The sequence below is a fragment of the Nuphar pumila genome, chromosome 7, assembly GCF_984573655.1.
Source record: "Nuphar pumila chromosome 7, dmNupPumi1.hap1.1, whole genome shotgun sequence".
NCBI lineage: Eukaryota > Viridiplantae > Streptophyta > Magnoliopsida > Nymphaeales > Nymphaeaceae > Nuphar > Nuphar pumila.
Window position 1 is genome coordinate 690,257 of NC_143255.1, and position 72,089 is coordinate 762,345.

At 37.8% G+C, this 72,089-nt stretch overlaps 2 protein-coding genes and 1 long non-coding RNA gene across 7 annotated transcripts in view; 2 read left to right on the forward strand and 1 right to left on the reverse strand.

Moving 5' to 3' along the window:
- Positions 1–230: 230 nt before the first annotated feature.
- LOC149830765 (glucose-6-phosphate/phosphate translocator 2, chloroplastic-like) lies at positions 231–5,472 on the reverse strand. Its single transcript, XM_090013480.1, has 6 exons — positions 5,154–5,472; positions 4,092–4,701; positions 3,154–3,379; positions 2,591–2,813; positions 740–953; positions 231–517 (listed from the first exon to the last, which is right to left on the reverse strand). The coding sequence occupies exons 2-6, from the start codon at positions 4,626–4,628 to the stop codon at positions 506–508; spliced, it is 1,212 nt and encodes a 403-aa protein (XP_089869606.1). The 5' UTR covers positions 4,629–4,701; positions 5,154–5,472; the 3' UTR covers positions 231–505.
- A 15,232-nt stretch (positions 5,473–20,704) lies between these two features.
- On the forward strand, positions 20,705–50,528 carry LOC149830766 (uncharacterized). The gene is made up of 5 exons (XR_016432962.1): positions 20,705–21,091; positions 25,440–25,529; positions 30,633–30,729; positions 47,656–47,703; positions 49,808–50,528. It is a non-coding gene; the product is annotated as an uncharacterized LOC149830766 (long non-coding RNA).
- Positions 50,529–67,388: 16,860 nt separating this feature from the next.
- LOC149830767 (homeobox-leucine zipper protein ROC2-like) overlaps positions 67,389–72,089 on the forward strand; it is a 9,002-nt gene continuing 4,301 nt past the window's right edge. For 2 of the 5 annotated variants that reach the window (XM_090013481.1, XM_090013485.1), the window contains exons 1-7: positions 67,391–67,735; positions 68,699–68,904; positions 69,337–69,454; positions 69,597–69,785; positions 70,004–70,450; positions 70,754–70,855; positions 71,039–71,245. In XM_090013481.1, the coding sequence (XP_089869607.1) occupies positions 67,616–67,735; positions 68,699–68,904; positions 69,337–69,454; positions 69,597–69,785; positions 70,004–70,450; positions 70,754–70,855; positions 71,039–71,245 (1,389 nt within the window). In that variant the 5' untranslated portion in view covers positions 67,391–67,615. Of the gene's footprint in view, positions 67,736–68,687; positions 68,905–69,336; positions 69,455–69,596; positions 69,786–70,003; positions 70,451–70,753; positions 70,856–71,038; positions 71,246–72,089 lie in introns of all 5 variants that reach the window. The other 3 variants (XM_090013483.1, XM_090013484.1, XM_090013482.1) reach the window with 3 other exon arrangements.

Here is a 72,089-nt window from a genome sequence, read left to right on the forward strand (position 1 = left end):
CTTTCTTCCCAACACCAATATGTGTAACATTGCGTCATACCATGAGCGGGACATCTTTGTCCCTTTGCCTTATTGTCGTTAACGGAGCACATGCCTCCCTTATTATCTGCCTAACCACACCACCAACCGTTCATCTTGGCCACACTATTCTAGGAGTCAATCAAGAGGGAAAGCTTACAAGTCATTGTAACAGACAAAGTGGGGATTAAGTTTTATTATCGTTCTCAATATAAAGAGTCTAAACTTGCATTTTTATTATTCCAAATGTGATAATATCATTGTACCCCATTAGAACCCTGCTGGATGATGCTAAATCACAAATCCGCACAATACATTTCTACCCTACAATATGAAAGAACGATTACAAGCGCGGAAGTTTATCAACTAAAAGTTGCTTAATGAACCAAACAAAATCGGACCTTTGGCCTCAAGAGCAGCCCCCCGTCAAGACACAGCATCTCATTGCCATTAACGAATGCAAGCATAGAAGGTGGTACTGTTGCCCTTACTGCTTTGCCTGCAAGATCAAACAATCCAGTTTAGACTAAGTTGCTAGATTCAGGTTGATAATAATGGCCTCTAATACACATCAACTGGTTCTAGTGATTCTTTACTAAATCAAAGTAACATGAGATTCAACGTGGCCCAAGGTTTGTCTAGTATCAGGTCCTCTGACCTTCATACACAGTTTGGACCCTCTATGAAGCAATTGCAGGGGGGGGGGGGGGGGGGTCTTTACCTGGGAGTACAAGAATGTTCCAAGAATAGCAATGGCAGCACCAAGGGCGTTGATTGGTTGCACAGGGGTATGGAAAATGATGATGGAGGAGACGATAACAGAGATCCTCTTCATGGTGTTGCCAATACTGAATGTCAAGGGTGATATCTCATCCAATGACATGTAGGAGACTTGGTTATACAAGTGGTAGAACACACTCTGAGCTGCAACCCACCTGACCATCCAAACAAAGCTAAACGGGTTATCATTTGCGATCAGAAAAGAGAATGTCTCGAACCGCTGCATGTACGTATAGGGTAGGCACAGCAAATGTCCTGCAGAGATCATTTAGGGTAGGCACAGCAAATGTCCATCCAACATGGATTACCATGAGTTGGGGACAAACATGAAATGCAACTACATGAAGAAAGAAGCAAGAACAATGAACAGAAAATCATTATACCTGAACACACTCCATCCAAGCTACATTTATTGGGGGCAACTACATAATAAGTCATTTATGTTGTAACCTTATATTAAGCAATCATCATAAGAGGGCGATAAAAACATCAGAGACCCAATCTAAATAAATAAAAATAATTTACAGCCTCAAGAAAACTATGGTAATTCCAGTCACCTAATTGCTTAAGCAATAGAAGTCTTGCCTGTAAACAATTTAGACCGACAGAAAAGAAGTGGCCGTCAATAATTTTGTAAACTGTTTACATGTGTCACAAAATTATGAAAGATATTTTCTTCCCTAGTTTGTCTTTTCCGTTATCAAAAAAATCTCAAGACTGCGATATGAGCTTCTGACCAAATCATTCACGTCCCCGCTCTTAGCAGCCACAAGGAATGTCCTTTTCATGAGAGCTACAGCATCAGGTACTACAAAGATTCCGGAGCCTTGAGAAATATTCCAACTTGGGTCCAACTTAAGTTTCAAATGGAAGCATGCTATAAAATTACCTGAGAATTAATGTGGAAGCTCCCACTTGACTTGATGGATCATAACCACAGATAAGTGGGAAATCTTTTGAACTTTATGCTGAGAAAAGTTGGGTAAACCAAATGACCCAAACGATTCATCAGATCTGTGTGATTTCCCTGTTGGTATGATTAGAAACGTAATCAAGAACCATAGCAAAAAATGAGAAAAGGATCATGTCTCTCCCTAGGCTCTAAAAAAGGCCAGACTGCGACTTAAGGAGCTAAAAGTTACAGAATTCCACAAGAGTTCTAACCAATCTCATCCTACAATGAGTTCTTCGGTAAATCATTTCAAAGTTCTATATGCTAGCTTAGCAATCGATTGACACAAAACCATCTCTAGTGCTTTCAACAACATAGGTTCTAAACATCTAAATCAAGCACTTTAAATCATCAAACAAGACCAGCCTCCTCAATTTTTCTCATCTAATTCGCAGCAATTATCTATTAGTGGTATAATCAGCAAATCATTACACACCTGCTAGAGGCATGTCATTTTGAGAAGGATGACGGTATAAATGCAGTAAGGCAAATCACACACATGGACCTGATGGTATAATATGAAATTCATAGCAGATTGCTTGATAATGATGACTAATAGGCAACAGCCACAGGTGTGGAGATGTATAAAAGACACAAGAGGGTACACTTCGCACATAATAGCAAATAACTATAAGAGACAACAAAGCATAGGCTCTCAGGACAATAAACCGATTTTGAAAGAAAAAAAGAAAGGTAAAATAGTCACTTCAGACATTTATTTTTGCAAACAAAAGAATCAAATATATTAAGAACAAAGATGAATGGCATTAAAGAAGACTAGTGTATAAATACGATGAGATTAGATTTAGAGACCAAGCGAAGATTTTTTTTGTATTTTACCAGACAAAGTGTGGACCAATTTGACGCAGAGCAGTCTCCCAACCAGCAGCCCACATCTTGGGTCCCTCCACGGCCAAAGCGAACGGTGTTAGAATCACTAGAGAAAGCATACACAGACAAGCATAGTAGTTCATTCCGCTAACTGACTTCCCCTTCATTCCTCTCTTGGAGAATATGTTTCTGAACACGAAAGCCACGTTCGAGATCATTGCACCCATAAATCCTATAGATAAGACCAACGCCAAATACTTACAGTTAAAACCATCTCCAATATCCTTCCAACATATAAAAGCAACATGATGAGTGGCAAGCATAGAAACCAACACAGTTGCCAAAAACGACTGATAACAGTAAAATGACAGGCCACCTTCGTTTTCTCAGAAGGTGCCAATACGTTATACTATCTTAATAATGAATCGCAGTTACGCATACCAGGGCATCCAATATCATGTTCTCCGTGGATATAAGAGCGGTACTTCTTAGAAGCATTCGGTAGGTCCACGAAAATTGAGTAGTTTTTTTTTATTTTACCAGAAAAGGGGAAAAGGTAAATAACTATTTACCGATCATGTTGAAATTAAGCTCCGTCACGGCTGCCAACGCACAACCACCAATGATCGGGACCAGGGAAAGGTACACGGGCATGGGAAACGTCTCGCCCAGTAGGAACCTTGAAACCAGCACACTGAAAGCTGGTTCACCGCTCTTGATGATGTGCGTAAAGGAGACGGCTACCTTTGACATACTGACTGTCGCAGCCACATGGCCAATTGTATGTGCAACAGCTACCTGCAGATCGAGAAAACTTCCAAAAAAGCCCACCACAACAAGAAATTTCACTTTTTTAAGGGTACGTACCCATTGCTGATTGGAAAAAGGTTCAGTTTTCGGTGCAGTGGAATGCAGGAAAACCCCATTATCACCATAATGGGAATCCTTGCCTATTATGGGGATATTGAGTGCTTGTTCCCCGCCTTGATAAAAAGCACAAACGGAAACGCTAAACAGGGAGAAGAAAAAAAACCAAAGGCACCTACCAAAAATTGAACACTATAGCATCCTTTCAAAATAGAGAGGGAAAAAAAGTATTGGACGTTTTCCGCAATTATATATGCAAAACTTGTTTTCAGCAGCTGATTTGCAATCAATTCTCTATAGAAGAGAGGGACAAAAAAGAGCAAAAAAGTAAAAAAGAAAGTGCAATTCATACAGAATCACATATATATGAAACCATGAGAGAGAGAGAGAGAGTCAAACATGGGTTGCAAAACATGAAGCCCATCGTCATTTTTTATGATGCTAAAGAGGCGTCTGAAGACGTTTCAACAATTGACCAAACTTCGCTGAACACTACTAGGGAGTTAAAATCCATGATAAAAAGACAATTTTGTTCAAATAAGTTACTCTCCTCCATAAGAAAACAGAAAAAGGGAAGTGCTTAGTGGATGAAAACTCAAATCAAACAACGTAAGAACAGATTCCTTCGAGCTGAATAGCTTACTGGGGCAAGAGCCTTCCAGAAATCCAGATCCGTCTTGGGTGTTTCAGCGATCCTCGTTGCCCATGAAACAAGCATCATCAACGAACCAGTGGCAAGAGACAGAGTCGAGGTCAGCCATGGGTAAGGGAAGGCGTTGAGGACCTTTTTGTTGTAGATGTTGAACACGACGTTCAGAGCCCACCAAGTAGCGAAATAGATGCCGATCTTCACCTTCTGAGCAGCGGCTGACCTCGTCTGATCATCCGGGAGCTCGATGTTCGCGGAGCTTACATCTCTCAAAGGCTCGGATTGATCGGCTTCGTATGCTTTGGAGACGACCTCAAGTCGGCGGCTTCTCCACCTCGCGATGGATTGAAAAGGTGCGAATGAGGAGATGTGAAGGGGCTTCGACGCAAGAAAGCCAGATTTGAAGGGACTTTTCTTCGATGGAGCAGAGGACAATGGAGAAAATTTTAGCTTGCTGATCTGTGGTTTATGCGATAGAAGATCGGGAACCGAAGTGAACGGTGACGCCGTTTGCCTTACTGCCGAAATCATGATTTCGTGCTTTGCTTCCCGAAGAGAACGTTGAGAAGATAAAACAGTTGGGCAATACAAAATAGCAGAGACCCTGCAGAAATATTGGAAAAAAGGAAAAAAAAAAAAGAAGAAGAAATAAGCCAGCGATCTTGTCGATTACATGCATAAAATCTAATGGGAAAAGCTGACAACTAGGGAAATATGCAGAAATTTTGAGAATTTATCCTGTTCATTTTGAGGCAAAAATCAAAGAAACCCCCCCCCCCCCGAAAAATAAGAATCCCTAGTCCCTAATTATTCAATACCATAGAAGGAAACATATAATTCAGATCCTAACATCGAAATCACAAAGAAAGAAGAAAGAGATGATCTCAAATGGTATCCCCCAAACCAATATTTCTGAAGCGATTTGAAAGAGAAACGCACAAAAAAAAAAGGAAGCCCGATGTGATTCCGAAAAAACAATTGAAGACGCCCTAGATGCAACCCGAAGCAGTCGATTTCGACGTTATCAGAAGAACAAAGGAGGACGAAGATCCAAACCTCGCCTACCGACGGAGGCGCGAGAGTGGCCAAAAATAGCGTCGTTGAGCGCCCTCGAATCGTCCGAAACCACGAGCGCCTCCGCCACTTAGTTTCGGCCTCCTCCCGAGAGAGAGAGAGAGAGAGAGAGAGAGAACCCTCCGAATCCTCTCTGGTTAGTCGACTAGTTACGCGAACAAAGACGGAGCCCCCGATGAGATATTTTTCCCACCCAACGAATCCGAGAACGTGAAAATACGGAGACTAATAGGGGAAAAAAAAGAAGAAGATTTTTTTCCCTCCCTTTGAGAAAGAGCAGAAAGCGACGATCTTTCTCGTGGGAAAGCGAAACGCAGGAGCGAGTATTTATATACCGGGCCGTCTCCAGGATGTCTTGCCTTCTTTGAGATCATTTTACTTAATTACCCTTCATCTTTTTCCGATCTAACTCCGCTCGCCGGAATATTCAACAAGGACGGCCACGGTGCAATATAATCTGGCACCATGATGTTCATATTAAGAAAAAGCCACACAGGTTTCTTTGCCAACTGTGGCAATGTGGGAACGTTAAATCCCGTGAGTCATGTCAAAAATAGAACAGCTGTTGCAAGTTCTCTAATACACCTGTAAAGGTAAGGTATTCCTTTCAAAGTAGAAGCAAGAGAAAGTAGATCACAGGGCAAGTTTCAAAGCCAAAAGAAGTAAACACAATCGTTTCTTCCTTCTTTCCTTGACATGAGTTTGACCCACTACACGGATTTGAATCTAAGACCTAAAATTAGACCATTATCTCTAATAGGCTCCAACTCGAAGCAGGAGGAACAAAGAAGCCTAGTTTTGACTTTGAAATCCACAAGTAAGAACTAAAGATATCTGCATTCTGCTTGAACTATTTAGTCACAAGAGCCCAGAGCCATTTTTTCACAAACAAAGTGGTAGTCTATTTTCACATGCTTCATTTATAAATGAAAACCAACCTGATTTGATCATGATATGTAATGTAGAAATATTATCACAGAATAAAATGAGAGGTAAACACCCAAATCACGCATTATAAAGGTGAACCATAAGTTAAGTTATAGTTGATGCTATGAAGCGATATTCTACTTCAGAACGGGACCTGACAACAGTAAGTTGCCTTTTAGCATTTCAGGAAATGCAGTTAACACCCAGAAAGGTGCAAAAACCAGAGAGACTATCGGGTGAGAGGGCACCATGCCCAATTAGCATAGAGAGAAAGTATAGAGACAAAGAGGTTTGTGAGACCAGCCGAATCTCATGGTCAATGGTACCATGCACATAGCAGAGAATTCGTTTGACCGTATGAAAGTGGTGATTGGTGGGGTTCTGCATAAATTGGCTCGTATAGTTGATCTCATGTCTGAATTTTTACCAAGTTTTTTTTTAACCTTGGTTTCAAAAATAAAAGCCAATTTAAACGTGCTTTCTAAATCATATTATTCAAACCAGGATCTTAGATGAGAATGGATTCCAACACTTGAACAAAGTTATCATATTTAATTCATTCACCAAAGATATAAGAGTTCTTACATCACACATTTCAAAATTTACATCAAAACCCAAAATCTCAAAAAGTTTTTCCAAAAAGAAGTTCAAGAATCTGTCGGCCGAGGTCCACGAGCTTCCAATGTTTGTTGCATTATATTATGCCATCACTTTAGTCCCTTCAAAATAGAATAAGTACGAGGGTGAGACAGATCTTGTCTTAGTATAGTTTCATCACTCACACGATCACTAGTAAGTATGGTTCAAAAATATAAGTTTGTTTTTTCAAAATCTTAAGTTCTCAAATAAAGAGAATCTATAGGTAACTCACATTCAAGAGAAAAACTCAACACACAAGGTAAGAAACCCCAAGAGAAGTCGACCCTCAGCTGAAGCTAATGTACTTTAAATAAACAAGGAGGAGTCGACCCTGTAATCCCAAGAGTCGATCCACCTAACTGAACATAATGAACAACAAGGGAGGAGTCGACCCTCTTGACTGAGGGGTCGACCCTCAGTCCAAACTGAACCAAGCTGAAATATAGAAGAGTCGACTCACTCAATTCAGGGATCAACTCAAAGCTCATCTGAACTACCAATTGAACATGGAGGAGTCGACTTACCAACTTAGGGGTCGACCCTTCCAACTCAAGAGTCAACCCGCAGTCTAACTGAACCATAGACTGAAACAACAGAAGTCGACCATCTCAACTTAGGGGTCGACCCTCAGTGCCCAAGGCACCAACTCACTGACTTGTGTCATGTCTACTTTTACATGCATGCATATTTTATTAATTCTTTTCATTTACATGCTATTGCATTACATGTCATGTTTCATACACACATTTTATCATTTCAATCATGTTTAATTAGAGGGGCACCACTCCCCTGGCTCACATGGGCACCTATAGCTCGCCCAAAGAGTTTATTCATCAATTTGATTGTATATTTTAACCTTGGGGGATACTGTGGCACTTGCATCGGGGTCAGGGGCACACCACTCCACTCCCATGTGACATCCTAGTGCACTACAAAAGGCATATTGTAACAACTTCACCTTTGCTCGAGTATGGCTGGAGACAGTCCACAATTGACCAAATAGCATTAAATGTCTTAACAAGCTTGCTCCAACCACATACTTTGACGAGCTCAAATCTAACATTTAGTGTAACTTGTTTAAATTATTACTTCTTTATGCATTATATCGTACCCTCTTGATACCATAGACCAATGCCCACACCAGTCACACTCAAACTGACATCACTTTTATGTCATCCATTCAATCATGTATTGTCTATCAATACAAGCAAACTAGAATTTTGTACTCCCATGAGTACCATAATTTCATAATTTTACACTTGAAAATATGAACCAATATATAACAAAGTCATACATATGCAAATCGCGTAATATCATACATGCACTACTGACATAACAACATCCTTTCATTGACAATACTAGAAAGGAAAACATGCACACATTTCATATGCAACACACCATGCATGCATGCTTGCTTAATTGTGTATTACAATACAAACCAGGTTCTCTTTTAGACCACTTAACACAAAAATTAGTGCAATAAACCCAAAAGTACTGCAAGCGCAGGTCTCCTACCCTATTACTTGGGTGACTCACTTGAATTTCAGACTTAACAACCCTAACTCGAGCCCAAAACATGAAAAAAATGCATTCAGTTACTCAGGAGTCGACTATCTCACTAACAGAGTCAACCCTTCATAATAAGAGTCGACACTTCGTATTCAGGAGTCAACTTTTTAAAATCCAGGAGTCAACTTTGTTAAAAAGGAATTGACTCTTTTGAAAGAAGGGTTAGCTCACCTAAGCCAGGAGTTGACTCTTCAAAAATCAAGAGTCGACTTCTTAGGAAGCAGAAGTTGACTCAACCCCACGAGAGTCGACTCCCAAGAAGTAGGAGTCGACTATCGAGCCTTTCCAAGGGTCTATGAGGTAATAGGGGTTGATTCTTGTGCTTCACAGAGCCAAAAAGCTCTGCCAAAATGCCAAAATAAAGATCAAAACACCGCCCAACAGTGTTTCAATCTTGTCAAACTCCACCCCAGCCTTCTAAGGGTGAGAAAGAATAAACCAAATACTCAAAATCATACAAATCCAAAGCATGAAACAATTCTCAACAACCATGGCTATGAAACGAACTTTGACATTAACAACTAGAACATACACATTCTTTTGCAAACCAAGAACTCATATATTTCAAACTCTCAAAATACGAATATCATTTTCAAAACTCAACTTATCTCAACATAACTCTTTAGTCAAATAACCGAAACTATACAGTTAAGAGCATGTAAATACCGAAAATATGCTAAAACATGCATTCTTAAATATAGAGCATGGTGTTCATAAAATCATTGAATTACAGAACTTTAAATATTTTTTTTCTAAAAAACAACTGCTTAAATCCACAACAAACATGCTAAAAAATATCTTATATGATAAACCAAATTTCTAGTCATGGATTAAGCATGAGACATTCAATTTTTTCAAACACTTCTTTTCCTAAACATGGCTTCTAAAAACATACTTAAAATTTTGTCTAGCTGCATACTTCCTAGGAGTCATGAGAGTAGGGTACCATATCTTTTTTAATGTGTGCAAGAGCACTGAAAATACAACCAAAGGCTATCCAATAATCAGCCCAAAATCTGCAGGAATCCTCAAAGTACTAAGACTCCTCCAAAAACATGGTTTCACACGTTCAACCTTCTCCTCTTGCAGTAAGACTCAACAAGGGTGTGAGAGGAGAAAAGAATGAAGGTTTGTGAGAGGGAGTAAGGACACATATGTTGTGTGCATTAGTGGTGAATGAGAAGGTGGTAGAGAGGAGAGAATGATTATGTATACATGGGAAAGGATTTGCTTAAGGCTAACCCTCCTTTAATCTCATTATAAGGAGGGTATCAACGTGGCAAAAAGGTAGAGAAGGGGTGGGGTCACCTGGCCTCACCTCTACACCAGTTGTCCCTCTAAAAATATAGCATTGCTCTCAAAAAGAAAATTTGTCTCATGTAGGTCTATTGCCTACAAAAAATGCCCCTTTTGGCTTCAAAATAACCATTATGCCATCTTGCTTAAAAACCAAAACCTTTTTCACAAATTCCTTTTATGTCCCATGACAAAAATGTCCTCAACTTATAACCAGAATATCGAGCATGCCCTTTGCTCAAAAGCCCATCATCCTTTCCAAAAATGATGACTATGCCTCCAAATCCAAACGGGGTTGATCCAAACCCAAATTTTGACTGATTTGTGATCCAAAATCATGAAAAACATATATTTATTGACAATAAGATTTTAACTGAAATTCATCATATTACTAAGTTTGGAAATGTTGGGATGTTATAATTGACATTTAAGAAAATATTCGGATATCTCATAGTAAGATACCGTAGACCCCCACAAGACTTCTATAAAATGTACAATTATGAAATGATATATTACCATCCTTTGAGATAGTAACATTAGTTAACATAAGCATGAAAAGTAGCTTCACTTCAATCATCTAAGCTTTGTCTAGAATCTCATGAACATATCTTTTCTTATTTAGGAACAATCTTCTACCATTGAACTTCAATTTCAAGAAAAAAATGTAGGAACTCAAGATCCTTAATGACTTGCTCAATAAATTTTGTTAGAAATTTAGAACCACTATCAGTTAAAATAATATCAACATACAAGACAAATAAATAATGATGGATCCACAATACTCCAGAAAAAATCAAGAGATAACAATAACATACCAAACCAATCATACCAAGCCCTAGGTGCCTGTTTGAGCCCACATAGAGCTCACTTAATCTTGCACACAAAGTCAGGTTTGCATGCATCTTGGAACCCAAGAGGTTTCTCCAAAAATACGATTCCATTTAAGTGCCCATGCAGAAAGGCATTCTTAACATCCAAGTGTTAGATTTCTCAGTTATGAACAAGAGCTAGAGTAAGGACAATATGAATGGTAGCAAGCTTGATAATGAGAGAAAACATTTTCATGAAATCATTCCCTGAGATTTGATCAAACCCTTTGTCTACAAGTTTGGCTTTAAGTCTTTTCAATATTCCATCACTCTTCAACTTGGTTTTATACACCCACTTGCTTCAGATGATATGCATACTCGGTTCTCAGGAAACAAGCTCCCAGGTGTTATTGACATGTAGGGCTCGCATTTCATCTTCCATTGTATCATGCCAGCCCTTGTGAGCTAATATTATCTTTAGATTTCAAGGGTCAAGAGGAATAACTAAAGCAATAAAGAATTTTGGGTTTTGTTTAACAATCACATCTCTCATTCGGGTAACCATATGATGAGACACCATTGGACTCACAACCGAATAAGGATCATCTGGATCTTCCTCATTAGTCATATGCACAACCTTGGGAGATGGATCAGGGTTGACTTGATGGTCGACAACAACAATATTCTCAATGGATTCAGACCCATCTGAGTTGGATCCCTGAATCTCAACATACTGGTCTGATTCGACCAACTCGATGTGGGAAAACCGAGCATAGTGACCTGGATCATTTTCCTGATTGGGCATAGGCTGGGAACCAGTTTGACTATCACAACATCCATAAGATGACTGATCAGCCCTGTAATACTTGTAAATTTTTTTATAATTATTAAATAATTAAAAATACATATTTTATGTCTGAATTTTGGTCAAATTAGAATTCAAATTGAGTGTCAATTTAAGTTTGAATTTCATGTTAATTTGAAACTTATGTGAATTTAAACTTGGAACTAAATTTAAATTTAATTAAAGGTGAATTTGCATTTAAAACTTAATTGAATTTGAATATAATTAAATGAGAATTTGGATATGGGATTTGAATTTGGATCTAATTTGAACGTTAATTTGGATTTGGATTGGATGTTGATTTACTTAAATGAATTTGGATCTAAATTGAATTTGAATTCAATAAAGACAACAATTAGAATTTAATTAGGGAATTTAATTAGAATGAAATTAAGAATTAAAATTTTGTTTAATTAAGCAAATAAGATCCCAAGAGGGGGATGCCCCCTATGTGCAAAATATCTCCTACTTCTCTATTTTTAAATGTTCTAGAAGCCTCTACTTTATCCAATTCAAAAATCTATTAGTTTTTTTATTCAAGACATGGGCTAATTAGCTAATGAACTTGGTAAATTAAATTAAATCGAAATTAATTAAGTAAATGGGATTCCAAGGGTGAGACGACCCCCTTGTGGGCTCCTCTTAATTGGCTAAGGCTTCTACTTTGAATAAAAGTAAAAAAAATATAATAAGTTTTTAAAATCAAAGATAAGACTAAGTGGCTAAGGCATTTAAAAGTTTCTTAATAATATGAGAATCCATTTTAGCCTAAGATTTTAAGGAATAAGCAAATAAAAAATTAAGAATTTGATTTGAGAGGGTTTCCTATGGGATTAGGAGATCCCATATGGGATCTATAAGAGGACGCCTCATATTCCTCTCTATCTCTCTTGTTATATCTATCTCTCTATTTTCTCTTCTTCTTTCTCCCTCACGATTTGAGGGGTAACTTCATTAAAGAAGTGGTGGTGTTGATAGGTGAAGGACCAACAAGCGAGTTGATCCAACATGTGTATGTACTAGCCCAACATTTTTTAAGATTCGTAGTCCTAATGATTTTTGGTGTAGGGGCATACTAACTGTGTATGTATTTGTAGTGACAATATACATATGCATGAGGATCCACTTATGTATTTAAAATGTGTATATTAGTCATGTATAATGAATAAGACTGATATGATATTGATTATAATGGATTAAAGCTCTAAAATGATTCTCAATGAAAATCATTTTTGGAGTAACTAACATATTTGTTTTCTTAAAAACAATTTGTTGTGGTGTCGATTTATATTTTTGCATGAACTGTATGTAATATATCAAATCCATGTTAAAACTGATATTGGATGTGTAAATATGAATTATTAGCAAATCTCTACATGTGAAAATTGATTTCTTTTGGGTTCTTAGATGTTGTTTTGAAAAAAAATCAGTTTAGACTATTTCGAAAGTATGATTTAGCATGATATTCATGTATGGATTTGGATTCATATTGTATATGTTATTACGTGTGCATGTATGCTTTAAAAATTCAAAATCTTTATTGTAAAATCAATTTCAGTCTATGGATATCGTATTTTGAGATAATCGTGTTTTCTTATAAAAAATACATCAGATCTTGCATGTTATTCGTATTATGAATTTAATCTTTATGATTACAGTGTGCTAGGATATGTACATGCATGTGTATCACATATTTATATTGATTCAAAGTAACAAAATATATGTTTATGATATTTTTTATGTAAAACATGTATTTAATTATATACTTATTAAAAATGCATTATGTCCCATAATTTCTATTCCGATCAGTCTGAAAAAAATGCATGTTTTTTCAAAATGGTAAATTAATTTTTTTTCAGATTTTAAAGAGATGTTATAGTCATGTAGGAGCAATCTCCAAAAAAATGTAGATTTATTTGAGGTCTGAATTGAGAGATACAACATCTGCAAGTCAGAACATAATTTATGTCATGATAGAAATTTTGTAATAGATGCATGTTTTTTTTTTCTCCAAATCTGCTTCATATTTATGGCCAATAATTTTCATTGGGTTAGTTTATATAATGAATAATACACAATAAAAATCTTTTGCACTGATTCATTATGGTTTATAAAATAAAAATCATTAAAGTCTATCCTAGAAACTATTTTTTTTTTAATACAGTCTATAAAAAAACATGAATAGGCTGTAGTGCATGAATTTGAATTCTCAATTCTGATGGAGTTTAGACTTCATTTCTTTTGAATTATGTTAGACATATTTAAATAACTCTAATAAAATTTATAAAATTTATTTCATTCGATAAATTCATGGACTGATGGTTCTTTAATAAAGCTAAACCGGATAGGTCTCCTCTGTAAACATAAAATCAATTTCAATAAAAGATTTATTCCTCCTTGATTTAGATTGAGATTGAACCTAGGTTTTTAGTTGTAGATAGCTAACACATCTGACCGTGGCAAAATTTACACTGACTAATAAATTTTGTCCATATAGTTTTGAATTGAAACTCTTGTTTGCATTTATATTATGGTTCACAAAGTGAATTAGTTGGACAAGTATGGATCCTAGAGCTAGATCAGATGAACACACGTGTTAGTAGAGTACATTGTATGGGTCTAATGGGACTTGACATTTATTTATGTACTTGAGATCATATATTGGCTCATATGCTATAAATTTTTTATACAAGGTTAAAATGAATTACATGCATGATAAAAATTATAATTGCATGACTTATATTGAATGATTGTTGTATCATGCATTAATAATAATGTGATATGCTTGTGCATGATAGCATGATATGTAGCATGATAATGTGTGAAATTATACATGCTTATGCCCAATGAAGGTTGATAACCTTGTAACTGGTCAATTGAAATCATGTGTGTTTGTGCCATATAGAGGTTAATAGCCTTGTGAATGATTAATTATATTTATGCATTAAATAAAAAATTATATGTACATTAATTATCTTGAGGCTTACAATGAGAGGGTAAACGATACTTCTGGCTATGTGAGAAGTTCATTTTAAGTATGAAAGGGTTTTTTTTTCACCACAGAGATAGGGGACTAGGCTATCACTGCAACTGGGGGTAGTATGTATGTATTTCAACTAAACAAGGTCTGATATATCAGGTTAGAGGTGTTAAAAGCTCTCTCTCGACTAAGTTTGTCCCTCACCCAACACCAGTGATGGGTGCCAAGTTAGCTTAATAAGTCACAATTTGATTGAGCATACCCTTGAGTCATTGCCCTTGATACAAGATTAATCTGTGTTAGTACCCACAAATGATTGGATAGAAAATTAATTTTATATTATGTATATAGTATGAGCATTACATGCACCATTTAAGTAAGAAAATCTAAATAAAGGAAACTAAAGTCACCCATGCATAAAGAAGATGTTTCTCTCATAATGGTACATACATACATTAATTAAATATTTATGCATAAATGTCATATATGCGCATGAGTTGAATTGTTGCATATTACTTATGATTGATAGCATGTTCTTAATAAGGTAATTTTTTATTCATTGCATATATGTGAAATGGATGTATATGCCTATGTATATCAGATTCTATACATGCATACTTTGTTATTATATTTTTTACTGAGACTCGATGAGTCTGACCCCAATTAATAAACATGTAAATACAAATTGAAAAGCCAAAGTGATGACAAGATGCAAGAGGCGGTAAGAGACAAATATTTTTAATTCCCAAAATTTTGTTTTGGAAAACATTAGTGATTTATTTAGATGATCAACTCTAATAAACTTACTTATTTGAGGACTAAATTTATTTAAATGGTGATTTTTATGATTCTTTGATTCAGTCTTGTGTTAAGTGAATGACTTATGCCTAAGATTTTAATCAAAAGTAAATTAATGTTTTTGTTATTTATTAAATAATTTATTTTATGTAATGTAGTTAAATCAGTTTTTGTCTTTGATGGTTTCGAACTGGACCTGGTACTAAGAGATTAAGGCACACTTGTGCGTGTGCTCAAGCAGGCCGTCTAGTACTTGGTACGGTTGGAGTGTAGCTATTGATAAGCCCATTGCATCATTATGTATTGAAATCAATGTTTAAAAAAAAATCGTGCATTCTTGGATTAAAATTTTGGGGCGTTACAAGCCCACTCTATAAAACTAACCATCTCTTTAGACTGTGCAGTTGAAGATAATAATGTACTGAGATTGGAGTACATGAACATATTCCATCAAACACCACATGTTTGGACATGTACACCCATCTAATAGGAGAAAAAAGGTAGTGATACCCTTTATGTTGTTCACTGTAGCCCAAAGAAACATATGACAAGGTTTTAGGGTCAAATTTATGGTTAGCATAGTCTCTAACATATGAAAAGTAATGACAACAAAACACTCTCAAACATGTAAGATCTACTCTTCTCTTAAACAAGATCTCATACAGATATTTTGTCGACAGGTTAGGTGTTGGTAGCCTATCGATATGACAGGTAATAATCAAGAAAGCTTCAACTCAAAATCGAGTAACTCTTATGAGTAAATCTAGGCATGAAACATCATAGTCAGTCCTAACTCAATGATGAATCTACGATGATGTTCAACCATACCATTTTGTTTTGGAGTTTTGAGATAACTCTTATGATAAAAAATACCATTATTTTTTAGATATTCTTTTATCTCAAGACTAGAAAATTCTTCCTGTTCATCGGTTTGAATTTTTTTTATTTCTTTTCTAAATTATCTGCAAATAATTTGATAAAGCTTAACAAACTTAGAAAACAATTCAGATTTGCGCCTTAAGGGAAACACTCATGTATATCATGAAAACTCATCAACATAAAATCAATTTTTTTTGTAGGAGACAACAGGCATAGGCCCCCAAACGTCACAATGGAATTTCCCAAACAACTCTTTGCAATGCTCCTCAATAGGCCAGAATGAAAAATGACACATTTTTTCCATTTGATAACTTGCACATATAATAGTTTTAACATGCTTCAATTTTATTGAAATCAACTCATTTATAAAAAAACCAACTACTCATGCATGAACATGCTCAAGTTGTTGATGTCACACCTCCCAACTAGTATCTCTAAACCCTGTTGAGAAGAAGACCTCATTGACATGACTCTCTTTATTCAACAAAAAGTTAAAGCTATAGAGATTGCCTACTCTTCTTTCCTTGACATGAGTTGGACCCATTGCACGAGTCTGAATTTAAACATAGAACTGGATCATTATCTCTAACAATCTAGAGAAGATTTTGGAAAAAAGGGCACAACTAAAAGAGGTGCACAGTCGACTTAGAAGTTGACCTACATAGTATACACATGCTCATAGAAGTTCTTCATTGCTTGCATATCGAACATCTATATCCCTAATTGGTCCAGGCAATTGCATGCCCTCTGCATGCATGTTAAGAACATCAATATTGTCTACTGTTTGGGACAGTTGGATGTTTGGCAAATGATTAAGCTCAATAGATGGTGTCTTCAACAGTTTTTTGTTTAGATACGAAAATAGCTGCTCATTGTTTAACTTTGCGAGCCTACAAGTAAACAACACCACTAAATAATATTGATTATACATCATCATTGTCCAAAATATTTATCCATATTTGTTAGCTATTTGCGTTTGGAGAATAATTATACCAGAGGCTCAATAACTTTTCTACATATCCGATTTTATGAGACATCAAAGTCACAAATTTCTTAAAGCTACTGTTTTTGGAGATCGCTATATATCTCCAATTAGTGTGATTAGTGTTACGATAGTGTATTTTAACCCTTTCAGATGCCCTCATTAACTGCCTGCACCAACCACACAATATATTATTTATGTAATAAAAATAACATATAACAAAAAGGTCATCCATATATCCTTCATATATTTAATTAACAAAACTACCTGCAACAACTACTTTGAAAACCAACTACCTGTAAAAATCCTGACTCCTATTAAATGTTTGTGCACTGTTGACCCTAACCCTATCACATTAATCAAATTCTTATACACAGTCAACCCTAACTCCATTACCCCAAGATAAAACTATTAGATATCAAATAAATGACAAAAAATAAACATAAATCATCTAAAACATTAACAAATATATATCTATGAAAAAAAATCCTAAAAATAATAAACCTTAAACAAAAAATCTTGTGCCAAATATTAAATAAAACATAGGCAAATATACATAAATCTTTCACAACAACAAATAAACACAAATACTACAAGGCTGCATTATATATATAGAGAAAAAACTTAAGAATGCAAGAAACCAATATATATATAGAACTTACTTTTTAACCTAATCAAAAGCCAGAAAAGTTAGCCAAAAGGATGCTGCAACCTTACCAAAATGTTGCAAGATGATTTCACAAGAATCGTTGCAAAGGGAAGAGGGATATAGGAAAAGGGGTTAGGGTTCTAACAAAAAAAAATACTGCAATGTTTTTATATGTGAATCAACATCAAGCATGCAAATGTACAAACATTTGCAATAGGTATTTGTGAATGTTAGCAGCAGACCTCCTCGAGGAATATCTAGTAAAATGAGGTTCATAGGTTATATTCGCGAAGGTCGTACTCTATTTGCGGAGGTCTCTTCATAGTGTGAAAATTAAGGACATTCACAACAAATATTTATGAATGTCACACACATTTGCAGAGCTCCTTGATGAGTATTTACTTAAGTGAGGTTCGTAAATTATATTCGCAAAGGTCGTACTGTATTTGAGAATGTTCGTAGAATCTTTTTTTTATTAAAGAGTTGCAAACTTTCTACATCATACCTATATATCGTGCAAACCTCAGTAGGTTCACATGTGTGAAGGGTAAAAATGTCTTAAAAAAGTCAAGCATTGGCAAATTTGGATATGCGGAAAATTTTGTCAAATTAATAGGTATTTCAAGAAGCACACCATTTTCCAAAGATCATTTTCCATTTTTACTAAGCCAAATATGTAGATCATATTTGGAGGGTTAGATGTGCAAAAAAAAATAGTGTTTTTCACTAGAAGGTTTGGACTCTATGAGAGTAGCAAACGTTGCCCCTTTTGCAGTTGCATCACACAAATTCTTGTTTATTATATGTAGAGCTAGGAAAAAAGCCAAGCCGCTCATGGCTAGGGCTCACGAGGAATTTGTCACAGGTTCTGCGAGCCAAACATGAACAAAAGGTGTTCAGCTCAACACAACTTGTATATATAAGCTTACTAAATAGTAATAAATATATTTTAGAATATTTTACATCACATAATATAGTGTAGAACAAATAATTTAAATATTTGATTTGCAAGCAAATAAGGTTTGGAGATAAAATCTTATTGCTCTCAGCTTTGAAACAATGTGTGTGTGTGTGTTTTTTTTATAAGCAAGCCAGTTCTGGCATGGCTCATTTAGCTGAGACTCATTATGAACTCAAAACTCTGCTAGTCTCTCCATAAGAATGAGTGAAGCTCGGCTCGTTGCCAGCCCTAATTACATGCAGGATGAGTAGATACAAATTCTCTCTGTGGGCATTTCCGTGTGGTGCATGGACAACATTACCTAAGTGCTGCGCTAGTCCTAGCGGTTTCTGACTCGGCCAAGCCCATTGCAGAAGCGTTTTTTTAGTTGATGGTAATTTCAGAACCTTTGCTTTGCAGACCGCTGCTAAATAGTAGTTGATGGTAATTTCTCAAATATAAACAAGACCTCACATAATTATATGCAGCAACTGCGTCGCTGCATGGAGAGTCCTGCTTGACAGCCACCCATCTCAGCATTTCTCGAGATGGGTGTGGTGTCCATCTACAGAAACGTTGAGATAAATGGTCATCAGTAGTAGAGCTGCATGCTAAGCATGCAGCACCACTGTATAAAAAATGACCTCGCTATAGCATGCTGGAGCTGTCAGTGCACGTCTCCTCGTGGTGGGACGTTGCAGGTTCAAAACCCAGTGGTACAATTTGAATAACTGGTGGCTGGTGGGGGTCTGCCTAACCCCAGCTTGCCTTTCCAAAAAATTCTATTGGGGCTCTCTTTGTCCCTCAAGGAGCCTATTGCTTTGCCTACTTGATAGGAGCTCAAACTTAGGGTAAGAGGAGACTTCCCTATCCACAAGCCTGAGACTGTGCAGGCGATTGATTGGGGTCAACAAAAGGCGTAAGTTACAAAGTTGTGTTTGCACTTAGATCCATCCGGTGATCGACTTGCAGCATCAACTCTACCGTTCATGTGCTGATATCTATCAAATTAAAGTGTATAGTTTGTGGCCATGACTTGCAGCCTAGGCTCGTGTCAATTCAGGAAACTGAAAATGAGTAAGATGCAACCATGGATCCAATTCATGCATGCTCAACCAATTAGAGTTCAAAAAATGGCAAGAAACTTTTTATTCTAATTCATGTACGTAAACGCCAAATTTGTGAGGGTTATTAGCTCCTTATCAAAGTTTTTGCTTGGGTTATAAAGAAACTTCTGTTACATGTCTATTAAAATGACCAATTGATCCATATAATTTTTTTTACATAAACCTTTTAAAAACAATAAAACTTTGGAATCAAGTGAAAAGTAAGTAAATTGGGCTCACATATAGGGCATCTTTGCATTGCTGTGTGATTCTTGGATTTTCTCAACAAGTCACAATCACAACACTTACTCAAGCTCAGTGAAACATGAAAAAAAAAAAATACAAGTTGTGATTGTGATTGCCAACTGTAATTTTTTTTTTTGCCTTGAATCATGCGAACGTTGGTATTTTTACTTTCTCAACTGTGATGATAGTTCATCTCCACCTGTAACCAAAGCAAACATGCCTTAGTTTCAAATCTTGCTGTTCCATTTTCTCTATATTCACTTGCACATGATAAATCATTATGTAACCATTGTGAAAGAACAATTCTCGTTTAGGCCAAGCGAATGTGAACGTCTTGTCATCTTCCCAAATCCGTTGCCACTTATCTCTCTTTCTCTTTTTTGGGTTTGATGGTGAGTTCTCTTTTCTTCCTTATGCCTTACTGGGTAGGTTTGCAAAATGGGTCTGAACCCTAACTTGAGTTTGATATGGTTCCTATCCATATCATTGACTCTGGATGGTGTGCATAGGTCAGATCTATTCAATTATGGGTCAGGATTAGGTACACAAACATATTGAGGCCTGGCCATAAATGGGGCTTGAACAAACCTGTTTGCATCTTCCACATAAAGCATAATAGGTTTCACATGCCTTAGTGGATCCAAATTCCAAAACTATAGAAGCTTACCGCAAGATCCGAGTCGGATCCAAATTCCATTCCACTTTTCAAAAAACGGTTACGGTTTCCGATCAATCTTGACCCGAGCATACCGACCCAGAGGTCTCAGACCATATCGGCCGGGCCGATACGGTTTGGGTATGGATCGGAGATACGATCCGTATCGTCCCGTATAAATAGCGCGGCAGCGGCCACTTCCCGCGAAATCTTGCGGGATCGGAATGGCGAAGTCGGGAGATGGAGAGAGGGATTGGGATTACCATCTGAGATCCATCTTTCTCAGCTCCAGGGATTCCTCCGACCCTTCTCTCGATGCTTCTTTCCTTAAATCTGTAAATCCTTCCTTCCCTCAACGGGTTTTCTTTTTCTTTCTAATCAATAAACCTTCTCCACGAATTTAATCTTCTTCTTTTTTCTGGGGGGAGGAGGGGGGTGGTTTCCGGTTAAATTGAAGGTTAAAATCTTGCACAAGATGTGCAATAATGCGAATTCTGAGGAGTTGATAGCTACAGTTTTTCCCCAAATCAATAAGCCGTTCCAGCGTTCGTTGGCGTCTCCGGCGCAGACCCAATCTTCTTCAACTGGACTTCTTTTATTGGTATCATTCATTATTCTCTTGCTCGATTCGGGTTTATTATTCCGAAATATACGCTCTTAGATCGTGGTTCTTGAAGCTTAAGGGAATGCGTTTTTCTGTTGAAGTGGTTTCATTGTCAGGCTTGTCCATCTGTATGGAGTTTGACTCTCTCAGCTCTCTTTCTCCATTCATTCCAATGTAAATCTAAAATTTGATAATTCTCTTTCTCTATTCATTCCAATTCAAAGCTGAAATTTGAGTCATACATAGTCTTTCATGTGTATCACCATTTCGTACTGATTTCATCTTAAAGCCTCCGTATAACATGAAAACTCTTTGTTTCTCGTTCATTGTTTCTACTACTATTTTTTCTTCTAATGCATCTATTGTTTATTCTCTCATTTTGTACTCCAAAACTCAAGTGCATGCTTCTTATCTATATACACTATCTCTTCTTTGCTATTTCTTTGTTGCCCAACATTTTCCACTAGGCAATAGTACATCTCTTGCTGTAGAAATATAAAGATACCTTCTAATTAGGGAGACACCTATTTATCTAGCACATCACTTCTTTGTCTCCATTAGTTGTATTGGTGATTTCTTCTTTAAACACATCGGTTTGTGGCATAATGGGGCTAAGGGTACCAAAACCTATTGCACAATAACACGACAAGATCTTCTGCTTAACCTTAGTTGTCAAAGGCGGTGAGCCCTTAAAAAGACTAGGCGAAGCCTTGGTGGTACCCCCAAATAAAAAATTTAAAAAATACAAAATATGTAAACAAACTACTAAAATTAATAACAAACATGTATACAACATAAAATCAATCAACAATAAGCAATTGACAAATAATAGCATATCGTCGAACACTATAAAACAATTATATCACATAACCTGCTCAAACAAATTAAGAATAAATTAACAATTGAATAAACAAACTATACAACTAACAATGTGAATGAACAATATACAAAAAATAAAATCATGTATACAAAAAAATTAACAATAGCAATAGACATAATACAAGCAATAGACAAATAAGAAGAAAAAATGAATAATTAAATAAATAAACCATGATGCAACTGATAACCTGATCAAAAAAATTAAGAATAAATGAGCAATTGAATAACCAATCCATACAACTAACAATGTGGATAAACAATATGCAAAAAATAAAATCATGTATATAAAAAAATCAACAACAGATAAGAAGAAGAAACCACACAATTAATAACTTGCTCAATGCAAATAAAAGGCAAGTAGGCAACTACATAATTTAAACACAATCAAAGCCTTAACAATATTAAATTCACATCCAAGTAATACTAAAATGCCATAAGTCAATAATTAAAGTATTGAGAGTTCATGATAACTAAAAACATCACATTTAACCAATGTCTTATATGCTAATCTTCATTTCTAAACTATAAAGATCCTAAAACTAAACTATCTTCTAGAGCTTATTTGCCAAACAATAGGACATTATTTCTTCAGTATTGCATCCAATTGTCGCGCGATGATCTCTTTATCTTGGGCTATTTTTTGGCAAGTGGGTCATCATCATCATAATCTTTAGAATCTGGAACAATAGTTGTAAGTCTTTCTTTGCATTTTTGCAAAATTCTTCTTCTTTAAATTTTTTCCAGTTCCGTAATAACATCAACACGAAAAGTGACCGGAATAAATGAAGAACGACATGGATGTACATTTTGACGATGACTCACAATATGTTCCTTAAATCTATACAGTTCACCACTTCCAATAATAAAACCACAAAACACACAACTCATTCTTAACCCTCTATTATCAACGCTTGTGCAATATTGCCATTCAGGATCATCTCGTGAAGTAGACATCAATCTAAAATAAAACACAAAAAAAATTAAAGCATAACCAATTATATAACTAAAAAAAATAGTCAAATAGATAACTCATACGCTTATAGATTATATATGAATTATGTACACACACACACATATATATATATATATATTAACACAAAATATTGTAAATTTATAATATATGTTTATAATATATTAATATATATATAATTATATATATATATATAATATTAACACAAAATATTATAAATTTATAATATATATTTATGATATGTTAATATATATAATTATAGATATTTACACAAAAAACATATATATGTGTGTGCAACTGCACATCAGAATCAAAGGCCCAAGCCATCAATAGCTAACGGTAAATGCAAATAAGAATGCAAAAATTATTGTATAAATATATCTTTATATACAATGCATATTCATTTTCACAAAAAAATAGCCAACAGTAAATTCATAAGCAGCAAAAAAATAGGTAACTGATAGTTCTAAGCGTGTAAGTGCAACTAAAAATAAAAAAAAATCAAATAAGACATAAAGATAAGCACATCATCCATGTTTCATGCACACATTCCAAGCAGTACGGTATTCAATGGCTTGACATATTAAAAGACATGGCACGAGCATGAAACTATCTCAGTCATGGTCCTGTCCAGAAAATCTAGAAAATTAAAACAATTGATTTTTTCAATAAAAATAGATTTATTTGAAAGTTAACACATATAGCCATCACTCAAAATTTTGGGGGCCTGAAACTTCTCCTGAATTGAGGTCGCTGACAAGTTCTTTGAGGAACTCATTTTTGCCATGTTTTGCTATAGCAGAAAAACAGGTTTTAGTATGTGATTTATTGCTATCAAATGAATAGTTTTTTAATGAACATTTATGCATACACATTCATGCATAATGTTCTTCACATGGAAAGAGAAAAACATTGGCTTATAAAATCCGTCATGTTCCATCACAATCATCTGTATGAGGAAGGCTGTTCTTCTTGGACTGCTTAATTGTCCATGCCTATGCCTCGTTTACAACATGACCAACGGGTTGGTTGAAATTTAGTTCATCCATTCATGTGCATATTAACCATTTCTTACATTTCTATCACCCAAATTCTTTAAGGTGTTTAGGTTCATTTAGGTGTATCCTTTGCCATTATCATATCCTTGATACATTTCTTGATTAATTGATTTCCTAGAAGCACTCGATACATTTTCTTCTTGCTTTTTATTGATTTAGTTGATTCCATCTCGGACATTGAGGTTTTGATGGACTTTTTTCGTGCCATGTCTTTTAAATAAACAAGTTTTGTGCCATGTCTTTTTTGTTCCATGTTCTATGTAGATATTGCAGCTTGCTCGTGGTCTTGTCGATTTTTTGCTTGTGCAGGAAACACTGAGTGAATGCAGCAAACAGACCAAAAGTATATGGCAGTCATTCAAAAACAGAAACAGCTCCATTAAACCGACAACAGTAAGCAGTAAAGCATCTGAAAATGTACATTGGAGTGAAATCAAAAGCATAAAAAACAGAACCTAGTTATAGAATAAGAAACTTGAAACAACCTTACTTTTTGTTAGACACAGAGAGCCAAAGCTAGGCATTTCAAAAAAATAACAAAACAAACAGTTTGAGTAAGGAGAAAAGAAATAAGAGAAAGAAGAAACAAAAACTGCTGCACAAGGCAATCCTACGATTTGCACATCCATGTACATAGAACAGTCAAGAAAGAATGCAGAATAAGTCTGCATGCATCAAGATCTTTCAATCTAAGAAACAAATGAAACACACAAGTAGGAGTGAGCAACCAAACAACGAAACCCTGAGAAAAGAGAGAGACAGGAGAGTGTGACCGAGTGAGAGAGACTTGTTATCTTCTTCTTCTTCTGCTGCTGCCCGAGAGAGAGAGAGAGAGAGAGAGAGAGAGAGAGAGAGAGAGAGAGAGAGAGAGAGAAGGTTTTCCCCTTTCCCCTTTTTATAAGTCAATGTAAAAAAAAATTAGACCGACCTAGGATTAAGCCTAGGCACTAAAATAGGGCCCCACCGCCCAAACCTGGTCGCCCAGGCAGTGGGGCTGCACCTACCTCACCTAGGCGGTGCCTAGGCTCTGCCTTTGACAACTAAGTGCTTAACCAAAATATTTGTCTGGATTTAATACGAAGAGGGGTGCTATTTAAGTGAAAAAGGTTCAATCAAACAATGCATCATGATAGCATTGTTAAGAAGATCCACTTTTGTTATGGTAATAGACCTTGCAACTTCCAAAAGAAATCCTATAATATAGAACAACAACAACAACAACAACAACAACTACGCCTTCATCCCAAAACAATTGGGGTCGGCGATATGAACCAACAAAGAAAACATTTATAGAAAACTAAATTGTTACCGTAGGATCTTGTTCATGCAGAACTCCAATACCTTTTAGTTATATATTTAAGGTTTTGTGCATGTTCCATGTTCTTCTTATAGCCTGTATGAATAAAATTAACCTTTCTGATTGATTGTTATGTAAAAGGCTTCTTCAAATTTTCCTTGACTTTGGAGATGTAGTTCTGCATGATGCTGATGCTAGCCTTCGATCATTCTTCCGTTTGTGCTTGAGCAGGTGAGATGTTTTGGATTTTTGTCCTGAAATTTACATTATAGTTTTGTTATCTATTTGTACACCCTTGATGCTTGCTTTTAATCTTTCAAAGTATAACGTTACCAGTGTTTTTCCTAAGGTGATGTTTTATGTTGTTTTCTGAATACAATTAAAATCACCATAGGCCATATCACTTATGAACATATGAATGTTTTAATTGCATAATCTACAATTTTCTGACTTGTCATGGGCCTTGCTTATGTGACTTGGTTCAACTTTGGTTTGATTCAAGAGTTGTGGGGGCTCAATGTACTTGGAAGACCTTGGACAACTTTGCATTTCGACTATGATGGCTTATTTGACCCTTTGAAATCCATTGAGCTGCACACATATTTATTGGGTTGCACTAATCTTTCTCAAGCTTTATTATGGATGTAACCTATGGAATTGACGAAGAAGATGATGTTGAGCTCGAGAAATGAGTTTATTGTAGTTTCATTAGGATATGTTTAGAATGAAGTTCTATGCCTAACATGTCGCTCAAAGGGTTGAAGGGAGATATCAAGCTGTTCGCAAGGGCCAACTTGATCCTCTTCCCCAGGGATCCAAGATGAGGTAACCCTAGGAGAGCCGCCCACTCCAACTATCATCCATGTACAATCTGACCAACTGAGAGCATTCTAAGGGGCAACTGCACTCGGTGACTAGCTGATGCCTTGTTTATTATCAAAACTGAATAGAAGGAAACATATAAACCAAAGTTACCAGTCGAGGAAGCGGGAGCAGGAAGCGATACGGGAAGCGGGAGCGGGAAGCGAGGCACTTTCAAAATTTTAGGAAGCGGAAAGCGTGGGACTACTTATACCATGTAATAAACCCAAATATTAAAACAGAAAAATTTTTGAACTTCAAAGTACCACTGTGTGAGGACTCAGATCCCTACCAGTCATACAACTATACCATTAGATTTCGTGCAGCTTCCATATGAAATAAGAAAGATGACCAAATAAACTCAGTTAAAACACAAAATGTGAAATACTTCTCAACCAATATACTGTTTTTTTCTTTCATGGGACTCACATAAGAATATAAATCACCATCGTATTGATAACACAAAAGATAAAGACCACCATGTTATTGCAATAGGAAAATGAAACAAATAGTCTCTAACAATTCCCTATTCCCTAAATGTACCTTCTAGAGAGAAAAAAAGGATCAAACCTGCAACACAAACCTCTACTCACGAGTTGAACCTCACACAAGTCAGACACCAACCCTATATCACTTGAAAACTCTTCATCAACGCGAAATATGGGCCCACCATTTGGGGGAAACAATTTGGATGGGTCAAAATAGGTCTAAAGTCTAAACTCATTGACTGACCTTATTTCCCCACCTTAACGCCCTCTGAGTAGCCACACAAATCTCAGATTTCCAGAAAGTGCACCAAAATAAATTTAAGTTAGACAATGATGTCCCAAAACCTAGGTAGAGAATCAGATCTCCAAGGACCAAAACTTTCAGAAAATAAAGCTGATAAGCTTTCCGTTTTCAGAAGATCAAGGTTACGGTTACAAGGCAACGGTAAGCTATAAGCAACCCAATAAATAATGATAAACATAGATAGAATAAATTGTTTCCAACAACATGCACATGAATAAGCAATTCTGCAGAACCGACAAAGAGTGTAAAACATATTCCCATTTTGTCATGCTATTCATAACCTAAATGTCATATTATATGACTGCAGAAGGATTGCTTGTTCCCTGGAAACGAAAGGGAGAACAAAGATGGAGGGAAGAGATGGAAAGAGAGAGGTCGTGGGAGATACAGAGAGAAGAGATGGAGAGAGATGGAGGGAAGAGATGGAAAGAGAGAGGTCGTGGGAGATACAGAGAGAAGAGATGGAGAGAGGAGAGTACGTACCTGAATGGATTCATCGCCGTGGAGGTTGCCAGATGTCGGTGAAGGTCGCCGGATTCTGGGTTCCGCCGATCGGTTGCCAGAGAGAGGAGAGAAGAAGGGAGGAGACTCAGATTGAGCTGCGTGAAAAAACCCTAAAGCCCTTTCGGGTTTTGTTTTCACGGGTTTTTCAAAATCTCTTTTTTGCCCTTTTTAAAAAACTCGTTCTTTTAATTTTTTTTGGAAAAAAAGTTAAAAGAAAAGACAAATATGTAAATTCGCCCCTTCGTACCCCTTTAATGAGGGTGCGCGTACCCCTTTAAAGGGGTACACACTTCCCATTTGAAATGTGCGCTTCCCCACGCGTTTCGGAAGCGCGACATTTCGCGCTTCCGAAGCGCGTATCGGGGAAGCGCGCTTCCCCTTCTATAGGGGCGCTTCCGGTAACTCTGATATAAACGCCCTAGTACTTCATGACTAGCTCAATATTTGTATTTGTTATCATAAATCAGGAGGATAGCATTATAGTGCCTGTGAAAATAACTGAACAATGCCTTGTGATGTGGTCATGGATAGTGTTATTGAGCCAACAAATCCTTAGGCATTAGATCCTTGTGATGTTCTCATAAAACGTATCCATGTAGGTTGATATGGAGAAAGGCACTATTAAATCAAGTGATTGAAGATTCAATTCATAGGTAATAGTAGCTGATGGCCTGATGATAGTCATGCTTGTTCACATGTTGGTGCTGAATATCTCATTGTAGTTGATGCTGCCTTCTTCAGTAAATCCCATGGAAAAACACAATGTAACTATATGCATTTATCTCCCTATGCATGCATACACGGACATGCATATGCATGAATGTGTGTGCATAGACACGTATGTTAATGCTGGTGGTCTTGCTGTAGTTAGTGCTGATTAGGGTTGCTTTGAGTTGGGTGGCTTCCTTGATTGACCAGGTTTTTTTGAGGCCTGGCCTAGCTCAGACTATATTTGAGTGCTGCCCAACCTTTGAGGGCCTGGTATCGGCTCAGGCCGAGCGGCATGCGGTCCATACCCATTAAAAAACATAAAAAAAAAAGACTAGAGAAGAATGAAGATCCCTTGTTAAAGTTCTTACCTGAGGTTTCTTCCTCCTCATTGCTAAACTTTCAGCATTTTTTCCACCTCCGTTCAAAACAAACTCTCTAGAGATGCGGCAGCGGCAGCTATGCACTGTCCAGCAATAGCTATAGGTACCTTCTAAAGGTCTCTCTCTCTGTTTTGTTTGTAAGGGCCTTGCAATTTTCTGCTGATGAGTAAATGTGTGGTGACTTTTTTCGCTCTCTTTTACCCTTTTTTTTTTCAATGAAGATAATATGGACTCAAACACAGGCTTATTGTTGCTGAAATTTAACACTAGACTTTGTGTTTATTCTGATATCAGCAACTAGGCAATTCTGAATCTTTCATAGGTGGTGGTAGTCTTTTTAGTTTGATTATGTATCAGCTTAGTGTTGCATAACATAGTCTTTCTGTTAAGTGCTGGACCTTCAGCATGGCAACCTTGGTTTGTATCCACAAAATTACCCTAGGAAAAGATGGCAACTTGACACAGTCATAAGTTTCGAGGATAAGTCCTTGACATTTTCCTTTTTCCAAAACCAGGTATTGGAGGGTTAACTTGATTGGCATATATTGAGAACCATCAAACCTATGTTGAAAATTTGCCGATGACCGATGTGAATAACCCCATAACTTGCCAGCATATATAGAAACTCGTGCAATCTTTTCCTAGAGCTTGTAGAAGTTTGAGTTTCTAGCAGAATGTACTGCTACCTTATTGACATTTGTATGCTATGTATTTTAAGTGGCACATTTTCTAGAAATTGTATTGAGATGCTATTTTATGTGTTTTAATAGACCATAATGTAAACTTCCTAGAGTTGCTATTAACAGTAATTGCACCCGTGGCCGTTTCTGCCAATTATGATTAGGCACAGGAATGGTCGGAAAACATGGAAATACCAAATACCTATGTCACATGGGTGCGGGGGTGGGGGCGGGGGTGCGGCAAATATAATTTGTGCAGGGGAGGGGTCGTGCCCTCTCCCTGCACCCTCTTTGTGTAGGGAAGGGGTCGAGCTGATGAGTTGTGGAGCCTGATTAAGAGTTTTTGCCCTTGCAGAAAGGAGGGTCCGGGGGCTCCCCCGGCACGGGTCCCGCTGCGCGTTCAGCGGGCGGGGGTCTAGGGGGGGCCGCCCCTGGCGGGGGGCTCTGGGGGGTAGCGCCCCCCAGAAGATTTTTTTTTTTTAATATAAAATTTGGACACAAATTACCGGGTGCCGCACCCGCACGCGCACCCACATCGCGTCGCGTCGACATGGGTGCGGCACCCAGTTTGCCGAGTCCCTCAAATACAAATTCAGTTCTATATCCTCACTCATCTTTATAGGATATGGTCTTCTTTGATCTCTTTTATCATATCTTATGTCCAGATCAAAACACAGGATTGGAGCTATTAAACTGATCCAAAGCTAACCTAGGCCAACAAGTCTGATATTGGCATGGAAAGTGAATGGAGCATATAGCCTGATTGATACTGTAGTCCTAGAAAGTATACTGCTTGGCTATAATAACCTATTCTCATAAACCCAAGTGATTGGTTAAGATGTTAAAACATTTTAGACAGTTTCAAGTAACCTATTTGTTGGCCATAATTCTGTCATAGTGGTGAAATAGATTCATGTCCCTTTTAGAAGTGGATCCTTTTGAAGCACATGTTATGGGCTCTGTTCGTTGATACTTTTGTAAGTTTAGGACTACTTTCTTTTTTATACTAGTGAATGTATTATCAAAGGGTGGTTGCATTGCTTGAATATAACTAGTTTATTCTTGGCATAATCGCGTTGTGTGCATTCACAAAGCCTGATTTTTTTTATTTGGATTTGTAAATGAGGTGTAGCACGTTATCAAGTGGTTCCAATAGCATGTAAGTGTGATCAATTAATTACAGGAATTTGACTTGTCCTCATGAAAAAAATTTAGGCGAATAAAATCAGTTACTACTTCGAATGTAGTGTGTTAATTCTTTGGTTTTCTGCCATGTTAAGTTCTTGTATGGCTTATGGGATTTTCATTTCTTCATGTTATGAGAAACAAAGTTTTTGGTGACTTGTTCAGTGATTTTAATCTGCTAATAAACAAACAAAATTGATCTGTCTTCTCAAATTTGGCAGACAGTTTGCAGACCCTATTGTTGCTCAAGCAACGGTTGATTTTCTTATCTTGAATTAGGCTAAGCTTTCAAGTTCATTTCCAAGCCTGCTGCCACAGGTATGTCACTGGTTTTCCTTTTCCAGGGGAACACAATAAAACTCAAATGTAAGCTACTGAAAACATGCTTAGATTTGTGGGTACAACTTGATGAAAAATTCATTGCATCTGTCCAACTATGTCATATGTATATGGTTGGAAATACCATTTTTATGAAGTTTTCAATGTAACTAATATACAAGGGTGACACTTGCTTTATTTTAGACTCCATCTTTCAGTCTGATTCTGGAGATGAAAACTTTGTCACATTACATATGCGTTGTTGTCTTTTTTTAATGTTGAATATAGGCAGTCTTATTTCATCTCCCCCTTCCCGGTTTATTTGATAGTTGTAACCATGCTGTATTAAACATGCATTTGATTCCACAAAATGGCCTAAAAATTTTATTGAAACATAGTGGTATTTTGTATCCATAAAATGGTGACCTGTAAATTATTATATGCTGTATCTGAATTAAACATGCATTTGATTCCACAAAATGGCTTAAAAATTTATTGAAACATAGTGGTATTTGTAAGGCAACAAGTTCCTCTGAAGATGTTCACCAAATCTTCAAAAGTGGACACTCAAAATAGTTCCACCAAAGCACCAAAACAACACACAAAACAGCCACAAATGGGATTACACACAAGACCCACCAAAGGTGGCTGAAACAACTTTAAAAAAATATTATTTTATTGACTGAAATATGTAAGAAGCATTACCTAAGTGAGGGTGATTCACCCCTTTATATACACATTCCAAAGGGCCCAACGTCTCTTACTTTTGACTAGTCAACATTATTTGACTAGTTGGAATTGAACCAAAAAGTAAAAAATAAAAAATCTAAACTAACCTAGTTACTATATAACACTCTTCCTCAAACTTATAGTTGGATAACCGAAAGTTTGTCCAAGAGAAAGTGAAATCTAAGAGAAACGAGAGGTTTGATGAAGAAATTTGCCAAGTGATATTCAGAAGTAATATATGGAAGATCAATCGTGCCATGTAGATACTCCTCTCGAACATAGTGACAGTCAATCTCAATATGCTTGGTATGTTCATGAAATGTCCGGTTGCTAGCGATGTAGATGAAACTTTTGTTGTCACAACACATTTTTTATGCTCCTTGAATCTGGACTCTCATGTTAGCCAACAATCTTCTTAGCCAAACCTTTTTCATAGTGGTTGTAGTCATGACTCGGTATTCTGCTTCAGTTGAAGAAAGGGAGACCTTTTGTTGCTTCTTACACCTCCATGAGATCAATGAATCACCTAAAAACACACAAAAACCAATTGTTGAGTGTCGGTTAATGGGATCACTTTCCCAGTCAGCATCAGTATAAGCAGTTAAATCTAAAGATAAAGAAGCTGATAAGAAGAATCTTCTGAAAGTAAAGGTTTTAATATATCTAATAATACACAAAACTGCCACATATGATCAGAAGTGGGAGCATGCTGAAATTGGCTTGTTGTGTGAACTGCATGCACTATGTCAGGTCTCGTAATTGAGAGATAAGATAGTTCCCCGATGAATTGTCTATATGGTGTTAATTTTTTAAAGTGGTTCTCCATTATCAATTCTCATTTTAGTGTTGACAACTTTGGGAGTATCAACCTTTTTATCATCTGAGATTCTAAACCTGACAACAATATCTAGAGCAAAGTTAGATTGAGTCAACAAATAACCTTTAGAAGAATAAACAACTTCAATACCAAGAAAATATTTTTAAAAGCCCAAATCAGTCATTTCAAAGTGTGTTTTGAGAAGTCTCTTAATGTGTTGAACTCTCTGTTTGTCCCCTCTAATAATGATCATATCATCTATGTAGAAAAGGAGAATAATAATACTTGCATCAGAAACCTTAACAAATAAAGCTGTGTTAGTCAGATAAGATTGAAATCAAGGATTAAGCATAACTTGACTAAATTGGTCATACCAAGTCTTTGGTGCTTGTTTAAAACCATACAAGATCTAAACGAAAAGCTCTTTCTTTAGGAATAATTATACCAGATGGTGCTTCTATATAAACTTCTTCAATCAATTTTCCATTAAGGAATGCATTCTTAACATCCATTTGATATATAGGTCATCTTTTCACAAAGACAAGGGTTACTAAGGTCTTAATTGTAGTTATCCTAGCAACTAGGTCAAAAGTTTCTTTATAATCTATTCTATACTCTTGAAAATATCCCTTGGGAACTAATCGAGCTTTGTACCTTTCAAGAGTTCCATCACTTTTGATTTTTACCTTATATACCCATCGACAACCTATAGGTTTCTTTCTTGTAAGAATATCTTGAACAGTCCAAGTATTTTTATTTTCTAAGACATCTAATTTTACCCTCATAGTTTCTACCCATTTAGGGTGTTCTTTTGCTTCAGCATAGTTCAAGGGTTCTATATAGGAATGTATTAACGCTATGAAGGTTTGATACTTAGGTGAAAAGAACTCATAAGACACAAATTTTTCAAGGGGGGGTTGATACTCTAGATGACTTTCTAGTTTGTATTTCTACATGGTGTTCATCTTTGGTATATTTTTCAAGAGCACATGGATGTTCAAAATTATTATGTCTGGAATATTGAATACAACTTTGATCCTTATGGGATTGTTCTTCACTTATCTCATTATCATGAGATTCTTCTTTACTTACTATATCATTTTTAACTACCTAATCTTCGTTAAGATCAATATCACAATCACCAATCTTTGGAATTAGATCCAGCAAGAAAGAATACTGAGTTACTTCCTTAGGATTTTCAAACTAAAAAAACCTCTCTTTTTTTAAGAAAGACACATTTTTTGAAACATATAACTTTTTATTTTTAAAGTCAAAATATCTATAGCCTTTTTGGTTATTTCTATACCCCAAAAAGACACAAGAAATAGCACAGGGAGAAAGTTTGTCATTTTTATTAGTAAAAACAAAACATTTACACCAAAAAACTCTTAATCTAGAATAATTAGGGATAACTGGTGATACATTTTTCAAGGCGGCAGAGGGCATTCTGTTAATGAGATAAATTGCAGTTAATGTGGTTTCAACCAAAAAATCTTTAGGTATTTGGTTCACAATAAGCAAAGTTCTTGTGGTCTCTATAATATGTCTATGTTTTCTTTTAGCCAAACCATTTTGTTATAGAGTGTAAGGACAAGATTTTTTATGTGTAATACAATTTAATTTTAGATAGTCTTTAAATTCTTTTGATAAAAATTATCCCCCTAAATCAGTATAGAAAATAAAAATATCATTTTGAAACTTATTTTTGACTAAATTATGAAATATTTGAAAATGTGAAAAAACTTCAGATTTATGTTTAAGAAAATAAATCCAATTTTGTCTAATAAAATCATCAACAAAGATTATATAATATGCAAAACTACCCTTAAATGTTACAGGTGTTGGGCCCCAAACATCCGAATGTATTAACTCAAGCAATCGTGTAGAGACATGTTTTTTCTTGAAATAGTAATCTCTTCATTTTCACAAGAATACAATCTTCGCATATAAAATTTTCAAGATTACAAAATTTTTCATATTTGTAAAATGCTAAATTTTGGATACATTAGGATGGCCAAGTCTTTTATGCCATAAATCTAAATCTAGTTTCTGAATATTATAATAAAAGGTATTCTTGGATATTTCTAAAAAATCCATGTAGTATAGACCTCATTTTCTATGGCCTTCCCTAATCAGCTTCTATGGTTGTCGATCTTGCACTCGATAACCAATAGAAAAGAAGAAAACATTATACCCATGGTCGGATAATTGAGAGAGATAAAATATTTAAATTTAATTTAGGAATATATCTAATTTTTTGATTAGAAAACCTTTTTAAATTTTGAGAGACATTTTCAAAATTTTCTATTTCCTTTATCTCAAGAGGTGTTCCATCAAAAGTGAATACATTTGATCCGCTTGAGTTATGACATTAAGATAAAATATCATCATTTGGTGTTATATGAAAAGAGACACCTGAGTCAAGAAGCCAAAGAGATTTACTAAGACCAGAGATGCCAACAGATGAAACTGTTGCTCTAGTTGATGAATCTCCTTTGAATAGGAGTTGAAGAGCCTCTACAAGTTGAGTAAAGGACATGTTCTCGATGGTTGATTATTGTGTAACTTTGAATTCACTTGACTCTATGTAACCAAGACAACCTTCTTCTCCTGCAACTTAGTTCCATAAGTCTTGACATGTCCCGGTTCGCTACAATAATAGCCAATAATTTTTTTCTTCTCATACTCATTGCCTTGTTTTTCATACGAATCATTGTTTGGTCTTCCATAGTATGGTGGTTTGTAAATATGAACATGGTTTTTCAGCTTAGATACGGCTAAAACCGAGTCATCACTACTCTTAGAAGACTTTGTTTTAGCCTATTTTTCTCCATACGTAGTTCTTTAATTGTGTCTTCAATAGAGAGAACTTTCCTTCTATGAAGAAGAGCGGGTTTGGTAGAATCAAACTTTGTTCTTAGGTCATTGATGAATTGATAGAAATGCTCCGCATCATTTTGTCTTTGGCGGAGTTCTATGTCTTTAAGACAATGCTATCTAGGCTCAAGAAGACCCAACTCATTCCAAAGATCGGATAACTTACTAATGTATTTTCTAATACTTTTTTCTCCTTGAGTCATAGTACACGTATTTTGTCTTGTAAATTGTATATATGTGCAATATCTTTAAGAGAATACATTCTCTTAAGGTAATCTCATGCCTCAGACTATAGCACTTCTTGATATCAACACTACTAATGAGCCAAAACATAATCTTGACATGCCCCATTCTCTATTCTTTCATTTTTTTTCTCATAGGTGACCATAAACTTGGTCTTTTCAAGCTCTGTAAGTGGTATTTCTTTTTCACCTTCTATCTTAGTAAGAGTTAGTTTGGGTTTCAGATCGGACCCATCCACTAATCCCCACAACCCTTTTCCCCGTATGAGGTGCTTCATGATTGAAACCCATGCTACATAATGTGTCATTGAGCTTGATAGGTTTTAGAGAAGGGAGAAAAAGAAACGTGAGAGAAACAAAGAGAAGATCATGAGCACTCTACCACCAATAAAGAGCGCGAACAATCCTTGACAAAGTGAACCTCACCAATCTTTTTTCTTAGAATGCAATCATGATCTCACAAGCACTTGAATAGATTTTGTAGGAAAAGACTTCAACCTTTTCAAATCTTGAGTAGCACGCTTTCCAATGTATCAAGAAAATAAAATCAGCTTGGTCACATGTAAGGAAACAAGTTCTTCCAAAGATGTTCACCAAATTGTCAAAAGTGGACACTTAAAAGAGTTCCACCAAAGCAACAAAAAAACACACAAAACAGCCACAAATGGGCTTACACACATGACCCACCAAAGGTGGCTGAAACAACCTTAAAAAAATATTATTTTATTGACTAAAATATGCAATAAGCATTACCTAAGTGAGGCCTGAATAGAGACGTTGGGAGAGGCCCAACAACTCTAAATAGAGCCGTTGGACCCTCCCAATGTCTCTTACTTTTGACTAGTCAACATTAGTTGACTAGTTGGAATTGAACCAAAAAGTAAAAAATGAAAAATTTAAACTAACCTAGTTACTATGTGTATATATATATACACACATTGTATATATATTTTTAACAGTATTTTGTATCCATAAAATGGTGACCTGTAAATTATTATATGATGTATCTGAAGGAGGAGTTTACATTATGAGGGGGTACTGCTATGTCACATGGGTGCGGGTGCGACACGAGTGCGGCGCAATTCCAAAAAATTTGGACACGGGGACTCGGCTATATATATATATATATATATATTAAAAAATATATATTATAAATATATATATATATATATATATTTTAAATATATATATATATATATATATATATATTTTAAATATATATATATATATAACAATAAATTAACACATAAAGATTGTAAATTTTAAAGCAAAAATAAAAAAACAATTCATAACAACACAAACTTAGCAAAATATAACACATAAAGAAGCTTGTGAGTGTGATAAACAACAAAACTTATCATAAATCTGCCTCATCGTCTGAATTAGAAGGAAAAACAGGATCAAGGTAGTCCATGTTGAGAGTATGTAAATTATGTTCTCCCTCCAAGTCAAAATCTTTTGGATTTACATCCCAATTCTTGGATGGTCTACAACTGCATCAAAAAATGACTATATTAGTATCTAACTTAAAACTTTGAATGCAAATATTTAAATACAAACTTTGAATACAAAAAAAAAAGTACCTATACTCTTCTTTGGTGCGGCGAGAAATTAATCGTAGATTTGAGTGAACATAAACCAAATCCTCTGCTCTTTTACTAGTAAGTTTGTTTCTTTTAATGTTGTGAATTTGAGCATATGTACTCCAATTTCTTTCACAACAAGATGATGTAGCAGGTTGGGATAACAACTTCATTGCAAGACGTTGCAGATTTGGTGTCTCTGATCCATATGTTGCCCACCAATTAAGGGGATCTTCCTCGTCCCTTGCCACAAGTGCTGCTAAAGAATCAAATCTTCCAGTAGAAAACTTGCCAAACTCACTATTTACAACCTTAAACATGTGAGGATCATTAAAAACTCTTCCCAAATATATCATTCTATTTCTTGATATCTCAGGATCTTCATTTGGAGAAACACGACCAACACCTGCTGTCAACCATTTTTTTGCATAGTATTTTGGATTGAGAGAGTGTGCCATGCAATGCAAGGGTGTATTGCTTTTATCCCATCTTCTCACTAAAACTGAATGTACATGATTGTAAAATTCTGAATCATCAAGTGCAATATCTTTCTTCTCATGTTTAAAAATGATACTTTGAACTTTTTCAATCATATTGTCCCACATTTCATAAATTCTATGAAGCATGGGTACATCTCTGTCAACTTCTCTCAGCATTTCCCAAATAGGCTCTGTAAATTCAACAAAATATGTAATTTTATCCCACCAAAAATCATCACAGATGCATTTTTTGATAGCTTGAGCCTTGACATCATCTTCAGTACGATAAAAATCCCAATCTTGATCAGCCACCATCATCATCAATGCATTCTTGAGTTGCTTAATTCTTTTTATCATAACAATGAGAGAAGCAAAACGAGTTTCAGCAACTTTCAGTAACTTGAGATCAGAATGCCTATTAAACTATGTCACACGGACTCGGCTAAAGGGTTGCCGCACCCGCGTCGACACGCACGGACTCGGGTGCGGCTTTGGACTCGGCCCGGACTCGGTCAACTCCGAGTCGGACTCGGTCAACGAGTCCGGGCCGAGTCCGACCACATTTTGGACTCGGTCAACTTTGACCGAGTCCAAAATTGTCCAGTTCGAGTTTTCAATTTTGTTTTGGATCCGGGTCGGGTCCAAACCCGACCCAGATCCAATTTTTTTTTGGCAGCCGAACCCTAAAAGGGGTTTATCGACAGGGAGAGGGGCTTACCCTCTCGATTTTGCCTCAGCCCCTGCAGCTTTCTCCTGCAACCACGCCGGCGATCCGAACTCTGGCGACAGGCAGCCACCGGTTCCTCCTCCGTCAGGTATGTCGACCCTGCTCGTAGCCTCCCTCCCTGCACCCTCTGCTCGCAGAGGAGGGGCTCGGCCCCCCTTCCTGCACCCTCTGCTCGCAGGGGAGGGGCTCGGCCCCTCCCTGCACCCTCTGCTCGCAGGGGAGGGGCTCGGCCCCCCTCCCTGCACCCTCGATTCGCAGGGGAGGGGCTCGGCCCCCCTCCCTGCACCCTCTGCTCGCAGGGGAGGGGCTCGGCCCCTCCCTGCACCATTTGCTCGCAGAGGAGGGGCTCGGCCCCCCTCCCTGCACCATCTGCTCGCAGGGGAGGGGCTCGGCCCCCCTCCCTGCACCCTCGGCTCGCAGGGGAGGGGCTCGGCCCCTCCCTGCACCCTCTGCTCGCAGGGGAGGGGCTCGGCCCCTCCCTGCAGCCTCTGCTTGCAGGGGAGGGGCTCGGCCCCCCTCCCTGCACCCTCGATTCGCAGGGGAGGGGCTCGGCCCCCCACCCTGCATCCTCTGCTCGCAGGGGAGGGGCTCGGCCCCTCCCTGCACCCTCTGCTCGCAGGGGAGGGGCTCGGCCCCTCCCTGCACCATCTGCTCGCAGAGGAGGGGCTCGGCTCCCCTCCCTGCACCATCTGCTCGCAGGGGAGGGGCTCGGCCCCCCTCCCTGCACCCTCGGCTCGCAGAGGAGGGGCTCGGCCCCCCTTCCTGCACCCTCTGCTCGCAGGGAAGGGGCTCGGCCCCTCCCTGCACCCTCTGCTCGCAGGGGAGGGGCTCGGCCCCTCCCTGCACCATCTGCTCGCAGAGGAGGGGCTCGGCCCCCCTCCCTGCACCCTTTGCACGCAGAAGAGGGGCTCGGCCCCCCTCCCTGCACCCTCTGCTCGCAGGGGAGGGGCTCGGCCCCTCCCTGCACCCTCTGCTCGCAGAGGAGGGGCTCGGCCCCTCCCTGCACCCTCTGCTCGCAGAGGAGGGGCTCGCCCCCCCTCCCTGCACCCTCTGCTCGCAGAAGAGGGGCTCGGCCCCTCCAATATTCCCTGTTTTATTAACTTTATTTTATTTACTTATTTACTTATTTTCTTTTCAGTTTTCACTTTTCAGATATAATGGCGAGTTCTAGCGGTAGTGTCAATACATTTGGTTCAAGTTCTAACCCTGAATTAGATGTTTCTCAACCACTTTGGAGACTTGTGACAAAAGGGATAAAAGCTAGTAGTGGTGGTGGTGGGAATGTGCAGTTTCATTGTAATCTATGTAAGACTGTTTTCACAGGTTCTTATACGCGTGTGAAAGCACATCTTTTGCATATTCGTGGTCAAGGAATTAGGGCATGTTCTGGGGTTGACAAAGACATGTTAAAGCAATTAAAAAAAGAACAAGAGGAAGCTGAAAAGAAGAAAATTGCAGAGATGAAAAGCGATTCGATTAATTTGTCTTTTCCTACTGCTAGTGATACACAAGAAGAGCTTTTAAAGAAAAGAAAGATGGAAAGCAATAAAACAATACAAGCGTCATTCAAAAACATGGCAAGAGCAGAAATTGATAAAAAGATTGGTCGATTCTTTTACTCAAGCCCAATTCCTTTTAATGTAGCTAGAAGTCCATATTGGAAAGATATGATTACATCTTTGGCTAATTGCAATTTGAGTGGTTACGTGCCTCCTAGTTCAGAAAAACTAAGAACAGTCCTTCTTGCAGAGGAAAAAAATAGAATTGAAGACTTGCTAGAGACCCAAAAATTTGCATGGAAACGACATGGAGTGTCGATTGTTTCTGATGGGTGGACTGATATACAAAGGCGACCACTGATAAACTTCATTGCTTATTCACTAAATGGGCCAATCTTTTTGAAGACTGTTGATGCATCTGGAGAGTATAAAGATGCTGAATATTTAAAGAGATTATTTGTTGAAGTGATAAAAGAAGTGGGTGAAGAAAGTGTGGTGCAAATCATTACTGACAATGCTCCAGTTTGCAGTCGTGCAGGAATGAATTTGGCAAGTGAAGATACATATTCACATATTTTTTGGACTCCTTGTGCAGCACACAGTTTAAATTTGGCACTTAAGAGTATATGCAATCCATCAAAAGATGATGCACATGCACATGAAATGTGCTTATGGATTGAGGAAATAGAGCATGATGTTCGAAATATTAGAAATTTTGTTGTAAACCATCATCATGCCCTTTCTATATTTAATAGGCATTCTGATCTCAAGTTACTGAAAGTTGCTGAAACTCGTTTTGCTTCTCTAATTGTTATGATAAAAAGAATTAAGCAACTCAAGAATGCATTGATGATGATGGTGGCTGATCAAGATTGGGATTTTTATCGTACTGAAGATGATGTCAAGGCTCAAGCTATCAAAAAATGCATCTGTGATGATTTTTGGTGGGATAAAATTACATATTTTGTTGAATTTACAGAGCCTATTTGGGAAATGCTGAGAGAAGTTGACAGAGATGTACCCATGCTTCATAGAATTTATGAAATGTGGGACAATATGATTGAAAAAGTTCAAAGTATCATTTTTAAACATGAGAAGAAAGATATTGCACTTGATGATTCAGAATTTTACAATCATGTACATTCAGTTTTAGTGAGAAGATGGGATAAAAGCAATACACCCTTGCATTGCATGGCACACTCTCTCAATCCAAAATACTATGCAAAAAAATGGTTGACAGCAGGTGTTGGTCGTGTTTCTCCAAATGAAGATCCTGAGATATCAAGAAATAGAATGATATATTTGGGAAGAGTTTTTAATGATCCTCACATGTTTAAGGTTGTAAATAGTGAGTTTGGCAAGTTTTCTACTGGAAGATTTGATTCTTTAGCAGCACTTGTGGCAAGGGACGAGGAAGATCCCCTTAATTGGTGGGCAACATATGGATCAGAGACACCAAATCTGCAACGTCTTGCAATGAAGTTGTTATCCCAACCTGCTACATCATCTTGTTGTGAAAGAAATTGGAGTACATATGCTCAAATTCACAACATTAAAAGAAACAAACTCACTAGTAAAAGAGCAGAGGATTTGGTATATGTTCACTCAAATCTACGATTAATTTCTCGCCGCACCAAAGAAGAGTATAGGTACTTTTTTTTCTTTGTATTCAAAGTTTGTATTTAAATATTTCATATTTGTATTCAAAGTTTTAAGTTAGATACTAATATAGTGATTTTTTGATGCAGTTGTGGACCATCCAAGAATTGGGATGTAAATCCAGAAGATTTTGACTTGGAGGGAGAACATAATTTACATACTCTCAACATGGACTACCTCGATCCTGTTCTTCCTTCTAATTCAGACGATGAGGCAGATTTATGATAAGTTTTGTTGTTTATCACACTCACAAGCTTCTTTATGTGTTATATTTTGGTAAGTTTGTGTTGTTAAGAATTGCTTTTTTTTTGCTTTAAAATTTACAATCTTTATGTGTTAATTTATTGTTATATATATAATTATAATATTTAAAATATATATATTTATAATATATATTTTTTAATATATATATATATATATATATATAGCCGAGTCCCCGTGTCCAAATTTTTTGGAATTGCGCCGCACCCGTGTCGCACCCGCACCCGCACCCGCACCCGCACCCATGTGACATAGCTATTAAATATAGAAAGGGCATGATGATGGTTTACAACAAAATTTCTAATATTTCGAAAATCATGTTCTATTTCCTCAATCCATAAGCACATTTCATGTGCATGTGCATCATCTTTTGATGGATTGCATATACTCTTAAGTGCCAAATTTAAACTGTGTGCTGCACAAGGAGTCCAAAAAATATTTGAATATGTATCTTCACTTGCCAAATTCATTCTTGCACGACTGCAAACTGGAGCATTGTCAGTAATGATTTGCACCACACTTTCTTCACCCACTTCTTTTATCACTTCGACAAATAATCTCTTTAAATATTCAACATCTTTATACTCTCTAGATGCATCAACAGTCTTTAAAAAGATTGGCCCATTAAGTGAGTAAGCAATGAAGTTTATCAGTGGTCGCCTTTGTATATCAGTCCACGCATCAGAAACAATCGACACTCCATGTCGTTTCCATGCAAATTTTTGAGTCTCTAACAAGTCTTCAATTCTATTTTTTTCTTCTGCAAGAATGACTGTTCTTAGTTTTTCTGAACTAGGAGGCACATAATCACTCAAATTGCAATTAGCCAAAGATGTAATCATATCTTTCCAGTATGGACTTCTAGCTACATTAAAAGGAATTGAGCTTGAGTAAAAGAATCGACCAATCTTTTTATCAATTTCTGCTCTTGTCATGTTTTTGAATGACGCTTATATTGTTTTATTGTTTTCCATCTTTCTTTTCTTTAAAAGCTCTTCTTGTATATCACTAGCAGTAGGAAAAGACAAATTAATCGAATCACTTCTCATCTCTGCAATTTTCTTCTTTTCAGCTTCCTCTTGTTCCTTTTTAATTGCTTTAACATGTCTTTGTCAACCCCAGAACATGCTCTAATTCCTTGACCACGAATATGCAAAAGATGTGCTTTCACACGCGTATAAGAACCTGTGAAAACAGTCTTACATAGATTACAATGAAACTGCACATTCCCACCACCACCACTACTAGCTTTTACCCCTTTTGTCACATGCCTCCAAAGTGGTTGAGAAACTTCTAATTCAGGGTTAGAACTTGAACCAAATGTATTGACACTACCGCTAGAACTCACCATTATATCGGAAAAGTGAAAACTGAAAAGAAAATAAGTAAATAAAATAAAGTTAATAAACACTTCAAAATAATAGTAATAGGAGCTACCCCCTATCTAACGCAAAAAAGGAGGGGCAGGGCAAGCCCCTGCTGAACCTTATCCGTGTCAGGGGCTTCGCCCTTGCCAAAAAGCCAAAGGCAGCAGGGGAAACGAGGAGGGGCCGAGCATCTCCTCGTTTTCCTTTTGTTCGGCAGGGGTAAGAAGGAGTGGGGGAAGGAGGTGGTTCGGCTGACAGGCCGAGCCTTGCCACGCCGGACAGAAGGAAAATGAGGGGTTGAGCCCCTCTTCTGTGAATCGAAGGCAAAGGGAGGGGCCGAGCCCCTCTTTTGCGAGCAGAGGGTGCAGGGAGGGGGGATGGGTGGGGTCCTGCCTTCGATTCACAATTGTGACCGTTGGGAGCTCCCCAACGACTCCTTTGGGGAGCCCCCTCTTGCACCTCTTCTCTCTTGTATAAATAGGGGTGTTCCCCTTTGTTGTAGAATAAGCTTGAGAGTCTCAAGCATTTGCTTTTTTTTTATGAAATACATGCATTATTGCATGTTTATTATTTATACGCTTTTTGCGTATTTTGTTCAAGTGTTGTGAGAGTGCTTTCGTGCACTTCTTTTATAAAGTATTTATGCTTGTATGCGTATTGTCTCTTCATAGACAATTTCACAGTCCTTGCCACAGGAGTTGTCTATGGACGAGGACGTGGTAGGTTTGATTTTCAAGAAAAGGGGGTCAAGAAAGAAATGGACAAGGAAGTCGTGGCATCCTACCTACACCCAATATTCCACCCAATGGACAGAGGCAAAGATCAATACCAACATGTTTTCTATGCAATAAAAGGGGGCATATCAAAGCTAATTGCTAGTTTAACCCTCAAAATAATGGCAAACAACCAGGAACCAGCAAAGTGCCAGACAAATTGAAAAATAGTGGCGAAGTCAGGGAGTTATTACTATCTGCTCTAGCTGAATTGAATTTGAAACAAAATGATCAGGGCACTTGGTATGTTGATTCAGGTGCATCCACCTATGTCACCGGTAATGCTGGTAAGCTCCTAACTCTTATTCCTTATGTTGGTAGAAATAGTATAGTCACTGGAGATGGGTCTCACCATCGTATTTCTCACATTGAAAACTCTGTCATTCCTATGTCTACCTCTTCTCTTGCTCTTTCAAATGTCATTTATGCTCCAAATATCAAGAAAAATATTGTTTCTGTCTCTAAGCTTGTAGATGACATCAATGCTTCAGTTGAGTTTACTCTTTTTTTTTGTTCGTGTCAAGGACCTTCATACGAGGGAAACGTTCGCTGAAGAAAAACGAAAAGGAAATATGTACGTGTTCCAAGAGAATCCTTCCACCTTGAAGCACACATCATCTTCTTCTTCTTTAGTTCCTCCTAAGAATGTTTTTAGTCTTTCTGAGTATAATAAGCCAGATCTTTGGCATGGTCGTCTAGGTCATTGTAGTAGTGGTTTCATTGAAAAGCTTGCTTCAAGTAGCCTTATTGCCAAGTCAAGTTTAAGTTTCAATGTCAATGATAAAAAGTGTTCTAGTTGTCTTCAATGTAAGAGTCATGTTCTTCCATTTTATTCTATTAATAAAAGAGCTTCAAAACCATTTGAAATTATTTGTTTTGATGTTTAGGGTCCAACCCTAGTTTCTTCCATGTCTGGCATTAGATATTATCTCATTTCTGTTGATAGTTATTCTCGGTATACATGGATTTTCTTTATGAAATGCAAATCTGAAACATTCAAGTTATTTCAAAAATTTCATTCTTTTGTTCAAAATCAATTCTCTGATAATATCCTTTGTTTCCAATGTGACGGAGGGGGTGAATTCTCCTTAAATGACTTTATTAATTTTCTCCAGACAAATGGAATACGTAGATAGGTGTCTTGCCCTTATACACCTCAACAGAATGGGATTGCTGAACGAAAGCATCGCCATATTGTCGAGAGTGCAATGAACATGATTCATGACAATAACCTTCCAGTTACCTTCTGGGCAGAGGCTTTTCATTCAGCCGTTTATATCATCAATCGGTTGCCCATGAATATTCTGGAAAACAAATCACCCTACTTTTCTTTACATGGTGTTAATCCAAATTATCATGATTTGCGAGTATTCGAGTGTGTATGTTATGTTCATGTTGACAGTTCAATGCGACATAAGTTTCATGATAAGGCCTTGAAGTGCAGATTTGTTGGGTATGCTGATGATCATAAAGGGTACAGATGCTATGATCCCGTGAGCAAGCGTATCAAAATATCCAGGAATATTGTATTTGATGAATTGAATTTTGACTACAATGTTAACACTCTCCCTGAAATTGAAGTTTATCAACCTTGGTTGAACTCTGATCTCTTTTCTAGTGTTGGTGATGTTTGCCCTTCCGAATGTAATCAAAGAGTTGAGGGCCACATGTCTGATGTGGTACAAAGGACTCAGGAAAGTGTCATTTCGGATCCACTCTTGCCTCCCGAAAGGTATAAAGGCATTGTTTACTCTCGACGTGAGAAGGGAACTCTTCCCAATTCTGATCAGGAGATGCATTCTTCTTCCGATTTTACTCTATCATCTGTTCCCAGAAGATCCACTCGACCCCGACATCCTATTGATCGATGGGTAAGTTATGAGAATTTCACTATGGATTTCCATCTCTTCTTTAACTTCTTTAGGTAAGGAAGATCAACCCACTACATTTTATCAAGCAGCAAATTCTAAGCGATGGATTGAATCTATGAATGAAGAAATGGAGGCTCTTCATGAATGTGACACTTGGGAGATTGTTCTTAGACCAAATGATCGAAATGTGGTTGGGTCCAAATGGGTGTATAAAGTAAAGTATAAGCCGGACGGTACTATTGAGCGCTATAAGGCTAGACTAGTCGCCAAGAGATTCACTCAGGAGCAAGGACAAGATTATGATGAAACCTTCAGTCCGATTGTGAAAATGGGCACTATTCGAATCATACTATCATTGGCTATTGAGCATCAGTGGATTATCAGTCAACTGGATGTAAAAAATGCATTCCTACATGAAACTCTAAAGGAGAAAGTGTACATGGAGCAACCCACTGGGTATGCAGAAGGAAACTCTAAAGAATATGTGTGTAGATTAAAGAGAGCTATATATGGTCTGAAGCAAGCTTCTCGATCTTGGTTTGACAGTTTTTCTCTTGAAATAGAGAAATATGGTTTTAGTCGATCTCTTCTTGATCATTCTCTTTTCATATTCAAATGTAAAGACACAGTTACCTTGTTACTGATATATGTAGACGACATTATCATTACAGGTAACTCTAATGAACATATTGAACAGGTCAAAGAACTCTTGAATCACAGGTTTAAGATCATGGACCTTGGTAAGTTGCGATATTTTCTTGGAGTAGAAGTTGACAGAACTATTGAAGGCATAACACTTACCCAACATAAATATACTATTGATGTATTGATGTTCTAAGCAAGGCAGGTATGAAAGATTGCAAGCTTCTAAGCACACCCAGTGTACTTCATCAGAAAGTCAGTTCCCAAGATGGAGATTTGTACGAGGATCCTACAGGATATCGTAGGATAGTAGGGATGCTTCAATATCTCACCTTTACTCGTCCTAATATTGTCTATTCAGTCAATCAGGTATCACAGTTCATGCATGAACCACGTATTGGACATATGGAAGCTATTAAACGTATTCTCCGATATTTGAAGGGAACTATTGGGGATGGTCTTTTATACAGAAAGAGTATGAATGAACGTCACAAGCATGAACTTCTTGTTTACACAGATGCAGACTGGGCATGAGATCTAGATGAGCGTAGGTCAGTCTCAGGATATTGTGTTTTCGTTGGCATAAATCCTGTCTCGTGGAGCAGTAGGAAACAAAAGGTTATTGTCAGGTCAAACACAGAAGCTGAATATAGATCAATGGCAGCTGCTACAGCTGAAGTAACATGGATCAGACATCTATTGACAGAAGTAGGAGAATTAATATCTAAATGTATTCTCTTATGTGACAATCAAAGTGCCATCAACATGTCATTCAATCCTATGTACCGCAGTCGTGCCAAGCATATTGAAATTGATCAACATTTTGTAAGACAAAAAATCGAAGAGAAAGAAATTTAACCATAATTTGTTCGGACTACTGATCAAGTTGCTTACTTGTTTACCAAAGGGCTTATCAAAGACATATTCTGGATGTTGAAAGGCAAGTTGTTCATGGTTCAAAACCATGTACAACTTGAGGGAGGATGAAAAGAAGTCATCATTCATAAACTGGATTTGGATCTTATCCAAACTCAATTCGTGTTTATCTAATTACAAATTTTAGCACATGTTCATTAATAGCATTAATGGCATATTGTAATTTACCTTTGTTGTATGATGGGTATTTTCGTACCCTAGTAATTGTAACAGTGTGTATTTAATGGGAAGCCTAATACCACAGCCTCTGATTGAGGATTCTGCAGCCCTTACGTGTTTTCCCTTCAACCTGTGCTGAGTCTTGTGTATGGCAGGGAGGAATCCATGATTTCTAACATGTTGTGGGTTCTTTTATGTACAGTTTGTGCCTGTTGCAATATTTAGTCAATGCTCCTTGTAAACTTGAATTCATGTTTAATCATCTTGGAATATAATTATAACTATGTAGTTGATTTTTATTGCAGAAGCCTATCATTGACAGACTTGGAGAAGCATATGACAGCACTGCAAAGGCAAAAACAAAATTTCTTCTGATTCTTGCCTTTTTCAATCTTCAGTACTAGTGTGGTAGTATAAAGCTTATAATCATTTGGGAAGCTTTAGAAGAATGGCAAATAATGTTCTGTTGGCTAGAATTTAATTGCCAAAAATATCTGCACAATACAACTCTCAGCCTCAGGAAATGCCAAAAATTGGTTTTTCCACGAGTGGAGGCTATTATACTGTTATCTGACTGCTTAACATACAATACCTCTAGGTCTTGGTCTATGTCACAGGGACTCTTCAACTAGGTGCCGCACCCGATGCGGTCAACCTGACCCTGGGTGCAGTCAATGCACCCAGGGTCATTTATGTCCAACTTTTGGACTTTATATATATATATATATATATATATATATATATATATATATATATATATTTTTTTTTTTTTTTTTGCCGCACCCCCGCACCCAAGTTTTTTTAAAGTGCCGCACACCCTCACCCGCACCCATGTGACATAGGTCTTGGTTATGATTCTTTGAATATTTACTACCAGAGATGGTCCAGGGCAAGACTTTCGGTAGAATATAACTTTTTGAAATCTGCTTGTGCTCATATGCAACTAGCATTGGGAAAAAAGGATCCATATGAATATGTAGTTGAGAATCTTATATATTTTTGCATAGTTTGAACTGAGAAAGCTCTCAACTTTTCAAATATTTAAAAGCCTTTTCAGTTTGTTACTTTAACCATGTCATGGTTTCATGCTGTTCAAATTCATACACTGTCGTGCTTGTAATGTCATAGAACTGGAACTGGAGAGTGAAAAGTGAATATTTCATTTATTGATGAGTAATGATACATAAAACGTATGTGCAGTAAGAAAAAGTAGCAAAGAAGCTTCAAAGCTCCTGCGGCTACCAAAGGAAGCAAGGAGATTAAAAGACATTACTCTTAGAAGAGTGAACTTAGAAAATGTAAAAATAATACCAGATTCTGCAACATACACTAACCTATCATGTTCAATGTTGTGCTGATATCAAGAATAGTTAGCTGAAGAGCAGCTGAAAATTCTAAATTAGGCAAGGCTCCATGAAGACGCTTACAAGCTACAACTTGAACAAAATAAAGACGAAAGATATCCATCTGGAAACTGCTTTGCAGAACTACTGCCCATATCAATGTGGTTGGTATGACCCTGAAATGTATGCTCGTCGGAAATAGATATATTATTTTTATATATCAGGAAATTGCAAATAAGAAACAGATGAATGAATGCATATATCAATCAGAAGATGATGCAGTCAATTGATCTCAGCAACAGTAGAAGTCGTTGTTTGATGCTCTTTTTGTTGAAGAGAGATGCATCTTGCATCAAGTCTGTCTTGGGAAGAATCCTTGATGGTCCCCATTGCCTGTCAAGCTCTTTATGCCATATATGCTCGAACTCCGGTTCTGATACTGTGTATCCTTCAACCAGACTGCTCAGTATTGACGAAGAAATTGATTCTGCTCTTAGTAAAGTGCCTGATGAACTTCTTGTAGCTTCTTTTCCTCGACTCCCTTTGAACGATGTTTCCCTCTTTGATGGCAAGAAACTGTGGAGGTCTTTTCTGTCTTCATCCTGTAGTGATATTATGAACAATATCTTGCTATTAGCGCTGTCAATGGGTCGGGTTTGTACTGGGTACCCGACCTGAAACTGAATTCCTGGGTATGTGCATGAAAAGTGCTGATCTGAACCCGAACTGAGCGATATGCGGGCCAGGTTCGTGTTATGATTTTTTTTGGGTACCCGATCTGACCTGATTATTTTATATCTGAGATATAACTGGACTTGGTTTGGGTTAACCGGATCTACTTTTAGACAAAAATGGACCTTAGTGTGGTTGACTTCACTTGACACAATGGAAGCCGTGTCTAAGCGTCTTACCCACATGGGTGTGGGTGTGACATGGGTGCGATGCCATGTTAGAAGAGTCTGTGTTACATAGATTGTAAGTTACACATATATCACGGGCCGATTATAGCTCTTTATATGTGTGATTTCTTTGCTTATTTGTAGCATATAACTTGATGAATTTTACAGGTGTTCTTTAAATTGATTTATTTGTGTTTGGCATTTTTTTATTGCAGACTGAGCTTGCATTGCAGTTGTGCAACTTAACCATCCAGCTATGTATCTCAATTCATTCCCAATTATAAAGCATCTTCTTGGTATGGCAATGATTCAAGAATTTTTAAAGAGAAAATAAGGATTGCTTTGAATGAAATTTCAGAAGTTAGAGTGGAACTTACAGTAGGATATGGGATCTCACTGCATTTGCCGTTTTCCATCCAAACGTATTCTTCCAAGCTGCCACTGGGAAAACTGATACGCAGTGCATCTGAAAAGAAAAAGAAATGCGTACACCTTGCCCTAAAGCGAATGCCTATAGGTTAATTGTAAGGTACAAAACGCATGCACACGTGTAACCATCCGAACATGTTGAGCTCAATGCTGATGCCGTTGCATTAGAACTGGGCCAACTCAAATGCAAAGGCATCAGCATTGAGCTTATGGACTTGATTTGCTTTCTCTTTTGGGCAATTCATATAAATAAGTCTAATGACCTTCCTTCCAAGTGTACTACTGGCCCTTAGGAATGCAAATGGTTCGGATCTGGAACAGTTAAATACATGGGGGATTCAGATTGGAATTGGATCCAGCACAGTTAAAATTTGCAAAACCTCCATCCTGGATCTGACTCGTTTGCATTCCTACATGCCCTATCTATCATAAACTTTCTTCCTTAATATATTGGATCCATTTGCGAAAAAACAAAAAAGAATGCTACGATAAAATTTGGAGTGTTCATCTTGAATAAAAAAAGAAATAGCTGCCCAACACAAGTATATTATATTTCAGCCTTCTTTTTGTTGTATACTGGAACTAAAGCTTAAATTCGAAAATGAGTTCATATCACAAAAGGTGTCGTACAATATTTAATTGAAAACTCTTATTGACTGCTACTTAATTTTGTATAGAATGAAAATGGGCTTGACTAAATAAAAAGGCCAAAAGGATGGTGAATTTATCACGAGACCATGCAAGTCATCAAGGTTCTTTCTTCTAATTTCGTTTTGAAAAAACATGTTAATCAATATTGTAATGAACCCTATGAAACCGCATTAATCATGCTTCTATAAATGGCACCCTCTTCTTATTTCTTTGGATCCATCGCACTATTTATTCACACATCCTTGTCACAAACAAAGTTTCTATATGAAAATAATAAGAGTTCCATGAAGATGACAGAGAAGAAAAGGGCCATAAAAGTAGGTGGTGATTAATATGATCCGGGCCTTAAAACTGGCTGTCACAGGACAACCCTTGTGATGCTTCGTACCAAAGCTTGAAGCTGCTCTTTCAATTACACCTACACTTTACATGATCGTAACTTTCTATTGGACATTCCACTCAAAAAAAAAAAATCTATTGGACACTGATCTCGAGGCCGGATCAGGTGCGATGTAATTGCACCAAAAACATGCATCGGACCATCTTGTTGAATGACACCTGTCCAATTCAGAAAGCTTAGGCTAAAATGGGACAGGTCATTGCATGAGATGGTGCAACAATTTTTTTGTGCAATCACACTGCACCTGATCCCATCATTTGTCATAGGATGAGTTTCATCCTACATTCAATCCTAGCCGTCCAATCAATGGCTAGGATTGGTCCACATTTTCACCTGGATGTGGACTGATCCTAGCCGTCCAAAGGCTTCAGCTGAATGGCGGCTATGATCAACATAGGATGGGATCATTTTTGCTGTTGGGGAAGCTATCTTCGCATGGACTATTTGCGTTCAGTTGGCTACCACCTTCAGTGAAGGTCCATGCTCATATATACTCTCAGATATGAATCTCTTTGGATACAGAACCATCATCATATGAGCAATATATTTACAATATTAAAAGCTGCAAAAAGTATTAACAATCGACATTCTATCAAGGATTTTTTTTATATAAAAGAAAATTTTATCACACAGACAGTAATTACATTGGACGACCAATCGCACAAAAAACCATTCAAAATAAGTACATAGCCCAAGCCGTGGTAGGGCGGCAAACAAGCTGAACAAACCCAATGGGCTAGTGGATTGACCTCATGACTTGGCTAGTGCTTGTGTTTATCCAAGCCAAGCTCGAGCTCGATTCGTCACTGAATGAGATGAGCCGAACACATGCATGCTGACTCGTGCAAAAATATTTAATGTTATTTATACATAGAATATATGTATTTTATATATTACACTTAAATGTATATATTTTATATGTTACACTTAATAGTTTATATTTTATGTATATATTTTCCATGTGTATATATATATATATATATATATATATATATATATATATATATATATATATATATATATATATATATATATGAGCTCACCTGAGCCGATCACCTTGTGTTTGGGGTCGACTCGTTTAAGCTAAACAAGCCACTTGTGACTCGGCTTGCCAGCTATATAAACCAATCATGAATGAGTTCATGACGAGCTGAACTGAGTTGAGTCACAAGCTGCTTGGTTCGTTTACCAGCCCTAGCCCGCAAGCCATATAAAGCCAATTAATTTTGTTTACAAGAACAAGAATTAACCGGCTATTTTTTTTATATTTACAGGGAGAAACCACACCCAGGATCAGAGACCTAGCCACATTGGCTTTGTGCCATACTTAGGGTTGCTATCCTGACAACATAAAACTCCATGAGCTTACCCTTTGCCCACAGGGAGTCGCCATGATTAGGCTTGCACAACCCATGGGATTTGAACCTAAACCACCTGCCTAGCGGCTTAGATCCAGCTTCTCCACTAGCTTGATAGGAGGCAGCGAGGAAGTTGTAATAGGAGAATTCTGCTCATCATTTGTTGTGAGATGCCAACATATGCAATAACTCATTTCAGTGATATCCAGCTAGGCATGTCTCTGGACTCTGAGACTGACTTAACCTAGGTGAAAAGATAAGGTCATTTTCATAGAGTGCCAATTAAACTCTTTGTGTTCTTCACACTTCAACAGACATAGGCTCCTCATCACGAAGGAGATATGAAAGGTGGAGTAACCATTTATGCATTATTCTGCTCCGTAAAAAGAGCAGGCCTTTCTTTACTGTTCAGGTAGTCAGAGGAGGGATAGGATGAAGTGCAATGTGATTGCATATTTTCAGTGTGCTGCTGCACCTGATCGCCGACCATCTTTGGGATACTGCCTGTCAGCTGTGGTGTCCAACAGCAGATGGTGGGTGATCAGATGCAGCATCATACTTAAATTGTGCAATCTCATTGCACCTGATCTCAATTCGGGTCAGTGGGCTATGCGTATCCTCTTTGAATACGTAATCATGGGGGTTTTCTTATAATTATTATTGCTGATTTGTAGTATAACACAATTACATCATTGGCACCTTCAGTTCCAGTCATCTCTATTGAGAAAATTTATTTTGATCAAATTGGACCAAGTAGACGTGATCTGCAACATCTATTTAGTGAAGATTGGTACTTGAGTCGCTGGAATCTGAGTAGTGTGCAGGATTTTTAATGATTTTAATAATAATGACCGAAAAAACGTAAAAAATTTGTGATATAAGAAATCTTGTTTTTTCATCCAAGAAACACAAAAGGATAGATTTCTATTAAAACGACCATGCTGAATTCATCCATGGGGTGAGATTTGATCAAACAACTTGCATCGATGAGATCTCAAAGGGGGGCGGGTATGACTATAGGGGATGAGTGGAACTGGATCGTTGGCAAGGCCTTAATCTTGCTGGTTTCGTAGTTCCGGGTGTTCGATCAACACACAAACTGAGTGACTTGCGATGCATATCCTGGGCCTTGTGGGGCGTTGTCATGTTTCCATGTTGGATTGATCAACTTGTGGTTGATGGTCCCCATACCTGTTTGTAAGAAGAAAAATGTGATCATTGACTTCTGGTGGCAGGCACTGTGTATCATTTAGCTCATGATTTTTCAATTTGAGGAGTGATTCGGCTATATGATTCTTAGTGAACATACTCAACTTAACAGCCAGTTACTACTGGACATTAATTATTGTCTTTTCCTGTTTTACTTTCAGCTGTATATTAAATATTGCCCTGCTTGCTTATGACCTTCAAACAAACACATCAGCACAGATCATGAAATGTGGACTTGATGACTCAAGACAGAGACAACAATGGCTGGTATGGGACCAGCTGGTTTGACAAGTACCCGGCAGGCCATTTTAGACCCAATATTGGCTGGTCAGAGTTATCGTCTTGGCCAAGTTCTTTTCTTCTTCCCTACCTCAAATTGAGGAAGAAAATTACAAGTTTTATGCCTTAAAAAATCATGATTGCCTGTCGAAAGGAACAACTTCCTATGGTCAAATGGGTCCTCAATTTGGTTCTGCACAAAAGAACAAGGTTACAAGAATAACAAACAAACTCCCATTGTTTCCGTTTTTTGTATGGAAATCGGAAGAACATGAAAGCCGAATTAATTGTTGCGCACCTTATGAAATAAATGACTTTCAATGAACATCAAACATTGCAAAGACTGATGGCAGTATAGAGATACACGTATGATGACAGCATTTATCGACTGGTTTTAAAGTATAACAACCAAACACTTATATAATATGAAGACCCCCAACATAAGGCATATGCATTTAAGTGGGCTCATTTGGAAGTTTGCATAGAAATGTACACCTCATGAAGTGCCAAAATTATGTGTGTTGACGGGGGACACATCTTATAACTTCTCCTGAACTTAAGGAGAGAGATGTGGATATACTGAGATAGTCATTGATTATTGTAAACAAAAACCACATTGCAGATTAAAAATACAATCTTCATCGCCAAGGAAACAATGCCACAGCCGAGTTCATTCAGACTTGCATGAATAGTGCTATAAATGGTTGGGCTCAGATAGGGAACCCTGGGAACCACTTAGAGGAATATATTGTGGATAGCCACTCCACTCTAGTTGGGTACTCTTTCCTCCATCTGGAGATCATATGTAATATGGGCTGGACCTGGATGCAGTATAGAATACTGTTATGGAAACCATTCGTTACAAACCACAAGATAGAGAGAAGAAGAAAACAAGAGAAAGAGGAGACAAAAATCTGTGTCCATGGGCTAAGGAGGAGACAAACCACAAGATATAGAATGCAGTATAGATATGAGATTTGTGTGGTTCGGCACTCAGTAGGCCTACCTCCATGGGCGAAGGAGGAGACAAAAATCAAATGGCAAAATGTGGAGGAATACAATGGTGAGATACAGAGCTTTCAAATCCCTAATCCCTAATCCCCAATACACCCCCAAACTCTCATACTCAACTCTAAATAGAGGCGGCAATATATATGACGAAGGGCATAAAATAGTAACAGGTACAAAAGGAAAAACTACTTACCATACTGTCAGCAAAATATTTTCAGATCGAGCAGAGCGGGTCCAAAATTCAATACACCCAACAACAAATACCAAACTGAGCCAGAACCGATTGTGGGGACCATTGGACTTGACTTGATGATCAATTTGCAAAATCTCAGGAGATCACCTACTAATGCAAGTCGTCTGTGTGTTACAGCAATTTGTTTATCTCCAAAATCAGTGAAATTTGACTTTGCTAGTACAATTACTTCACGTAAGATAGCGCACAGACAAAAACAAGTGAGATCATATGACGGGGAAAAGAAAAAGGGGACCAATTCAGCATATAGGATGACCATGCTGAAATGCTGAATATCGAGATTGAGAATGGTCTTGAGAGTGAAAAGATCAGGTGCAATATGATTGCACAAATATTTGTGCTGATCACCCTCCATCTTGAGGACAGGCCTGTCAGTTGTGTGGGCCAAGGCCTGATGGAGGGCAATCAGGTGCTTAATGCACAAAATTTGTGCAATGTGATTGCACCCGATCTGGACTCGTCTTGGGACGTAATCAATTGTTGTGTTGTCAGGGACCACATGGTTGTAATGTACCGGTCCCCTCGATATGAGGTGGGGTACCTACCTATTGGGAGACGATTTTGAAGAGAGTGGTATATATGCTGATAAACATAAGCAACGTGGGACCAAGTGTACATTTTCATAGCAAAACAATTCATTAATATGATGCATATGTTGCATGAAAACGTGGCTTACTCATGGATTCGGTGCGAAAAGAACCATACCCACTACCATGCTAGTAGTGAGGATCGAACAAGTATCAGTTTGGAAAAGGTAGACTTTACTGATGTTTCATCTTATCCTAATCTCAGAGGCAACCGTGGGGTTAAGTTTGATCAGGAGTTATTCCCTTGCTTTGGTTTTGAACAGGCACAAGTATCTGCAAGGATTTAAATCAGTAACTCTAAAAAACAGAAAAGAAAATGACATCTAAAATGAACAACCAGCCAAAACTGAAGGGTTAGCTAACCCATTGGAAGTCATTATCGAGGGAATAATAGAGGTTGAAAGGTGATGAACACCCATAATGATTGGTCTGCAGGATTAATTAGCAATACCTTGACAATAGAAAAAAAGGAAAAATTGTACTCTCTTAGCTTCTAAATGACCGTGTCAGGCCTCCCAGATGGACCAAGCTATAACCTCAAAGTTGGATTGGTCAATGCCCACATGAGATTTGCCATGTTAACAAAAGGGGTCTGTTCCGGATCACACAAGGGGTTTCTCCCAGATTGGCTAATCTATCCCCTAGCAACACCCAAGAAAAAGGAATGTGGTTCTCTAATTGGCAAAACTATAGTAGCATCTACCACTATAATGCCTTGGTCAGGTTTCATGAGGATTGCATTTGGATTGAATGGTGAAGTTGGATTTGGATCCAGTTTCAATGGTCCAACCTAAATTGGAGCTTTCGCAGTTCATCTTCAAAATTTGGCACTGGCAACCTGCAGGGTCTCTCTCAACACCGGTTGTGATCATACCAGCACTAGAGAGATGGAGAGGGAGAGGGAGAGAGGCCTAATGGTCGTTGGCTTCATAAATCTAGGTCCAAGAATAGGTTCTCACGTCCAATAAGCCCTGCCACGTCCCTGCCTGGAAGTACCCTTCCTCTATCGACCTCGCAGATAGTTAGTATCCTCTGGCGACAGAATCTTTGAGTCAACACCCTGCCTTCCTGCTCGACCTTGGGCAGAAACTGGAAGACTGAAACCTCAATGGACAAGTCTGCATTCCTAATTCACCAGACCTTCTCTCTAAAACTAGGGCAGGCTCTAAAGGACTGTCTCTACGCCGGTTCACTGCTCGGTCGTGACGTCAACACATCCATTCGTCAAGTTCCACAGGCTGTTCTCCAATTATACAACATTCAGTCTTCGCTCTCATTTTCTTTCTTCTTCGTGGTGCAGCCTCGCGAAGTAGAACAATTAATGGACTCGCGTGCGCTCGCATAGGGACAGCAAAATCACCTTCATTCTTAAGAAAGCATGCGACACCCCTGCAAAAACTGGAGACCGGTAGTGTGACCAGTGTGCCTTTCTTAATTTTCGCTGGCTACGTTATTGCCTTCAATGCAACCGATCGAGGCTCTGGATCAAATAACCCAAACCTGCTGGTGGTGGGGACGCCTGTCTTAAAGAGCTTTGCTGCGCGACCACCATCAGTTTCTACCTAGCACCTGTCGAGGTCCAAAAGAGGGTGCCAGCAGACCTCCCACAACTCCTCATCCGGTCACAACCACCTCGTCGAGTATGTTCAACGGCTTCATCTGAATCAACATCAGCCCCATCACAGCCCACGTCCTGGATTCATCTCACGCGCTTCAGTAGCTCCGACGACACTAGCGGTTGCTGATAACACCAAGGAACGTGTCTTAAACCAACAACATCAAATGTCTAGGGTAGGGAGGGGAGGAAGCCTCTGCATCAGCTCTTTTGGCTGTCCGGAAATCTCTGCTTTGGTCGGCACATGCGTGCCATCACTAGCCAGATTCGAACCAGGGGCATCATCATGGGGAGCCGCCCCCACCAAGCTCTCCCATCTGCCCAAGGAAAAGCTGCTTGCATCTCCCGAGGATCTTCAGTCAGACGTTCTAGCCAATTTTTGGCAAAGCTCTAGCACCAAGCCACCATTGTCGGCAGTGTACCTATTCACCAGAAATGCGTTGGAGATGTTGGTGCTTCCAGCATCTTTCAAGGAAGCTGCTGCAAGACGTCAACCCTGCTCCAGAGCTACGTTGGGGATGGTTTTCCTCCCAACACCTTTCAACGGAACCCCTGCAACGAGCCTTGTTGATGCTCCACGACCCAGACCCGCTTCTGCTGCAGCAAGTTGGGTCGTTGGCCCACCTTGGGAGCGACTGCACCGAGCTCGCTCATCCGCTGTTTCTGGATCACGCTGATTCTGTGGCGGAGCGACCCATTTGCATTTTCATCAATCTCACCCCCAACGATGTGTGTGCACTTACTGCAGCCCTCTCACGCGTACTTCCGCTTTGGAATCCCAATCTCTTCCAGGTCCATCCTTCCTAAGCTTTCAAGCATGTCACAATCATAAACTATGATACGTTACCGGATGACGATTTTGAGCACATGTCCAACGTCCTTTATGGCCAGGATGTTTGAGAGCAGGGGCGTAGCTAGGATTCATGCGAGGGGGGGGGGGGGCAAACAGGTGTGTAGCAAAAAAAAATTTATTTTTGCGATAGAGGGGGGTTGGGGGCAGCGCCCCCAAAATTTTTTTTTTTTAGATAAAATAAAAAATGACTACAATTATTAATAAAAATCTATTTCATGTGGACAAATCAAACTATTTGCTACAGTCAGGGCTGGGCTAGGACTGGGATGGGCTACAAAAATGGATAAAAATCTATTTCATATGGAATCAGGGCTGGGCTAGGACTGGGCTTTTAAAAAAAAAAAATTTAACTCTTTCGGGGGGCAGGACTGGGGTAGCCCAGTCCTGCTCCCCCTAGCTACGCCCCTGTTTGAGAGGGCAACACGCTTGGAGGAGTGGAATCCAAAAGCTAGGCACTTTCAAAATTTTAAGAAGCTAAAAGATAATTTGAAATCGTTTCTGAAGCGACCTAAGAAGTAAACTGAAAGCGATTTAAGAAATGAGAAAAAGCAAAAAAATAAAAAAATAAAATAAAAATATAAATATAAATACAAAAAAAAAAGCAAGGAGGAAGCAAGGGAGAAGCAAGGTTCCCATTTAAGGGAAGCATGCTTTTCATTTTTTTTGTGCGCTTCCCAGCACGTTTCAAAAGCACGGCGTTTCGCACTTTCGAAACATGCTTCAAGGAAGCACGCTTCCCCACTCGCCATAGCACTTCTGGTAACTCTGCCTTGAACCATTTATGCTTAGTGCATTAGAGATTCGTGAATCGTGGGCCTAGAGAAGCAAATGGCTTGGATCCAAAAGAGTTTAATATATGGAGATTTGGATCAAAATCAAATCTGCATCAGTCAAAAAATACAAAACCTCCATCTTGGATCTGACCACACTCATCGGGCAAAAGACTCATGAATCTCTAGTGAAATATGAATCTCAAACCCTCATTTTGATATAGATTTTTTTTTAGGAAAAGGATATATATATATAAGAGGGTATCGTTGGACCCTCTTCCCGTCCAACATTCATGCGATGACCTAAATCTGTCGCTAATCCGATGCTAATCCATCGCTAAACAGCTTGACAACGGATTAGCGTCGGATTAGCGACGAATAGCTTTCATCATGAATTTTTCGACGCTAAAATAGAGACAAAATATATCTGTCGCCCATTCCTTCGCTAAGTAGCGACAAAATGTATCTGTCACCAGTTTCGTAGCTAAGTTACGACAGAATAATGAATGCCAACATCCATCGCAAGGTCGTCGTTACTATACGGTGATTTTGGTGTTGCAACGGATTTATAGTCATCGCTAATCTGTCACTACATTCAATGCTAATAGTAATTAGCGACGAATACATCCATCGCAAAAAAGAAAAAAAATTTAAAAAAAAATATTTGAAAATTAAATATCAAGAAAAAATTTATCGTGATACAATTTATATTTCCTGTACGATTTATATTTCCTATGAATAAAAAACAAAGTACACATCAAAATACATATAAAAGGAAACTAAAACAATTAATCGATCCACTATAAAATTCGTAAGTTCTGATTATTTACAATTCAACATTTACATTTTTGAAACAAAAAGAAGGTAGAACAAATTCAACACATGAATCTAATCATCGCCAAGATTTTGTGCATTCTCTTGTTCATTGTCTTGATCTGTCTCTTCAGCTCCACTACACTGATTATCGCTAGCAATCTACACGAGAAAAGAAAGGTCAGTATTGATAAACAAAATATACTGAAATAAATTATACTCTATATGTGATTCTATCATGCTCATATGTGTTCTAAGGCAGTAAAAAAACTGTATATGTGATTCTATCATGCTCATATGTGTTCTAAGATAATAAAAAACTGTATATGTGATTTTATCATTCTCATATGTGTTCGTAAGACAGTAAAAAAGACTTATATGTGATTCAATCATGCTCATATATGCTCTAAGGCAATCAAAAAAATGTATATGTGATTCTACCATGCTCATATGTGTTCTACGACAGTAAAAAAACTTTATGTGATTCAATCATGCTCATATATGTTCTAAAGAAAGTAAAAAGACTGTTTTTATGATTTTATCATACTCATATATATGTGCTCTAAGGCAGTAAAAAAAATGTATATATGATTCTATCAAGCTCATATGTGTTCTAAGGCAGGCAAAAAACTGTATATGTGATTATATCATGCTCATATGTGTTCTAAGGCAGTTAAAAAACTTTATATGTGATTCAATCATGCTCATATGTGTTCTAAAGATAGTAAAAAAACTTTATATGTGATTCTACCATGCTCATATGTGCTCTAAGGCAGTAAAAAACTGTATATGTAATTCTACCATGTTCATATATGTTCTAAGACAGTAAAAAAACTTTATATGTGATTCTATCATGCTCATATGTGTTCTAAGACAGGCAAAAAAAATATATATATGATTATATCATGCTCATATGTGTTCTAAAGTAGTCAAAAAAACTGTATATGTGATTCTACCATGCTCATATGTGCTCTAAGGCAGTTAAAAAGCTGTATATGTGATTCTATCATGCTCATATGTGTTCTAAGGCAGACAAAAAACTGTATATGTGATTATATTATACTCATATGTGTTCTAAGGCAGTCAAAAAAACTTTATATGTGATTCTATCATGCTCATATATGTTCTAAGGCAGGCAAAAAATTTTATATGTGATTCTATCATGCTCATATGTGTTCTAAGGCAGGCAAAAAATCATATATGTGATTATATTATGCTCATATGTGTTCTAAGACAGTAAAAAAACCTGTATATGTGATTCTATCATGCTCTAAGGCAGTCAAAAAACTGTATATGTGATTCTATCATGCTCATATGTGCTCTAAGGCAGTCAAAAAAACTGTATATGTGATTCTACCATGCTCATATGTGCTCTAAGGCAGTAAAAAAACTGTATATGTGATTCTACCATGCTCATATGTGTTCTAAGGCAGTAAACAAATTGTATATGTGATTCTATCGTGCTCATATATGTTCAAAGGCAGTAAAAAAATGTATATATGATTCTATCATGCTTATATGTGTTCTAAGGCAGTAAAAATATTATACTAAAATGTTATATAAAAGGTCAGTATTGATAAAAAAAATATACTGAAATAAATTATATGCAATGCACCTAAGTTAAGACAATCAAAGTTATATAAAATCTAACGACATGCAATACATCACATGAAACTTTCATACCTGAGAGGCACCTGCAAACGAAGCTCCCATGTTCTGCAAAAAACTGTTGAACTCATCCCGGAGAATGTCGGCAATTGCTTCATGAAAGTAGTCACGCATTGTGTCCTTAATGATCTGGCGTACATCATCCCAAGAATTAGTCGGATGCTTGGAGCTGATGTTGACAGGAGAAGTCTCTGAGCCGTGACTAGAGGAGGCAGGGGGTCGCCCCCTGCCCAAAAAACAAAAGAGGCAGGAGGGCAACCCCCTGTCAGAAAAGCAGGGGGAGACCCCCTGTCGAAAAAAAAAGAGGCAAGTGGTTGCCTCGCCACCCCCCCCCCCCTGCCAAAAAAAAAGAGGCAGGGGGGCGACCCCCCCTGCCGGAAATAAAAAATAAGGCAGGGGGCGACCCTCTTGCCGAAAAAAAAAATGAGGCAAGCGCCCCCCCTGCCGAAAAAAAAGAATGAGGCAGGGGGGCGACCCCCTGTCGAAAAAAAAATGACCCACTTACCTGGGAGACACCGGACGGCGGACGGGGAAACGGGGGGCGATGGGCTGGGGGAGGGACGGGCGACGAAACGTGGGGCGATGGGCCAGGGGAGGGACGAGCGGCGAAACAGGGGGCGATGGGCCGGGGGAGGGACGGGCGGCGGGCTGGGGAGTGCGTCGGGCGGGAGAGGGCGGCGGTCGGGGGAGTACGTTGGGCAGGAGAGACGAAATAGGAAAGAAAAAGAAGGGTTCTGATTAGGGATTTACGGGAAACTTAGCGACGGATTTGGCGATGGCCTACTTCCGTCGCAACTCCGTCACAAATTTACATGACCAGTTAGCGACGGAATATTTTCGTCGCTATGTAGCGATAAAAAAAACTCAATCGCTAAATGCCGTAGGAATATTTTCATCGTCACTAATTAGCGACGGATTTGGCGACGAAAGTTTTTTCGTCACTATTTTTCATAAATATTATGGATTTTAGCGACGAATTTGTTTCTCTCGTTAATCCGTTGCAAAGATGCGACGAAAAAAATCCGTCGCAAATTTTCATCGTTAATGGCCATTTTTCTTATAGTGCTCCTAGAACTTTTAGCGACAGTCCAAGAGCATTGATGGTGTTGCAGGAGAAAAAAAACATGCACCATTAGTGGCGCTGTGGTCAACGGTGTCTGTTGGGTTCGACTATCATGAGACTCTTACACCGGATTGTGTGTGTATATATATACATGTGGATGCTTTTATGGTGGTACCGTAGCACGTAGCACCATTACACACTTGATTTAAATAACTCTCAGCTCTACCCTTTGGATCATATTAATATATTCTATTTATTATTTTCATACATTAAAATTAACTAAAATATGATGTTTTATAACATTTCTAAACCACCCTTATCTTCAAGAATTGTGAGCCATTGATTTTCACTGTCTTAAAAATAAAATCTTATAGTCGGATCAAACCTTCTTACATAGTAAATAAACCATGCTAAACACATTTGTGCGGTTAGATCAACCGTTTGGTGGCTAAATCCATACAAATAAGGGTCAAATGATGCATAACCATTATATATATATGGAAAAGTGGTAGCTGCCTACCACTTTTCTAGCCTACCAGCAGGCTACAGCAAACAAACAATGTTTTTTGGTTGTTTTTCACAAATCTATCCTTGCAGATGTGTTTGGCATGATTGATTTGCTAGAAATCGATATCGGGATCATGTGTTTTTTATAACAAAACATGATTTTTAAAACTTATAAATATTTACTTGCACATTAGAATTTGATGATATGTAGAACACATGTCAGATTTAAGGAACACATGAAAAAACTCTTCAAAAGCCTGGTAAGGTGGTAGTAGGCTAGAAAAGTGGTAGGCCTCTCTCTCTCTCTCTCTCTCTCTCTATATATATATATATATATATATTCTGTGATTGATTTGAGATTCAGGATTTGTTTTACCTTGGATCTCATGGTAAGCCCCAAGCCAGATACAACACAGATTTAAAGTTCCTAGGCCTTCAAATGTCGTCCCTTAAAAGTTATATTTATCATTTAAAAAGCAATAGAAATCAAACATCCAGCCACCTCTTTCTAAGACATGCATCCTAGTCCACAAAAACTTCGCTAATCTGACCAAGGAGTGCTCCGCTTGTTTGGTAGGAGCTGTTAGTGGACGTCACCATGTGTTGAGATGTTGCAAGTTCAAAACCCAATTGTATCTTGTCTAACGTGTGGGGTCTGCCTAACCCCACAGCTTACCTTTCAAAAAAAAAAAAAACCTATGTCACCAAGTTGACGGAACATCACAAGTTCGAAACTCACAAGTAGCACCCTTTGCAGCAATGTCAAAGTTGAGTGTACTCTCCAGTGGGCAGGAGACACTTGAAGGGGTTTACCAACCAGAGGAGTGGTTCATGATTGGAGACGTGTGTGTGTCGGGTGGGGTGGGGTTGTTTCCTTATATTATCCCAAAAAAAAAAGTCATGCACCCCCAACCGGTTGACTTACACTATGGTGTATGACATAGTGGATACATAAAATAGAGTAATTGGCCCCTCCTAACTTGCTAGTTTAAAAATGAATAGTAAATGGACCATTCATTTTTTAATGTTTTATTATATATTTTGCAAGTCTGACCCTATAAATGTGGGTTGAGCTCCCTTCGAACATGGTTGCACTTGAGAGGGACATTCATCAGCCATCTCTCTAGTTGTCCATTTTTCCTATAGACCTCAGCCATGGTGTTGAACTTTTCCAGCAAATCATTGAATTTGATGGCAAGACTGTCTATAGAGTCTTTCACTACCTTAACGGCAGTCTTGTTCTCATGATCAAGCATTAGAAAAACATTATTTGCATTGTGAACCAACTTCTCCATATTGGTCACAGTCCATGTCAGCTCAACGACATTACGCACGAGAATTGTCACATGATCATCAGCCATGAACTCTTCTTCAAGAGGAATATGACTCCCCAAAGAAATTTTATTCTGCTTCTTCAGAGGCAGGCTCAACGAAGGTCATCAGATCTCTCGACCTTGGCTATTGAGTCCTTATACCAGAGCTTTGACAATGCTCAGATATCAACTTGTAATGGGCTTAAAAGCAAAGGCCCCAATGATGACGCCATGGTGTACCCTAATACCGAAAGCAGGTCTTTCAAGCGCACAAACAAACTCTCAACACACGTGCAAGAGTGAGAGCATAAGTACGTGCATGCACAATCACATAAAGAGAGCAAGAGAGAGAATAGAAAAATGCATGAAAGCATAAACATCTATTAGCAGTTAACGAGTATAGAGGGATCCCAAAATTCTCCTTCTACTCGACGGTACTTAGGCCAAAGGTCATTACAAACACTTAAAGAAAGCAAAAGCGGTATTTATATAAGATGCAAAAAGTAAAAACCATAACGGTTTGGAACATCATAAATGTCATGGTAAAATCGAGGTGTCTACGGGATGCAATTGGTATCTTGAAAGCGCAGTCACAAAGGTCGGCGACTTTTCTTTATATAAGATAATTTAAAGTAATAAGTTTGCAAAATGTGAAAACCATCATAAGATTACAAGAAACACAATTTATCTTCTATTTTTTTTTATATTGTGATTTAATGTTCTTTTTATATTTGAGATGCTTATGCTTTTACATTAACTTCACTTTTTATTTTTATATTTACTATAAGTATTTTTGTATTTCCTGAAAAATAATTTGTTAAACCTGGTAAGATTTTTCCTATGAGAAATCCCGAGAATGAGACTGATGACTATAATAGCAATCCATTTATGATGATTGAGCCTATTGTAGTAGTAAACAACCCATGCCAAGGGACATAACTGAAGCTGAAGGTTTATATCTCATTTTTTTTAAATAGATGCATGCAAACAAATTTGTACCAGCACATGGTATCATAAAAACTCTCTAAAAAATAAAAAAGATTTATTGGTTGGCAGAGCTAGATTTTATGTGTACTCTCTCTCTCTCTCTCTCTCTCTCTCTCTCTATATATATATATATATATATATATATATATATATATATATATATATATATATATATATATATATATATATATATATATATATAAGTTGGGCTTTATAGGGTTCAGACTCATAGTTATTTAAAGAAGTTGGGCTTTTAGTTTCCAAGTTGGTGTGTGCTTTGTCAAGCTGCTGAAGAAACTACTTTTCATCTATTCTGGTCCTGCCCAACCTTTGTGGCCCTATTTAATAGGACATGGAGATCTCCGAACGTAATTGTCAAAGATGAGTCTTTTGGGCTTGATCTGCTCCTGAGCCCTATTGAAATTAGACGATGCAAGAGGTGGAGACTGATATGGAAGACATGGTTGTTTACTACTTGGTGGTTTGTTTGGATGACACGCAATGATGCTACTTTCTGTCAAATTCTAATCATCCTTAATAATCTTGTCTATAAAATTCTGGTTGATGTATATGCGATTCTACGTATGCATCTTAGAGACCTCTCCTTTCGTCTGAACAACGTTCACTCATCGGTGGTTTCTTCTAATCCAGCGGATCCTGGTTGAGCTTGGCTTTGTTGTTTGTTGCTAGCTGTCTGTAGTTTTTTTTTCTTTAGCTTTTGTTTTTTATATTGTTCGGTTCATGGGTTCAACATTTTGTTGATCTTCATGAGTGGTAATGTTGATCTTTCTCTCTCTCTCTATATATATATATATATATATAGAGAGAGAGAGAGAGAGAGAAAGAGAGAGAGAGAGAGATGAATGAAAACCTACCCACTAAAAAACATGTCAAAGCTACCCGATGAAAAAAATTTGGTGTTTTTTCTTAAGTTCTAACTATACAGATGTGTTCAGCATGATTGATTTAATAGAAATCCACACTTAGATCATGAATTTTGGATAAAAAACTTGGTATTTTGAGCCTCAAAAATTTATAAAAATTATAAGTTTATTTTTTAAAGCTTATAAAAATCTATCCATGCATCTGAATGAAATGCTTCAAGAAGTGATTCCTATAAAAATAAGCATATAGATCAGAATTTTGAAAAAAATATCAAAAATCTAATAAACCATGTGGTGGGTATTTTTAGTATATATATTTATATAGATAGAGAGAGGAATGAAAACCTACCCACTAAAAAACATGCCAAAACTATCCACCTCCCATTTTATTGGATTTTTGACTTTTTTTTAATTCTGACATGTACAATTTTCATAAATTTTTGAGGCTCTAAATATCATTTTTTCTATTCAAAATTCATGATCCAAGTGTGTTTTTTTAATAAATCAATTATGCTTAACACATCTGTACAGTCAGAATTTTGAAAAAAAATACCAAAAATTTTCCATTGAGTAGGTTTGGCATATTTTTTTAGTGGGTAGGTTCTCATATATATATATATATATATATCACTCAAGCAAGGCATGAACGTAATAACCAAGCCGCGTCTGCGTGAGCGCAGTGAGCATTTATTGAGAGATTGCAGAGGGAAGGTGAGGTTGAAAGCTCGAAATTTATTATTGGAATCCCAGTCAATTAGTAAAAAGAAAATGAAATAAAAATAGAGAATACTTAATGCTATCAACGTAAATGCTGCTCTCTCTCTCCCTCTCCCTCTCCCTCTCTCTCTCTCCCTCTAGCAAGAAAATTGAAAATTTTGCTCCGATTCTTCATCCACGCCATGATCATAGGATATCTGTCCGTTAAATCACACCCATCCATTTCGGTACATTTCAAATTTACAAATGTCCATAATATGCTTACAAAAATAATTCTTGTATTGACAGAGTAGCTGTAATTTTGCTCCCACCAATCTTATTCTTATTAAAGCTCTCTCTCTCTCTCTCTCTCTCTCTCTCTCTCTCTCTCTCTCATTAAATGCACCCGCACCTCTCGGTTTTACCTCTCCCAACCTTCCCTTTCCTCTCCCACACTGTCAAGGTTCTCCTCCCTTTGAACCCTGAGAGAGAAAGAGAAAGAGAGTTAAGGGGAGAGAGAGAGAGAGAGCTCCAAGCCGCAGACACCAGAAACTCATAAAAGAGAAGAAGGCAAAATCCTGACGCTGATCTTGGTTCTTCTACTTCCCATCACCGTCTGAAACAGCCGGAAACTGCACCAACAAGGCCCTTTTCCCCTGCACAGACCGGTCTTTCCGATGAGTGATGGCCTGCTTCGCCGAAAAATGGATGTGGGTATGAACGAAAACCTATATTCCAGTTGTGTCTTTGAAAACTACAAATGGATCGCTCCGATTTTGAAGAAAACTCCATCATCAGTAAGTGCCAGAGAGAGACTTGCAATTTTCCTTATCTTTTCCTTATTTTTTTCGTTTTTATTCAACAGTTTTAGAAAAAAGGGTGATCTACATGCATTCTTGTGGTAGATGAAAGTTATTTACACGTTTTTTGCTTCATCGAGATGCGTGTGTGGGTTTGAGGGCGGTTTTGAGATCTGGTTTTCATGGGGTGGTGCCAAAAAAGTTGTCTCCATTATCAACCCTACTTCTGGTTATGTCTAATATATAAAAAACAAAGGTAAAGATGGGTTGGAATTTGGGGTGCAAATTTAGTCTACCTGTTGCCTGTTCAGTACTTGTTAATCAAGGATTAGCCATCCTCAGAATCATAGATTCTAGTGAAACCCCGGTTAAAAAAATGTATAAAGTATTGAAATAAAAGAAAATATATATCATATCTAAACTAAACCAAAGTCCAGCATATGTATAAAGAGAGAGAGAGAGAGAGAGAGAGAGAGAGATGGAATAATGGTTCCGGCAGGACATGCTCCACCTAAGATGGTAAGCCAAGCTCAAGCAGGAACCAGGGTTGGGCTTTCAACCCATAAAACAATTAATGTCAGAAGCTCCGTCTCTCCAAAACTTACAAAAAGAGATAAAGGAAAAGAAAAAGGATTCAAAAGATAGAACGATTTCATGCATCCAGGCTCCATGTAAAATGTGAACATTTGTTACTTCTCGATAAACCAAACGACCCTTGCAAAAAGCTTTTTCTGTACCACTGTCCTAAATTAAGGAATCCATTTTGGTATTCGAGAAGCGCGTAGATTTCACTTTTGCACCCTCATCTTCTCTTTCATCCCATCATTTTTTCTTTTCCCTTGTTTGTTTTCTCAACTTGTTTTGATTTGATACGTTGAGTCTTTTCTTCATTGTGGGTGCCTTTTTTTTTCATAGAGGGAAAACGGGGTGAAATCTGAACCATGTGTAGGTATGTTTCAGCCGAACCTGATGGATGGACAACATGACATAACCCATTCTGCCGAGAGTGAGATGGCGCTTGTTAGGATGAGAGAAGATGAGTTCGAGAGCAAATCAGGAAGTGAAAACCTTGAGGGCGCATCTGGTGAGGATAATGATCAGGACCGTCGGCCGAGGAAGAAGCGTTACCACCGCCACACCCAGCACCAGATTCAAGAAATGGAAGCGTAAGGGATACCTCAATATTTCTTCTTTTTTTAATGAATGAAGAAACCTTAAGTTATACTAGACATACAAATCCTTGATATTCAGTTTCTTCTTTCGCTTTTTGGTTTTCTCTTCCATGCTTCCTTTTCCATTTAATTGTTTAGTTTTATCACTCAAGCTAAGTCATGTGGGATCTCAAAAAGAAAATCTAATTTTTTTTTTACTTATTTCCGTTTTATAATCTTTAATTTGGTCAGCTATATATGCTGAAAAAAGAAAAAGAAAATCGTGCTTTTTTACTACTACTCTTTTCTTGTCTAAGGTTCAATCTAAGCATCTGTAATATATATAATTGAAGAAAGTAAACACTATGAAAATGGATGCTAAAGTTAAGAACACTGGGAATTTTTAATAGAAAAAAGCATGAACAGAAACTTTTTCCATGTTTGCAGGTTTTTCAAAGAGTACCCACATCCAGATGATAAACAAAGGAAAGAGTTGAGCCGGGAATTGGGTTTAGAGCCCCTCCAAGTGAAGTTTTGGTTCCAAAACAAACGCACACAAATGAAGGTAAGATACGCAAAACGGCAAGTATTCAAAAATTTTGTGAACGTTATGTTAGTAATGGAAGGAGTATTTATGGGAAATATTGTGCTAATATTTGTTACTTTTCCCTTTTCTTGTCTGCTCTTTACTTTTTTTTTCTGTCTAGACACAACACGAGCGCCAAGAGAATGCGCAACTAAAAGCAGAAAATGAGAAATTCCGAGCTGAGAACATGAGGTATAAGGAAGCACTAAGCAATGCTTCCTGTCCTAACTGTGGAGGCCCTACTGCTTTGGGAGAAATGTCATTCGACGAACAACACTTGAGGATAGAGAACGCTCGTCTCAGAGAGGAGGTAGTAAAACAAAAAATAAAATTACTAAACCTTGATTCATAACACAATTACAACTAATAAACTATTGCCCAATTTAGATGAAAGTACATATCATGCATGCTTCTGTAATAAACTATCGGATTCATTATGCACATGTTTCCAAAAAGTCAAGATTGTGATAGCTATCTTTCCAAAGATCAAAGGAAAACCATATCAAGCTTTCTTTGTTGACCATGCAGATCGATAAGATTTCTGGAATTGCTGCCAAGTATGTGGGCAAGCCAATGGTGTCATACCCATCATTGTTGCCACCCATCTCTCGCTCTTCATTAGACTTAGCAGTTGGAAACTTTGGGGTTCAACCAGGCATGGGAGGGGAGATGTTTGGAGGTGGGGAGTTGCTGAACAAGACCGTAGCAGGACAGTTTGAAACAGAGAAGCCCATGGTTATAGAGCTGGCTGTTGCTGCGATGGAGGAACTCATCAGAATGGCTCAACTAGGCGAACCCTTGTGGGTTCCTGGTGGCGTCGATGGCCCGGCTGAAGTGCTATGTGAAGAAGAGTACCTTCGGACGTTTCCAAGAGGGATTGGGCCTAGACCTTTTGGCTTAAAATCTGAAGCTTCACGAGAAACAGCGGTTGTGATCATGAATCCCACCAACTTGGTTGAGATCCTTATGGATGTGGTAAGAAGAACTTAGGTGCTTTTTTATGAACTATAATTTTCCAATGCATAGGCTCATAAATTTGCTTATTTTAGCTTATAGTCAACTTTGGTTTATAGATAGATTGTCCTGGTAGTATTTTAACCGTAAAAAACGTATAAAATTTATACAAATAAATTGTTACTCAGGAGGTTAATTTCGGTCAAAACTATAAGCTGAGGTATACTTGCGAAAGGACACGTATGGCGAACAAGTTACCTTGGAGATTTTTCTCGGTCTTTGTGACTATTGTAACCGGTGGGTGATTATTTTTCTTGTTCACAGAATCAATGGTCAAGCATGTTCTTTCACATCATCTCGAGAGCAGTTACCTTGGAGATTCTATCGACAGGGGTAGCAGGAAACTGGAATGGGGCATTACAAGTGGTATCTCTCTCTCTAAGGATTTTAGGGTTTTTTATACTTTGTTATCCTTTTTCTTTCCTCTTTTTTTATTTTTCTCTTGTGAAAGAATGCACTTTGTTGGCTTTCAAACGATGAAAAGAAGCCAAAAGAAGTTGTCATTTAGTTTTACTTTGAAATAGGTTGTAATTACTCTTGCTTGCACAGATGTCAGCTGAGTTCCAAATGCCCACTCCACTCGTACCAACTAGGGAGAGCTACTTTGTTAGATACTGTAAACACCATCCAGATGGAAGTTGGGCCGTTGTTGACGTTTCCTTAGACGATATACGCCCAAGTGCCCAGCCCGTGTTGAGATGCAGAAGACGACCATCCGGATGCCTAATCCAAGAGATGCCAAATGGGTATTCAAAGGTTTGAAAACATGAAATTCTCTGATTTTTTTCTTTTGTTTTTTGCAATTACACGATATACGTTTTGGTTAACATTATGCATGCGCATGCACATATGCTTTTATATCTGTCTTTTTTTCTGTTTTTTCGGCTTCTCAATGTCCTGGAGTTAGGCTGGATAACTATCAGTGAATTTTTCGTTTTGGCAGAAATTAATGCACGATCTTTTTTGTTAAGCTACATATTCCTTGTAATTAGGGTTGTCAACGGGTCGGTTTTACCCGGACCCGGACCCGACCCAGACCAAACCCTATAGAGTCTGGGTATGGTGACAAATAAGAAGACCCCATGAAGGCCTGAGTCCGGACCAGAAGGTCCAATTAATACATGGACCTGGGTATATTTTGTGAAATTTAATTTATACCAGACCAAGGTCCGACCCGAGTTCAGATTAAGACCTGCAATTTTTCAATATAAAAATGATAAAAAATATTATTTTACCGGGTATAGTCCGGGTATGGTATATATAGTTCTTATTAGGTCCGAGTATGGTTTCTCTTATAGACTCGGACCCAATACCAGCTCGCATTTTCCACCAGGGATGAGCCGAGCTTGAGCTGGGCTCGGCCAAACACAAACATGAGTCGAGTCATGAGCTCAATTCACTGGTAAATGAGTTGAGCCCAAACATTCCCTGTTTAGTTAGTTTCCTCTCCTTATTCATTATGTCAAAATGAGTACACTAATACTTCACCAACAACAAAAAAAAGAAGATTACATCCACGCCAAATTTTCAAGCAATCAACCTGAATTCTTACATCACCCGAACCATATGACGCATAACCAACCGGCATGTAAGCATGAAT

What these genes read in the sequence shown, in the direction of transcription:
- LOC149830765 (XM_090013480.1), bottom strand. Translation starts at nt 4,628, where the DNA reads ATGATTTCGGCAGTAAGGCAAACGGCGTCACCGTTCACTTCGGTTCCC. An exon ending in TCTGGAAGGCTCTTGCCCCA is followed by an intron (nt 3,380 to 4,091) that starts GTAAGCTATTCA and finishes CTCGATCTGCAG; the next exon opens with GTAGCTGTTGCACATACAAT. An exon ending in GCTTAATTTCAACATGATCG is followed by an intron (nt 2,814 to 3,153) that starts GTAAATAGTTAT and finishes TCTTATCTATAG; the next exon opens with GATTTATGGGTGCAATGATC.